Raw genomic sequence first — 72,089 nt, forward strand, 5'->3', positions numbered from 1 at the left:
AAAGGCCTTCTGCACTCCTCGAGGAACAATGTTATATAGACATAGAGACATAAATATAGACGTTCCTTTTGCTCGCCCTCATCTTTTCTGTTACGTACACTAATGCCCCTGTCTCACTTAGGAAACATGAACGGAAACCTCTGGAGACTTTGCGCCCCACCCAAGGTTTCCGTGCAGTTCCCGGAGGTTGCAGGTGGTTGCCGGAGGTTGCAGGTAGTGGACGCAGGTAGGGAGACTGACAAAAACCGGGAACCTCCGGTTCCTCCACGGAAACCTTGGGTGGGGCGTTTCCGTTCAGGTTTCCTAAGTGGGACAGGGGCATTACACATCGGCGAGACCAAATGTAAACTGGGCGATCATTTCGCTGAACACCTTCGCTCAGTCCACCTGAACCTACCTGATCTCCCAGTTGCTAAACACTTTAATTCCCCTTCCCATTCCCACACTGACCTTTCTGCCTAGGTCTCCTCCATTGTTAGAGTGAGGCTCAGATTCAGATTCAATTTTAATTGGCATTGTCAGTGTACAGTACAGAGACAACGAAATGCATTCATCTAAACACAAATTGGAGGAACAGCATCTCATATTTTGCTTGGGCAGTGGTACGAATATTTTCTCTAAATTCAAGTAACTTCGTTATTCCCTCTCTCTCTATCCCTCCCCCACCCAAGTCACACCAGCTTCTCGTTTTCAGCCAGCAAACGGCTAACAATGGCCTGTTTCCTTTATTCTTGTTACTTTGTTATATATCTTTCACTCATTGTTCTTTATCTCTCTACATCATTGTCTATATCTCTCGTTTCCCTTTTCCCTAACTAGTCTGAAGAAGGGTCTCAACCTGAAACATCACCCATTCCTTCTCTCCAGAGATGCTGCCTGTCCCGTTGTGTTACTCCAGCACTTTGTGGCCAGCACATTCAGACATCTTGGTCAGCACAGACTAGCTGAGCTGATGACCCTGCTTCTGTGCTGTCTAAAACTATGACTACTGATGCTTGGACCAAGAGCGTGCTGATTTTGGCATCCGAGTGGCCCTGACAAATCTCAAACTGAGCATCAACAATTAGGATCTTATGCACAGAAGATGCTTGAAAACACTATCAATTACAAATGCCATCATTTAGCTGATGATAAAGTAGATTATGTGTGTGGTAGTTTACTGGACTGTATTTCTTCTGTGCTTTGTGAAGGGGACACACCTGGCCAATTTTCTACATTGGTGGATAATTCTGAACTATGTGTCATTGGCGCCACAGCTGGGTTGTTGTTTATGATATTTCCAGTGCTCAGCAGTTTCTGATTGAATCAAAGTGACTGGGGAGTGTATTGATGGGGATCTCAACAGGAAGCTTAGCTGGATCATCTCCTTGTTACTTCTGGCTAAATGTGGCTGTGAATGCTTCAGCCTTTCGCATGCTGCCCCAACCATCATTGAGAATGGGGATGACACTGGACTCTCCTCCTCACAGTCGTTTCATTCACCAGGACTGTATAATGCCCCTGTCCCACTTAGGAAACCTGAACGGAAACCTCTGAAGACTTTGCGCCCCATCCAAGGTTTCCGTGTGGTTCCCGGAGGTTGCAGGTGGTTGCCGGAGGTTGCAGGTAGTGGAAGCAGGTAGGGGGACTGACAAAAGCCTCCAGGTCAACTGGTTCATCTTTCCACAGATGCTGCTTGTCTGGCTGAGTTCTTTCAGCATTTCCGCTTTTGTTTCCGATTCCATCATCTGCATTCTTATTTGTTCTCCTACAGTTTGTTTCTCCTGGTAGTTTAATCTCCTTTGTCCCTCTTTTACCTGCTATCAATTTTTCGAACTCATCCTGTTTACTCAAACATTTCTGATCCTTGGGCTTTCTACATGGAATATTTATCTCCCATTTATAACTTACAGTTTGCTAATAATTGGATTTTGATCCTGACATTGAATTTAACATCTTTTATTTACTTTCCATTCTTTAGTTTTATCATCCCTAATTCATTTAATCAGCTAAGATAGACACAAAATGCTGGAGTAACTCAGCGGATCAGCCAGCATCTCTGATGAAAAGGACTAGGTGACGTTTAAGATTGAAACCCTTCTTCAGCTGTTTTGATATTATTTCCTACACTTTTTCTGAACTTGGAGTATTCATGTTACCTGTAACATTAATGATGGCTTCACTTCTTTACCTTCCTACAAATCTTGAAATTATTTTTAGTTTATTTGTACCTGAGAATTATTTTGCAACACCATCCCTAACCCAAAAATCTTCTTCCCAACACTGGTATCACATCCCAACTCCTATCTTGCCTTAAAACCCTTTCCACTATCCCAGCAAGATCATTTTTCTAGTCTGGTTCAAACATAGAAACATAGAAATTAGGTGCAGGAGTAGGCCATTCGGCCCTTCGAGCCTGCACCGCCATTCAATATGATCGTGGCTGATCATCCAACTCAGTATCCCGTACCTGCCTTCTCTCCATACCCCCTGATCCCCTTAGCCACAAGGGCCACATCTAACTCCCTCTTAAATATAGCCAATGAACTGGCCTCAACTACCCTCTGTGGCATAGAGTTCCAGAGATTCACCACTCTCTGTGTTCAAACAATCCTATGGAGAATAGAAAACCTGGGAAGAGACACAATAGATTCATTAACAGTTCAAATATCTGAAAATGATTTTATCCTTTAGGTTGGAAACGTCCTTTGATCAGTGACAGAGCTTCTGGCTCACAGTTGGCTTTCAATATTTGACATGTTTATTTAATATATTTCTTACATTTTAATATTTAATTAAATGGAACTATATTAATTTAGTTGAGTTTCACTTTGTTCATCCTTTCATGAAATTAGATAAACTTGTTTGAGATCTTGGCCAGAAGGATCTTGGAAGCATTTACATTGTATTGTCTCTGAAGTGAGAAAATGGGTTGGAAGTAGTTGTGTAAAACTGTCTGTGCTGGGATGTCTATTGCTATCAGAGAATGTATCTCCAGAAATTAATTGCCTTCAGTTTTCAGCAGTTAATATGAACATGTGAATGTGCATGTGGAAGTGATCCACCAAGCTTGTTCAATGACTTCATTTGAATGAACTTGTTGGTATGATTTCCACATGCTGTCACTCGGAAACTCTCCTGCTGATCCATTAGCCAGCAACTTGCAGAAAAAGACAATTTAAGAATATAAATTGTTTTGATGTTCCTCACATGTCCTAAGAATTATGAAATTCCAGCATAACTCAATGACTGGGACAGATCCTACATTTTAAATTTACTTGCTGGTCCATTGGCTGGTCAAACCCAGCAATGGATCCAACTTTCTTTTAAATATTTGTGAGTTATGCAATTTCAAAAACAACTGCATATTCACAGAAGTAAATGCCTACTGATTTATAAATCTATGTTTATCGAGCTTATGCACTGGACATTTTTGGCAACTCGCTCCAATTCTTCTGGAATATCTTGCGAGTTTGGTTTCGTTTGATTTAGAGATACAGCATGGCAACAGGCCCTTTAGCCCACCGAGTCCACATCGACCAGCGGTCCCCACACATTAATGCTATCCTACACACACAAGGGACAATTTACTATTATACCAATTAACCTACAAACCTGTACGCTTTTGGAGTGTGGGAGGAAACCGGAGATCTCGGAGTAAACCCACGTGGTCACGGGGAGAATACAAACTCCATACCGAGTTTGTTCTGTACATATGTTCTGTTAATATTATCCAGAATTTGCAATGGGAGCCCAGTGATTCCGAGAATCCTTACAAATATATTTGCCCAGAAATCTGATGCCACAGTGGCGCAGCGGTAGAGTTGCCACCACACAGCGCCGGAGACCCAGGTTCGATCCTGACCTCGGGTACTAGATGTGTGGAGTTTGCTCGTTTTCCCTGTGACAGCTTGGGTTTCCTCCCACATCTTGTGTGGGTTTTAGATTAACTGGCCTCTTTAAATTACCCCCAGTGTGTTGTTGGATAACTAGTGTGAATGGGTGAACAATAAACAGCCTGGATTCAGTGAGCCAAAGGGCCTAGTTCCATGCTGCAACTCTAAACGAAATTAAACTAAATCGTCAAATTGGTAGTCAATCCCAAATCAAAACCAACAGCTTTTCCAAATGTTTCTCCCATCTGTGATCAATGCCTATCTCAAAACGCTACTATAGTACACTCTTTAGTCTCTTGCATAAAACGTCATCAATTCTGGAAGGAAATCTTTGGAATTTTCACAAAATTATTTAAAATAAAATTGAACCCCAATACAGAACTGATTATCTTTGGATCAACGGAAGACGGATGTAAGCTGACCCCATTTCAAAAATGTCTACTTAATTATGGCTTAATAACGGCAAAAAAGCATATACCTAAATTCTGGAAAAATGCACCCACACCGACGCTCAAAATGTGGATCTCAAACATGTCGGAAATGTTACACCTTGGAGATATGAGATTCGTCCTATCAGACATATCAGACCAATTCATAAAGATTTGGTCACCATTTATCGATCTATTACAAGCATGTGGTGCAACACAACCTTAGAAATTAAGTCTTTCAGAACCGGGTGAGAGGTGGGTAAACATATGAGGGAGGCATATCCCTTTCAATTTCTTTACCTTTTTTTCTCTCTCTTTTCTCTCTCCTTTTCTTTTTCGTTTTGCTTAGTTCACATCTCCTCTGCTTTTCCTTTTCGAGCTATACAATACTCTCTCTCTATATTTCTTGCTTTTCTTACCTTTTTTTTCTACTATTAAATTTAAAATAAGTTGTACATGAAATGTAATATGATATTCATGTCTCATATTATTGTACATCACTTCTAATAAAAATATTTTTTAATTTTATTTTAAAAATCCCAAATCAAAACCAACAGTTAAACAAAGAAGGTGCCTCATAAAATCCAGGATGATTAGGGTGCAACATGCCTAGGAACAGAACATTAATTAAATTAGGGTCGAGAAATAAATGCTACCTTACAGAGAATGGAAAACAAGGCAGCATTGACACAACCTGAACTAAACAGCAGTGTACTGATACATTCAATGCTTGGAGGATTACATCTGGCAACAGATTGTTCACCTACAGAGGCAAAAGCTAGAAAAAAAGTCAGAGAAAATCATGACAGATAGTTCATAGCTCTGATCAGAGCATGGCCTGACAGCCTGACTAGTTCTGGTCACAGAGAAAGGCCACTTTACTTTTCTTTCATGTTAACAAGTTGATATGAGAGCAGCTCCAAAGCACTCAAGAACATTGTCACCATCCTTGACAAAGTAATTGCTTGACTGTTATCCGATCTGTCACCATGTATATTCACTTCCTTCATCGCCAGCTGGAGTGTGTACCATCTACCAAATGTTTTATTACTCTCCCAGCACCTCCCAATCCCGTGACCTCAGTTCAGTTCAGCTTATTGTCACCTGTACCAAGGTACAGTGAACAACTTTTGTTGCAGGCTTACAGGTCAGCAGGAAGACAATACATGATTACAACCAATGTGTTTACTGTGTATAGAGACATGATAAGAGGATAACGTTTAGTGCAAGATAAAGCCAGCAAAGTTCGATCAAGGATAGTCTGAGGGTCATCAAAGAGGTAGATAGTAGTTCAGCACTGGTGTGACCTCTACAGGAGCATCAAGTGTATGGAAACTGCAAGTCGCACACTATCCTAACTAGGGAATTTATACAGGTGCCCTCTTTCAGTCTAATAAAATGGATGATATTAAAGCTTTGAAAAAGAGTAGAAGAGGATTGATAGGAAGTGCCTTAGTAATCCAGAAGGCTAAAATAGTATTGATGAAATGTTTTAGAGAAGCCTAGACTTGGGAGCAATTTGATGAGGATTTTCAATTATGTTTTTCACTAATGTTTTGCCTTACTTAGATTGATTTAAACTGGAGTTACATTCTGGTTATATTTCTGGATGTGTCATTCCCAGTGCTCACTATAGACCACTGGAACACACTGTCATTTCATGCAATGGATGCCAATACACTCAACTCCTTGCAAGAGCTGGAATTAGTTTAGCATTGTTGCAGTATGCACAAGTAGGACTTATATTTATAAAATTACTTTCCACATTTTTTTCAAATGTATCCAGGCATTTCCAATTCCACACTGCCAGTGAATTATCCACATCTGGCTCCATATTCACCAACTGAATACAGACAGAGCTTCATCAATAGCTTATTTTCTGGGCCACACAAACCAGTACATAATTGAATCATCCTAACTCTACTGTTCAGTGATTTCATTGGCAAACATAGGGGCCAGATCCTCGTGCAATCCAGTGATGGTCGAATTCTCCACTTTTCCTTCTGGTCCTCGCAAATACCTCTACCATGTCCAACTAATTAGTGGTAGTAGTGAATGGGTCGATGCATCCTCTAAATAACGTTTGAAACAAATTTAACATTTCCTTTTGGACTCTCAACATAAAATCTGTTCACCATAAGCAGCACGTCCCTCCAAACCCTTTCACCCAGACTGGTTCACATCGTTCAAAGCTTTGGCATCATGTTCAATGTGGAAGTTAATAATCCCTTTCTAATTCAACAGCCAGACAGCTCACTCCCTATTTAAGCTTCATCATCGCTGGAAGGGAAGGACCCTTGATACATTAGTTCAACAATTATTCATTCTACTCCCTGTCCCACCCCTCCCAAAATACACAAACCTTCGCTGCCTGCATCCTTACTCATTCTTCATTCATGACAACATCTTCACCAACATTGTTACCCTGACCACAGAATTATCAAATTCTTAAATGCTTTCTCTAATATCAAAAACATTTTTCAGCCATATAAGCTGCCACCCCCAGCCCACCGCCACACTCACAAGCCGGGGTCTTTCTTGAAATCTTCCCAGCTTGACCCTATTATCAGCCTTTCTCTGAAACGCCCTCCATATCCCTCCAGTTCAGTTTATTTATTTATTCTCACTGCAAAGTACCTTGAGTTGTTCTCTGCATTGAATAGCATAATCTAGGCAGGCACATCAATGAAGTGGTGATGGAGCTGCTGCACTTTAAGTAAGACATCAAACCACAGTTTCATCTGCCTGTTTAGATGGAATTAAAAAATCCCACACACCACTCAGATGACAGCAAGCAGTTCTTCCACGGGCCTTGGTCAATATTCAATCCTCAGCATGCAACCTGGAAATGCAATCACATTGCACCCATCTCATGCATATAAAACTGGAAAAACAAAAAAAGATCCCAATTTTGGTCAGATATTTATTAAGGACTGCATTGCTACAGTCCTTAATAAATATTTGACCTTCAGTAAGTTAAAGCATCGACTTTCATGCTCAGTATTCAGCTCTCCTGCAATAATGGTGAAAGAGGGCAGTGGCAGGCATTAAAAATGAATCACTGTTAATTTTTATATTCTCAGCACCAGAGAACCAGGTGCGATCCTGACTACGGGAGCTGTCTGTATGGAGTTTGTACGTTCACCCCGTGACGGCGTGGGTTTTTCCGAGATCTTCGGTTTCCTCCCACACTCCAAAAACCTACAGGTTTAAGTGTAAATTGTCCCCAGTGTATGTAGGCGTGTATGTGTTAATATGTGTGTGTGTGGGGGTCCCCAGTGTATGTAGGCTTGTGTTAATATGTGTGTGTGTGGGGGGGTCCCCAGTGTATGTAGGCTTGTGTTAATATGTGTGTGGGGGGGTCACTGGTCAGTGCGGACTCGGTGGGCCGAGCGGCCTGTTTCCGTGCTGTAAAACTAAACTAAAAAAAAACTAAAACTTTTTATAATTAACTTAGAGAATGAGATAAGAAAGTGGTCAGAAATAAAAACAAATGTTTCTGAAATTAGATTTTGTAAAAATAAAGTTTTGGGATTACTGCATGGGACCATTAGTACTTGTTCCATTGCATGGGCTAATAAGGAATTTAATGTCGATCACCATTACGTTCTGCCAAATTGAGCTGCTATTTTGATTGCCTGTCAGATATATTTTCATTTAGAATCCACACACTATAAAATATTTACCCTTTGTGATATTAAGGATCTGAGGTTTTTATTTAAAAAAATGTAAGTTGCAATGAAGTTTAAATCAATTTTACTCATCCAGCATTCTTCAAACACAGAGATTCTTCCTTTTAACCAAAGGAGCCCTCCTCTATTGTCAGAGTACATGTCATTGTGTCAATTCAGTTACAGTCTAATGTCTATTTTACTATTTCCATTACTTGATAAAACAATGCACAATATTCAAATCAATAATACTTTTTTTTAAAACATTGGTTTCAATATACTTGTTTAAAATATATTTTCCAAGGTTCACTAATGTGAAGCAGCCTTCACAGGGTAAATTACTATTTCTGTCTCTGCAGATGCCACTTGAACTCTGAAGCAGATTAAGTATTTTATGATTATATTTCACATTCCTGCATTCATATATTTTGATTTCTGAAGACTTATCTGCTATAATAGAAATATTCATATGTAATCATAAATATTCAAGCCCTTTGCAGTTTACGTCAAAGATATGTGTGAGTAACATAAATGTATGTTATTATCTCACCACCTTATTTTAAAAGGATTCTTTCAATCATTGTGAAGGCAGCTAAGGTACAAGGTGAAAGGTTTAATCTAGGAAGAATTATTTCAAAGATGGATATTTCAAAGGATAGCATCAGCTAGAATTTTTTGCTTTGTTGATTTATTGCAGCTGCTCTTAGCAAAGACCAGCAGTTACACAATATTAAATTAACAATTGCAAAAAAGGGCCCCAGGAAATGTCACTGGTTATAGATTACTCTCTCGATAGCCATGCATGATTTCACAGAAGTGTTCCAAAAAAGAGCATGGTGAAAAGTACACTACTGTGACAAGTCCACAGGCTGAAACATATGAATTTGAATACACAGAGCATTCAGCAAGGGAGGTCGATCTCTTTAACTCTTTGACCACTGATTATTGCCTTAAAATATGTAACATTTTGAAATATCAGATCAAAATCTGCTGCCAAAGTAAATGTCAAGGGAATGACACAGCTGTTCTTTTATATGTAAATGTCACAACTTTACCTGAGTGGAGATGAACCATTTTACAGTTTCTCTCCTGGTGTTGCTCCACTCCGGAAAATGGTTCTTCTTCACTGGCTCTACTTTCAAATGTATCAAGTCTTGGGAAATACATGTATTTGTTCATTATGCAAGAATTCATTTGTATTGGTTGATTAGCACAGGATTAGAATTGGTGTCAGAGGTTATGGGAAGGCAGGAGAATGAGGTTAGGAGAGTGAGATAGATCAGCCTTAATTGAATTGCAGAGTAGACTTGATGGGCCGAATGAACTAATTCTACTCCTATTCCTTATGACCTTATGAATTCAATAAGAAAAGTTAAATCATGTATTTCCAAGTCTAAGAATACTTTAAATGGAGTTATATTATTAATTACTCTCAATCAATTGCCTTAGTACTTAAAAGTGTTTTTTAAGAATGTAAAATCTCAATTTATCACATTTTAATTGTTTCTGAAGAACTTTGAAACTGAACTTTTTTGTTAATGTTTTTCTAATTATTTCAGTCTTTTTCATCTGTTAATCTGCATCTTGTTTTCTTTCCAATGAATCAAAAGCTAAAAAATTACAGGTGCCGGAAATAGGAAACAAAGAGGAAAATACAAGAAATACTCAACAGATCAGAAAGCCTGATTATTTTGCTTAAAAAAAATAAGATTTGCCAGAATGTTACTAGGTTTGGATGGCTTGGGTTCTAAGCAGAGGCTGAAAAACGAGAATGATTTTACCTGGAGTTTAGGAGGATGAGAGTTAATGGAGGAATATTAAATCATGAAGGGCTTCGACAAGGTGGATAGTCATAGTCTTTAATCCAGGGTAGGAGGCTTTAAAACTAGAGGGCACAAGTTCAGAGTTAGCAGGAAAGATTTAAAAGGAATGTTTTCACACGGTGTGAGGTGGGTATAGGGAACAAGGTGCCAAGAAATCTTATGAGGCTGGTACAATTACAACACTTGAAATACATTTAGACAGGTACGTCTAAATGCTTCGAAAAAGGTTTAGAGTGATATGGTTCAAACGCAGGCAGATGGGCCTAGCACATTCAGACTCTTACACACATCGGCGAGACCAAACGTAGACTGGGCGATCATTTCGCTGAACACCTTCGCTCAGTCCACCTGAACCTACCTGATCTCCCGGTTGCTAAACACTTTAATTCCCCTTCCCATTCCCACACTGACCTTTCTGTCCTAGGTCTCCTCCATTGTCAGAGTGAGGCTAAACGCAAATTGGAGGAACAGCATCTCATATTTTGCTTGGGCAGTGGTACGAATATTTTCTCTAAATTCAAGCAACCTCATCATTGCCTCTCTCTCTATCCCACCCCCACCCAAGTCACATTAGCTTCTCATTTTCAGCCAGCAAACAGCTAACAATGTCTGAAGAAGGGTTTTGGCCCAAAATGTTGCCTATTTTCTTCGCTCCATAGATGCGGCTGCACCCGCTGAGTTTCTCCAGCATTTTTGTGTACCAACAGCTAGCTAACAATGGCCTGTTTCCTTTATCCTTGTTACTTTGTTACATATCTTCCATTCATTGTTCTTTATCTCTCTACATCATTGTCTATATCTCTCGTTTCCCTTTTCCCTAACTAGTCTGAAGAAGGGTCTCGACCATCACCCATCCCTTCTCTCCTGGGATGCTGCCTGTCCCATTGTGTTACTCCAGCACTTTGTGTCCAGCACATTCAGACATCTTGGTCAGCTGAAGACCCTGCTTCTGGGGATGTACCTGGCCAATTCTCTACATTGGTGGATAGTTCTGAACCATGTGTCATTGGCGCCACAGCTGGGTTGTTGTTTACGAAATTTCCAGTGCTCAGTGGTTTCTGATTGAATCAAACTGACTGGGGAGTGTATTGATGAGGATCTCAACAGGAAGCTTAGCTTGATCATCTCCTCGTTACTTCTGGCTAAATGTGGCTGTGAATCCTTCAGCCTTTCGCATGCTGCCCCAACCATCATTGAGAATGGGGATGACACTGGACTCTCCCCCCTCACAGTCGTTCCATTCACTAGGACTGTAAGGCTTCAGTCTAATCTTCTGAGATTGCTTGGTTTAGGTATGTTACAAAACCTACCTGAATCGTCATTGGGAATCTGCCCAAAGCCATGTCCGCGATTTTGGCGCTGTTTGGAGGGGGCGGGTTTAAAACGCGATTTTTACTAGGCTGTTCCAATCGCAGATGTTCAGCCTAGTAAATCATTAACGAAAAATCGCTGCAAGACCCGGTCGCAAAAGGTATTATTAGTTTTATAGGCCTCGAATAATAGTTATAATAGTTTTAAAATCACTCTCTCACTCCGCAACCTCTCGCAGCCCCAGGGTTTTATAAAGCAAACAATTAAAGGTATGTACCTTATTTTTACATTAAATGGGGCGTGTATATAACCCTGTATATAAAGTTTTCTCTAGCGAGTAGTTCATTTTGGGCTTTTTATATCCCGCAGTATTTTTCTCGGCATTTGAGGGCACTAATCCAGCGCAATGTGAACGTTCTAAACCAGCGCGTTCACAGGAACCCACTAGAAAGCCGATTTAAATGGGCATTTATTTACAGCAATTGAACACTAAATTCCTTCCATTGGGCCTATAAATTAATGTAAATTAGATATAAAAATCATGTTATATTGTGAATTATTTGTGAATAATCTTTGGCCACTTAGGCATGGAAATTTAAGAAATGGATAGATGTTTATATCTAGTAATTGAATTTTGATTAAACATGATTTTCTTTTTTAGTATTTACTATTTGTTTTAGCGTTTAACTTTATAATCTCTACCTTTTTTTCTAAAATTGAAAAACTGAGGAAAAACAACGTGTACAGAGTTGCTTATTGGTTGCAGCCTGAGGAGTATGATGATGCTACTGATTATGATATGCCAATGTACCAGCTAGCAGCTGATCTTCTCCATAAAGACTTTTGCTAGAAATTGTAATTTATTTACCTATCCATAACTGACTTACAGCATATTATTCAATAATATTAAAGTTCTGATCTTGAGAATATCACATTTTTGAATTTTCAAGGCAGTCTGGTTGTTTATTACCATTTCTGTCACATCGGTCAATTTTGTAATTAGCTACAATTAGGTAATTAGCTAATTATATGCTTTAATTTCATGTCATCCAAGTAAGATTGTTCTATATTTTTTCAGAATGCTTCAATCTATGATAGGTGAAAATTTCATTCAGTTCTCTTAATTCTTAAGAAAGTTACGGGTTTTTGACTATCCAAGATCACAGCTTTTTTGTAATGTCCATTGAAAATCAATAGGGAACAAGATGCTAATTTCTGAGTATGAAAATGGCCATAACCTTTTTAATACTTGAGATATGAAAGTGAATTTGGTGTCAAATTAAACTTGTTGTTATGCTTTATCTGATGGGATAAATTGCAGACTTGATTTTTTAAATCTCAAAATTTTGTAACATTGCTACTTGGTTCTATCTATTGTGTGTAACATAACACATATTTAGATATGTATGGCAGAGGGAAAAAGATTTATTGGTTGAAATCTTTCATTAGATAGAGTCATAGGGTCACAGAGTCATACAGCGTGGAAACAGACCTTTTAACCCAACTTACCCACGCCAACCAACATATCCCATCCAAACTAGTCCCACCTGCCTGCTTTTGGCTCATATCCCTCTAAACCTATGCCTATCCACGTACCTGTCAAAATGTTCATTAAAAGTTGTGGTACTACTAGCCTTAGCTACTTCCTCTGCCAGTTTGCTCCATATACACCCCACCTTTTGTGTAAAAAACGTTACCCCTCAGGTTCCCATTAAATCCTTCCCCCATCACCTCAAACCTAAGTCCTCTGTTTCTCAATTCCCCTGCTCTGGGCAAGGGACTCCGTGCATCTACCCAATCTATTGAAGGGTTTTGGCCCGGAACGTTGCCTATCTCCTTCGCTCCATAGATGCTGCTGCACCCGCTGAGTTTCTCCAGCATTTTTGTGTACCTTCGATTTCCCAGCATCTGCAGTTCCTTCTTAAACACTATTCCTCTCATGATTTTGTACACCTCTATAAGATCACCCCTCATCCTCCTGCGCTCCAAGGAATAACGCTCTAGCCTGCACTTTGTGTTCTTTTGTGGAAACCAGCAACTGCAGTTCCTTGCTTCAACGTCCTCATAAATCTTCTGAGTTACTCCAGCATTTTGTGTCGACTTACGATTTAAACCAGCATTTGCAGTTCATTCCTACACATCTTCATAAATCTTCACTGCGCTCTTTCAAAATTAAACAGCTTGCTTACTTACTATTCTTCACAAAACATTTAACTATTTTAAAATATGTAGAATGTTTGCCCTCTATTTTCCTTATCCTCAGTAAATTATTTCTGACACTTCAGCTTCAACCAAGGCGTGGAAATACCATAAATGTCCTTGTGCAACTACAATGTCACTGAAGTAATGTGCTCATATTCACTGGCGCAGCGTTAGAGTTGCTGCCTTACAGCGCCACAGACAACAGTTCGACCCTGACTACGGGTGTTGTCTGTACGGGATTTTGTACATTCTACCTGTTACCGCGAGGATTTCTCCAGGTGCTCCGGTTTCCTGCCACATTCCAAAGACATACAGGTTTGTAGTTAAATTGGCCTGTATAAAAATTGCCCCTAGTGTGTGGGATAGAATTGGTGTAAGGGTGATCATTGGTTGACGCGGACTCGGCGGGCTGAAGGGCCTGTTTCCACACTGTATCTCTAAACTAAACTAAACTAATCTGGGTAATATGTCAGCATGGTTGTAACGAGTGTCATACAAGGTATTTTGTTGATAATACATTCACACTATCCAATAGGTTTCAAGGGTAAGTCAATGACTACCTCAAACTACTTTTCAATTGCAATTCATTTTCTGTATATTTACACCTAGCTGGTACTGGTCTACATTTATCAATGTTAAAATTCATTCTAGCATCTGTCAGTTTGCGTGCCTACACTGATCAGTTTAATCACGCCAAAGAGAATCAATTATTTATCTATTCAAAAATCACCCATTCTGTGTCAGTCTCAAATATAGACTGGTGTGGAGAACAGAACAGATCCACGTGGTATAGCGAAGTGCCTGCTTTAACTATGCCACCAATTTATTATTTATTGCTACATGCAACCTGCTATGGTTAAAGTGATGTTCAATCCTTCCAGACAACTCACAGTATATTAGAGGAGATCATCACTGCTCTAACCTTGAAAGTTGTTGGATAGTGTGGCGCTATCCCTCATCTGCACCCCTGTCCACCTCAAAACTTATTCATTCGTGGAGATATTTGTATGGGACCCAGGTTTGTCAGCAGAGAATTATGGATTTGCAGCTTGAACGGTATATAAGGAATAAAAGAACAAGTCCATATTCTGGGTGATCAAGCGGATCACTTTTCCACTGAACCTCATGTCTGTTGATTATTTTATCCACAAACCCTTCAGCGTCAGAGCACCACAGCCCTGTGGCAATAAATTCCCATTATACAACCTACTGCATCTAAACATTTCTTAGTATCTCAGTCCTTATCCTGAGATCAACTCCTTATTCTAAACTCTTCAGCAAGAGGATATCGCCTTTCAGAATCATTCATTTAATTTTCTCTCAGAATCTTGCAGTAATTATTCTGTAATTTAATGAGGCATGATCAGTTTTATTCATGCTCTCCACCTATGCAGCCCCCTCTTCATGGAGTCAATCGAATGTTCCTGTATTGCATTGACTTCACAGTACAAACAATGCAAATGCCCTTCTTTACATCCGGAGATCAAAACTATATATTGTTCTCCAAAAAAAGGTCTCAAAGTCTAATACGCTTTCTCCAAGACTTGTCATGGATGGACCAGTCCATAAAGAACCCTTTGTACAATAACATTCACAAGTTTCACACTGTTTTAAACCATTTTGTTCATCTATTTTCCTTTGCATTCACTGAACAAACCTATATTTTTCACATACTGTGCTTCACCTTTCACTTCCTGCTCTTCTTAGTCTTAATTATCTGTATCTCTTTGAAGGTTCTCAAGGTCCTCGGCTTTTCCTCCTAATTTTGTAATATCAAACTTAGAAATAAAGGCACATGACACACCTAAATTATATTCATAAGGCCCGGTATTGACCTCTGTGAAACCACACCAGCACACTCGACTCAACACCTGCCAACCTGAAACATATGTCCTGCTTTCTATCCTTTCACTAATCTTTCGACTTTAGAGAAACAGCATGGAAACAGCCCCTTCGACCCACCGGGTCCTTGCAGACCAGCGATCATTTCCGACACACAAGGGACAATTTAAAATTTACAGCAGCCAAACTTGGTACAGACAGCACCCATCATCAGGATTAAGCCCGGGTCTCTGGCACTGTAAGGCAGCAATAAGATCTATCCTGCTAATTATATCATCAAAGACAATTATATTTACCAAACAAGACCATCTCCTCATGCCTAATCATATAATAATTTTATAAGCCCTGATACTACATCTTTATTGATGATTCCAGCAATTTGCCAACACATCAGGCTGATAGGTCCCTGATTCTTATTTCCTCCCTCCTTTCTTTAAAAGTAGAAAGTGATTTCAGAAAATAAGTTTTAAACAAGCATGTTGCCGAGTTGCATATTTAGTGCCAAGACCAGAGGACAAATTTTATGCATAAAAATTTGTAACAACCATATAAAGTACTTGTAAAATTCTTTGTCGAGCCCTCCTAATGACATGCAATAAATGTGGTCAATATAATATGTGCAGATCAAACGGGTTCTGGTTTCAGTTTCCAACCTCTGCTGAAGCTGTGTGATCTTCGCCAAGATCAAGATGATTGCAAAGGCACCACAATTAGCTGTGGGATCCTATGCCAGATACTTTTGCATGCAATCAGCGTTCTTGCTGTTGTTAATTGTGCAAAATACATGTATGCAGAGATTGCACCAGGATTTTGCTCAGTGTGATGTCTCCCTGCAGTGATGGTGCCAGAACCCCATAGTCAGGGAGTGAACCACTGTAGGTGTTAAGCCCCTGTCTCACTTTCCCAGCCTAATTCACGACCTCTGCCGAGTTTGCCCTTGGCTCATACTCGCAGCATGGTCGTCATGAGGTCGTAGGAGGTCATAGGTAGGTCGTAGCAGGCCGTGATGCTAGTCGTAGGTATTCGTGGCATCAAGTAGGTCAGGGAGTTTTTTCTAGCATGATGAAAAATGTCCACGAGTAAAAAAGGTTGTGAATTAGGTTGTTAAAGTGGGACAAGCTCTTTATGCTGCTGGCTGGTCATAACTCTGGTGGAAAAGCAACAAAATTCAGAGTGAAGGATCATAATTGACCAGATTCACTAAAGGGCAGCCATTTGAATAAGAGACTGGAAAGTGATCAGTGTCACCTGAAACCAAATACCACCCCAGCATCAGCAAACACAGGAAGAAACCTGGTAGTTATAATCCTTATGCAACAAAACTAATGTTTTGATTGCTCAAAAGTAAAGAATTCAACGTAAACAATGTGAAATTTAAGATTGCCAACCATGCAGAATTCTTATTTGCAAGAAACCATGTTTTTGACATTCAAATCTACATTTCAAAGGCACATGAGAATCTGTGATATAATGTATTCTTTTTACTGAGCAGCAATCCAAACTAAAATACTGCAAAATCACTTACGACCAACGTCCCAGAGGAACTTCCCAGATGGAATCATGAAAGCTTAGATGAGGCCATTTGCCCATCAAGTCTGTGCTGATTTTTTGTAGAGCAATTACAGCCCCAATCCTGCAGGACTTTAACAACTCGGAGCGGGCGATCCCTTTGGTCGGACTTTGGTGCTCCAACCTGCGGGCTTTAACATCGTGGAGCACACTGTCCCTGGCTAGGGACCGATTTCGGGCACTCCCAAACCGCAGGAGCTTTCAAGCTTTGACCGTCCTGACACGGGAGCGCGATCGCTGGCTGCGGATGGTTCGACTCCCCCAAAAGTCGAAAAGAAGATAAGACTTTATTGCCTTCCATCACAGTGGGGAATGTGGTGGCTGTTTATGTCGATTTTATGTAGTTGTGTGTCTTGTTGATTTTTTGGTATGACTTTATTAGGTATGTTACAAAACCTACCTGAATCGTCATTGGGAATCTGCCCTCAGCCATGTCGGCGATTTTGGCGCTGTTTGGAGGGGGCGGGTTTAAAACGCGATTTTTACTAGGCTGTACTAATCGCACTTGTTCAGCCTAGTAAATCATTAACGAAAAATCGCTGCAAGACCCGGTCGCAAAAGGTATTATTAGTTTTATAGGTCTCGATAATATAGTTATAATAGTTTTAAAATTACTCTCTGATTTCGCAACCTCTCGCAGCCCCAGGGTTTTATAAAGCAAACAATTAAAGGTATGTACCTTATTTTTACATTAAATGGGGCATATATCTAACCCTGAATATCAAGTTATCTATAACGAATAGTTCATTTTGGGCTTTTTATATCCCGCAGTATTTTTCTCGGCATTTGAGGGCACTAATCCAGCGCTATGTCAACGTTCTAAACCAGCGCGTTCCACATGAACCCACTAGAAAGCCGATTTAAATGGGCATTTATTTACAGCAATTGAACACTAAATTCCTTCCATTTGGCCTATAAATTAATGTAAATTAGATATAAAAATCATGTTATATTGTGAATTATTTGTGAATAATCTTTGGACACTTAGGCTATTTAAAAATGTTAATCTTTCCTTAAGAAATGGGCGTTTGACTATCCAAGATCACAGCTTTTTTGTAATGTCCATTGAAAATCAATAGGGAACAAGATGCTAATTTCCGAGTATGAAAATGGTCATAACTTTTTTAATACTTGAGATATGAAAGTGAATTTGGTGTCAAATTAAACTTATTGTTATGCTTTATCTGATGGGATAAATTGCAGACTTGATTTTTTAAATCTCAAAATTTTGTAACATTGCTAACTTTATAGCAAACCAAATTCCTTGCATGTTGTAAAACATACTTTGCTAATAAATTACAATGATGATTATGATTATAGTTATGATGATTCTCTTTCTTGTGCTTATCCAATTTCTTTTGCAAAGCCCAGCAGATTGCTTCTGGTATTCTGACAGTGAATTCCAGATGTAACCATGCTCAGTAAAGACATTTTCCTTCACATTCCTCCTATAGGGAGGTTGCACGTAAGGTCATCGGGTCAAAGGCCGTGACGCACGGACCAGCTCAATCCATGTGGAGGACATGGCAGCTTCCGGCATATGCTGTTAATACACGAAACGCATACTTTCTTACCCATTAAAAAAACGCTGAAAAGGTCATTTTTTGTGCTATGTGTGGAACTTGTGGAAATCGGGGCAAACTAAAATATTTCAGAAGTGATAACCCACTTGAGAACCATGGGCGATTTAAAAATTTTATAGCCAGATTTATCACTTCTGAAACTTTTTAGATACCAAAGGAATTAAGATAAAACACAAATAATGCCTTACTGTTGATGAAATGCAGTGAGCAAACGCGATAATTCCCCAAATTTTCAATCTCGATATCTGCACGGCCGATGTTCGCCAAGCACTTTAGCTGCTGTTGTCCCTTCAGCTGCTGCTTCTATCTACCATCATTTCTGCTCACTACTGGAAAACTGAAGTAGGATAAATGTCTCTCACGCTTACCCCGATTTCCATAATTATTTACAGCACAAAAAATGACCATTTTGACGTTTTTAACGGGCCCGCTACGCTGGAAACAATGGTAAGTGCTTACCTGCAGTTCATCGCGTGTACTCCAGTTGGTGTAGCATGGCAACAGTACGGGTCACGGGTCGTAACCCGACTGCCGTGCAACCTCCCTATATCATTTACCCATCACTTTGAATCTGTAACTCCCGATGCATGAACCATTCGCTAATGGGTACATCTTCCATCTATTTACTTTCTTTGTTCAGAAATATATTTAAACATAATCTCCAAAAACAGGTTACAAATGTATTCTAGTCATAGTCTGGTTAAAACCAATACCTTACAGGGCCATGCTCCACACAAGCAGTGAAAATGATTAGTACATTGAGGAATTTTAATTTCTGAATAAAGTTCCATTAAAGGAACCACCCAGTTTGCATAAACTATTAATTTCAATTTTTTTCAACTTCACAGAAGAGTGGTGTCAAACAGAATGGTTACTTTAAGGGGGAAACACTCCTTCAAGTTTCAAAAATTAGAGTAAATTTAGAAACAAAAAGCTCACATCATGGATTGTAACCCAACAGCTTAAATGTGCCATGGTTTAAAGGACAAGGGACATTTATTATCACATACACCAATTGGTGTAGTGAAATTTGGCTACCAATTGGATAATTGATTTCAAAATCATTTGTTGCCATAGTGAAGAAATTCTCAGAAAAAAATCATTTGCTAAATCTGGGAAGATGAGAATTATCAGTTCATTAGGTCTGAAAATGTTTAGTAAGAAATAGATGCAATGTTGAAAAAAAAGTGTAGGTAAGACGCTAAAATCAATGTAGTTGTAGTCTTAGAAACCCAGAGAAGTGATACTTACTAATTCAAGATAATTAATGAGATTCCTTTCAGCAGCTTTTAAACACAGGCTATCCAATCTCTCCCCATAACTCAAGTTCTCCAATCCAGCCAATATCCCGGTGGAAAAATATGAACATAGAAGCCAAACTTTGAATTAAGACAGTAATCAACCCTGTCGTACAATGAGATTATAGAAAGGTACGTGAATTAATCAAAGTCATTAACCAGGATTAAATTTGGGGAAAGAAGGTCAGAAAATGCAATTAAATTCCAAGATATATAATTAGGGTCTGTCTATTGACCAGCGACTACATAAAAAACGCTGTTTCTTAGACAATTGGATTTAGGCAGGAATCTCATCAACTCTACTGCCTCACCTTTACCACACACCATTTCCTTTGTATACGGGCCATCTCCCCTCTCCTTTGTATACGGGCCATCTCCCCTCTCCATTTTCGGTCCCGATGCAGAGTTTCAACCTGAAACAATAACAATTCCTCCGCCCCACCTCAAACAGACATAACTTTACCTGCTGAGGATTTGCAGCAGATTGTTTGTTGCTCCAGATAGCAGGAGATCCAGCAGAACAGTTCATTGAGAACTACTGCTGAACAATCCCTATCGTGTCTCATTAATTGAAATGAGCAACCTTCAGCATTAGACCCTTAAATCCTGCATCTGCTTAAATATCATCTTGCTATTCACATGACTTAATTATGCAGTTGCCCACTGCTCCAAGGATACTTTCTCAAAATACTCATTGAGATGAAGTACCACCTATGCTACTGGCCCACAGATCAGATGGCCATCCAATATGAACAAGGGAAGAGAAGATCAGTGTAAACAAAAGCCGTTCCAAACATGCACAAAGCAGCAGGTTAACAGTAGAGACTGCATGGCTTACGGCTGAATATCTCCAGCAAGTCCAGCTCAATGCCTTCAGAGGTTGCAATGGTGCAGAGATTGAATAGCCAGACCACTGAGCTGTGCCCTCTTCCATCGAAGCAGGAGCTGGGAGGTTTAGTTTAGTTTATTATTGTCACATGAACCGAGGATTACAGAGCATAGCATTTGTTTGTGTGCTATCCAGTCAGCAGAAAGACAATACATCTTCTTCTTCTTGCGTTTGAGGCAGCAGAAGTCCACACCAGGGTGATGCCATCCGGTTCGACATCCGTAGGTGCCCGCCCTAAAAAGGGCGCATGCTCCATGTTGGCGCCAAGCTGCGGCGCTGCTGCTGTGTCTGTTTGTAGTCGTTCACCTGACTGAGGTCAGTTGACAGGGCTCACCACGGGGAGGTCGACAACATGAGCCCCTGACAATACATGATTACAATCGAGCCATTTACAGTGCCTAGATACATGATAAGGGAATAATGTTTAGTGCAAGGTAAAGCCAGCAAAGTCCGATCAAGGATAGTCCAAGAGTCACCAGAGAGGTAGATAGTAGTTCAGCACTGCTCTCTGGTTGTGGAAGGATGATTCAGTTGCCTGATAACAGCTGGGGAAAAAACTGTCCCTGAATCTGGAGGTGTGCATTTTCACACTACTATACATTTTGCCTGATGGGAGAGGGGAGAAGAGGGAATGGCCATACTTTGCATGGAGCTCCATCCTTGCACTTTTATTCCAGCTGTCCCTAAATCAGTTCATGATGCTGCTGAAAAAACTCACCCAAAAACTCGAGCATTGCACCACAGGAGAATGATGACAGAATCCAATATCATTCATAAGCCTTTGAATGTAATTGTTTGCACGAACGTCCAATGCGACACAACACAAGACCTTGGATCCCAACTGTAATCGGATGTGAATTTTCCCCATTGTTTGCTCAAACATAAACTAAAGCAGATGATACAGAAATCGCAATAAACACATCCAGTAAACCAGGCTCCATAGTGTTGTGCTTGCTGTAAATTCAAGAATGTGCTTCCTAGATTTAAATCCTGATTATTTAAAGCCCAGGGGCCCTGGTTCTGTTCTCTGGAGGTCACTTTGTTTATGCCTCTCCATTATCAAGCCATACTGTATATTAACTATTAATTGCCTAGAAATTAGATTACAAAGCACTGTTTATTTCAGCCCTGTGGACTGAAAATTACCTCTCACAGAGTGAAATATGATCATGACCATGTAACATCACTCTGGAATTTCAACCAAGCACTTCTCAGCTTGAGGCACATCTTCACATCCAATGTAATTTTCAGAAGAGACATGCATCAAACAACATTTCCTGTACAGCTCTCCTTTTGAGTAGCTGGGGAAATTGTACAAAGCTGCCTAGGAATGAATGACCATCATTGGGTACTCTTTGATGACTAACCCAAATGACGGTTCCATCAAAGCTAGTCCCTTCTTTGTCTTTAGTCAAAGTTTCCCACCACCACCTAAGATATCAGCTTTCCTGCTCCACCCATCAACTTCACCCCACACACTAGCTCAGGGCCCAACATCCCCCACACTCCCAGTTCTCTCCCCGACCCATTGCTCAATATTCCATCCCACCCTCATATTACTTAGGTCCTGATACCCATCCATTAGCCATGGCCATTTATTTGATAGCTAAACCAACTGCAAGTCCATTGGGACCTACTCCCAGCCTCAAAAGCAGATAGAACATTTTTGTTTGCATCCTCAAAGCAAATGTAAGCTTGCAAAAAAAACCCACAAAGTGCTGGAGTAATTCTGCAGGTGAGGCAGCATCTTTGGAGGACATTTCCGAGATATGTGACATTTCCGGTTGAGACTCTTCTTCAGATAAGGTAGCAGTGCCAGGCTCTTGACTGAAATAGTGATTGGGATGCTGCTGTTACAACCATTAGCACCCATTGGAATATCTCAGCCATTGCGTTTAATCTTCTTCAGTCAGCTTCTTCAATATTATGCAGCAACTGTATCCTCTCAGCCAAAGGCTTTGAAAAGCTAGACATACAATGCACTGCCATTTGCAGCACCTATTTCATCAAATAAAATAAAATAGTCGCAGACAAATTCTTAAAATGAACTATTTTTCATGCTCATTCATAATTATGGTTCTCTCACTATTTGGCATTCAAATATTTACAACATGCAATAAACTAACCTACATCAATACTACATATTATTCACCATTTATTTGCCTGAAAAAATTTTAATTTCCTCTCAGCTACTTTGGGATGACATGCCCACCGACAATGGTTTAACCTCATCAGACATTCAGCTTACAGTCCTTTTTTCTGATCATTAACATTGTGAATAGTAAAGGTTGCAGAACTAATGCTCCATTACAGCTCATCATACTCCACTAATGACTCCATCATTTTCCACTCACATTGAAGCATCCATTTTTGCATTTCACTTTTAATACTCAGCTCTGATGCACTTGTGCTGAAGAGTCATGGGCCTGTCCCACTTGGCAATTTTTTGGGCAACTGCCGGCAACTTTCATAGTCGTAGCAGGTCGCCGAAAAACAGGCAACAACCTACATCATCCTGGCGACAACCTACGACAGCACCTACAGCAGGAGAAGTCAATCTACGCTCATTGGCGTCAAACCCACTGTGGCCAAAACATTTTCAACATGTTGAAAATTTAACGGCGTCCAGAAAGACGCTACGACTTTTTGCGCAACTGAGGAGACTTCTCCCGGTGACCACTGGCGAATGTGTGGCGACAAACTAGTCGCCTGTAGTTGCCTAAAAATCGCCTAAGTGGGACAGGCCAATTAGGGTGCAACCTAACCACTGCACATTGGCGATGCACTGAAACACAGCCACTTTGATGCTCCAGGCTTCAGATCCCACTTTTCCCCTTAAGGTTAAATATGAATTCAGAAATAGAAAGAAACCCCTTCATCCATCCTTCCCCGTCACAACTGCTTACAAGAATCAGCATTTTCCAATTCACTATTGATTGATATTTGTTGATTGGTACAAAAAACAAAAGTACTGGTCAGGCAGCAACTGTGGATAGAAAGAGTAAACTTTTCAGGCAGATGATCTCAGTCCACCTTGGCCTACGCGATTGTCCAGTTGCCAAACATTTTAACTCCCCTTCCCATTCCCATATTGACCTTTCTGTCCCGGGCCCCCTCCACTCTCAGAATGAGGCCACATGCAAATTGGAGGAACATCACCTCATATTTCATCAGGGCAGCTTACAATCTGGCAGTATGTATTCATTTCTCTAATTTCATGTAAATCCTGCATTCCTCCCCCCACCCCCTCTCTCCCCCCCCACCCTAGTCATCCTACCAGCTCCACTGCTTGCATCCTTGTACCCCTGTCATCAGCACATCCTCCCCAGCCAACAATGGGCCATTATGGACTCCATCCTTGCTGAAGTCATCTGTTGTCAGCCCTGTTTTGTTCTGGCCTTCTCTATCTTTCAATCTGAAGAAGGGTTACGACCTGAAACGTCAGCTATTCCTTTTCTCCAGAGATGCTGCCTGACCCATCGTGTTAATCCAGCATCTGCACTTTCTACCTGCACATTTATCTACCTTCGATCTTTCATCAGAGCTTTGGTTGGAGTTCAGTGCCTCCTGGAATTTCCAAAGCTGCTAATTCCCACAGGAAGGGATGTGTCGGGTGTTGGAGGACTTCTGCCTTCAAAGATTCTGCACAGTCCAGTTTATCTGAGTCATGGATTCACTTTCAGGCATTCTCCTTGCAATTCCATATAACCGTGTAAACAAATGAAGACATTGAGAGCAGGGTAAGATTGGGGAGAAGATGAGAAGAAGGAATCTCAATAAGAGTCCAAATCAACTCACATTGCTTATGCAGAAATGCGTCTGCCTGAACCTCAGCAAGGAATAGAGTTTGACATTCAAGAGGAAGTCTTTGTTTAAAGCTACCACCCACTTCAGGAGTATTCTCTGAGTAAGCATAGCCCTGGCAAGGTTGGTCACAGTGACAACAGGTAGCAGTGAAGATCAGTGGACCCTTCATTAATGGTGTAGCTGCCTCTTCTACCTCCTCTAACCTCCCTGGAGCAGCTCCTGCTTCTCTCTGGATAGAGCACATCACCCTTTTCACCACCCCCTCCGTCTAAGGTGCTTGCACAGAATCTGAAAATGTTGCAGCCACCCACCTCGCATGTTGTGGATTATTTCAATGTTCCTCTTGATTCCCGGATTGATTTGAAATACGTTAGGAGAGCATGTGTTGTCAAAATGATTCCTTACGTCCATTCAGCCATTTGTGGAATAACAGAATACTTACAGCATAGAAGGAGGCCATTCATCCTATCACTTCTGTGCTGATTCACCACAGCAATCCTTTATCCAACTGCTGGCTTTTTCTCTGCAGCCTTGCAAATTTTTCTCCACCAGGGATTCATCTAATTCTCTCTTGCAGGTCATAGTGGGAATTACTTCTAACACATCTGAAGGCAATGCATCTCGGGTTCCAACCACACACCCTGTAACAGAAGTTTGTCTTCATAAACCACTACCCCCACTCGCCCTGTTGGTCTCTACCTGCCTCATCTGCGGAGAAGGCTGCAGTCTCCACATTGGCTTCATTATAGCCACCTCCGAGCCAACAACATCACAATGTAAAAAGACATCCTCAATCCTACAGGATTGCCCAGGAGTACAATAACATCCTCATCCCAGGAAGCATTCTCTTAAATATGTTCTGCACTCTCTGTAATGCCTTAAGAACCATCCGAAAATGTGGTGACTAGAGTTGTGGACTGACCAAATTTCTAGAAAGAATTAGCACGGCTTCCCTGCTTTTACTCTGTCACCATTGATAAAGCACAGGATTGTGTATGGCTTATTAACCACTCGCAGCCTGCAATAAGGGTATTACTGGGTAGATGGAACTGCAGATGCTGGTTTAAACCGAAGATAGACACAAAATGCTGAAGTAACTCAGCGGGACAGGCAGCATCATGGAGTGTAGGAATTGGTGACGGTTCTGGTTGAGACTAATCAGCAGGTATGTTGCAAAACGTACCTGAAGCGTCGCTGAAAATCTGTCCCAGCCCGTGTGCGCAATTTTGGCGCCGTTTAGAGGGGGGCGGGTTTAAAACGCGATTTTCCCTAGGCTGTTCAAATCGTTTTTCAGCCTAGTTAATTATTAACGAAAAATCGCCGGAAGATTCCCTCGCTTGAGCTATTATTAGTTTTAAGGGCTTTCTTTACTTGTTATAGTAGGTTAAAAATTAACCTCTAAACCCCCGACCGCCGACAACGGGCCAGATCTTATACAGGGGACAACAGAAGGTAGGCTGTTTATTTTTACGTTAAAAAGGGCTTCTTAAGATCCTTTTATACAAAGTTTAATGTTGCGAGTAGCTCATTTTGGCCCCATTATATCCCGCAGTATTTTTCTGGGCATTTGAGGGCACAAATCTACCGCAATGTGAACGTTCTAAACCAGCGCGTTCACAGGAGCCCACTAGAAAGCTGATTTAAATTGACTTTAATTTACAGCAATTGAACACTAAATTCCTTCCATTTGGCCTATAAATTAATGTAAATGAGATTTTAAAATCATGTTTTATTGTGAATTATTTGTGAATATTATTTGGACACTTAGGCTATTTAAAAATGTTAATCATTTATTAAGAAATGGATAGATGTTTAGATCTAGTAATTGAAATGTAATTAGCTACAATTAGGTAACTAACTAATTATATGCTTTGAAGGTAATTTCAGGTCATCCAAGTAAGATTATTTTATATTTGTTTCAGAATGCTTCAATCTATGATAACTGAAAATTTCATTCAGCTCTTAATTTTTAAGAAGGTTATGGGCTTTTGACTGTCCACGATCACAGCTTTTTTGTTATCTCCATAGAAAATCAATAGGGAACAAGATGCTAATTTCCGAGTATGAAAATCGCCATAACTTTTTAAATACTTGAGATATGAAAGTGAATTAGGTGTCAAATTAAACTTATTTTTATGCTTTATCTGATGGGATAAATTGCAGACTTGATTTTTAAAATCTCAAAATGTTGTAACATTGCTACTAATCAGTGTGAAGAAGGGTATCGACCCGAAACGTCACCCATTCCTTCTCTCCAGAGATGCTGTCTGACCCACTGAGTTACTCCAGCTTTTGTGTCTATAAGTTTCGTGTTTGTCTTCTAGGTCTACACAAACACTTGAGAGTCTTTAGTTTACAACAGAAGTCTTTAATGTTTCACTCAATGCTGGCAGCAAGGCAACTCAAAATGGCTGCACACACAGAATCTAACTGCACACTCACACACACACACACACAGCCAGGATAAACTATATACAAGACATCTCCCTTTGTCCTGTGCAGCGCCACCTGCTGCACGGGAGGAGCAACGGTCTTCCCAACCCACACAGTCCACCAAACATCACACTCCCCCTTTCCAGTTTGAACATCTCTATTCATCTTGGGGGAATACCATGATTGCAACGTCTCGATCAATGAAGGACCACAGACAGATCGGCGGGGAGTTCGTCTGGCGGAATTTCGTCAAAGTCAGGCACTCCAGTACCCACACGATTCGGCACCGGGATGTCCGACTGCTTGGTTTTGGTCAGGTTCTGTGCAGTCTTCACTGGAGGAACGCGGCTTTTTAATTGGTCATCATGCCATTTGCATTGGCCATCTTGTCTTGGACAGTGTACATTTTGGTTCCAATGTGAGCCACGATCCTGCCAGCTCACCATTTGCTTTCCTTGGCCTTATAATTGTGGTAACATATGTAGTCGCCAATGTCGAATTTGGACTTGTTCGACTTCATTGGCTGTGTGCGCGCCATATAAGGGTTACAGGTTGGGTTTAAAACTGATAGGGAAGAGCGCACTTGACGTCCAAGCATCATCTCTGCTGGAGTTCGACCAGTAGTGCAGTTTGGAACGGTTCGATATTGCTGTAAGAAATCACGCAATGCCAATCGTTTCCATTTCTTTTCGATTCCTACAGCACGTTTCATGGCCTGGTTGAAAACGCCGCCGAGCCGCTCTGCCTCACCATTTGAGGGTGGATGAAACGGTGCTGATGTCAGATGCACGATTAAGTGTTGTTTGCACCAGTCACCGAACATTTGCGAGGCAAATTGGGGTCCGTTGTCGCTTACGATTGTTAAGGGCAATCCCCAAATGGCGAACAAATTGTCGAGCGCAGAAGTGGTTGTTTCAGTGGTTGGATACTTATTCATTTGGATAACATGTGGCCATTTCGAATGGGCATCCATGATAACCAGCGACATGTACTCCAGGAATGGCGCTATTTCATGGTGTGCAGTCAGTCCTTGCAGTGGTCGGCTATATCAGTCTCATTATTCGGCCACCACACATGCATGTGGGCGAGCGCCTTTATTCGCACAATTCCAATGTGTGTCTTGTGCAACATTTTCAGAATTAGCGATCGCAGTTCCGTCGGAATGATCACTCGACCATCGCGGAGCAGAATGCCATCCTTTGAGGAGATTTCCGTTTGCGCATTCAGGAATGAGCGGAATTCCTTGTCCAGCTTAGGACTGTTCGGCCACCCCTGAGTGACTAAATGTCGTACCTTCGACAAAATGGGGTCTGTGCTCGTATAGTTGGCGACCGTCCTTGCGGAGACGGGGAAATCGGCGATGACCCGCATGTTGAGCACATTCACACGTCCATCTCAATTTCCATAATTGCCTCCTCTTTATCGAATGTCAGGTTGGGTCCAGTCGGTAGACGAGACAGTGCAACCGCATTGGCATACTCGGCAGACTGTCGGTGAATGACTGAAATTTCCCCCCTGATGCAGGAGCTGGATCGCCCCTATGCGAAGGCCCCAACCGCCAACTATAGGAGTAAGATCATCCCATTAACGGAAGGCTCGAAGCCCCCAAAAGGGAAGAGATTTAACTTTTTTTCCACCTTCCATCACAGTGAGGAATTTGGAGGAGTCACTGTGGTGGATGTTTATGTTAAAATGTATTTTATGTGTTCTGTTGCTTTTTATTTGTATGACTGACACGGCAAATTAAATTCCTCGTATGTCACAAAAGATACTTGGCTAATAAAATATTATTGTATTGTAATGTATTGTAGTGACACTGTGGAAGTTGCAGTATGACAATGGTTAAGATAGCTGTACAGCACAATGTGGAATCTGCCACAACACCTGAAGACCCTGCCTCTGACCTGCTCTTGTAGCCACAATATTAATATGGCTGGTTCTGTTCAGTTTCTGCTCAGTGGTGACCTCTAGCATGTTGATGTTGGAGGCCTAGATATTGGTAAATTAATTGAATGTCATAAGGTCATAAGTGATAGGAGCAGAATTAGTCCATTCGACCCATCAATTCTACTCTGCCATTCAATCATGGCTAATCTATTTCTTCCTCCTAACCCAATTTTCTTGCCTTCTCCCCATAACCCCTGACACCCGTACTAATCAAGAATCGATCTATCCCTGCCTTACAAATATCCATTAACAGCTTCCACCGCCTTCTGTGGCAATGAATTCTACAGATTCGGCCTAGCTAGTCATAGCTAGGTGTTTTGACTTACTCTTGTTGGAGATGGTCATTGCTGGAACATTTGCAGAATAGACTTTACTTGTTGCTTTATCAGCCTATACCTGAATGTTATCTGAGTCTTATACCCTGCTGGTATCGACTGCTTCAATTGATCCAGAGCTGTGAATGGAATTGAACATTGATCAATGTTGGTTGGACATCGCCACTTCTAACCTAAATGATGGAAGGAAGGTCGCAGATGAAACAGCTGAAGATGGTTGGAGATTGAGTCCTGCCCTGGAGAACTCCTGTGGTGATGCCCTGCGGCTGGGATGATTGAATTCTGTCAACCATAATTATCTTGCTTTGAACAAGATATAACTTGCACCACTGACATTAACTTCAGTTTTACCAGGTGCCATGATGCCACTCTCACTCAAACGCTGCCTTGATATTAAGGGCGGCCACTCTCACCTCACTTCTAGAAATCAATCCATTCATTAATGTTTGGATCAATACTGTGACGAGGTTTTGACCAAAGCTGTGATGTTTGGAGTTGACCGGTGCTGTTGATGATGAGAATCAATGATTAAATGCCCCCGATAGCACTGTCAATGCTGTTATCGTCACAAATATACTGAAGGCTGTGGTAAACTAGTTTGGATTTAAAAGCTTTCCGTGATTAGGATGCACTTGGGCAACTCCGCACATTATCAAGCAGATACATGCATGCATTGTACCTCTACTGGAACAGATTAGCCATGGGTGCTGCTAATTGCGCACCGGTCTTCACTAGATCTGGTGGGACATTGTCAAGTCAGCTTCTGTAGATCTTGCTGATCCAGAGGTTTCAGCTAGATTTTGGTGTCACATGAATTGCATCAACTTGGCCATACGTTGGTTTCTTTGACGGTTGGGAAGTCTGGAAGAAGGAAGATGGGTCATTTATTTTGACACTTCTAGTTGTACGTGGTTTCTCAGCATGAGGTAAAGAGCAAAAATGTAGACAAATCGTAGAGGGATATAAGAGCAAAACCATTAATTTAGGTGAGATTCCAACTTCCATAATGATAACTAGAATTACTTTGGTGTGAAAGATTTAGAGAAAGTGGAATTTTTAAAGTGCAGGAAAGCATTTTGAGCCAGGACGTATAGTCTGACTAGGGAAGGGACAGTACAGAATGTACTCTTGACAAATGTAGCTGGCTAAGTGTCAGAACAAGAATACTTTTGAAGATAGCGACCAAAACAGTGCATTTCTAGGTAGTTATAGGAAAGGGATAAGGACTGTCATGTTTCAGCCACTTCTCTGGTATTTTAACAGGATCTGCTATCAGTGAGCATGTTCCTGAAGCCACCTCCTCCTGTCAGCCATCATTCCTCACTAGGATTGCAGAGCATCAATCTAATCAATTGGTTGCAAGAGCTTTTAGTTCTGATTGTTGCATGCCGATTTATGGTGCACATGAAGACCTGTATTGCAGCCTAAAGGGCCTGTCCCACTTTCCCGAGTTATTCACAAATTTTCCAGAGTTATTCACGAATTCTCCCGAGTTTTCCCCTTGATTCAAACTCGCAGAATGTTCGTAACGGGTCCGCATATTGTGGTAGTGTACAGTAGCGGACTGGGTCTAAAAATATTGGTTGCCAGGAGACAAAGGGGCCCCACTTCATCAGGGGCCCACTTGCCATCGGGCAAGCTGACACCCCGGCCAGTCTGCCACTGGTAGTGTACATTTATCTGCTGCCATACACACATTGGAGATGTTCATGGTGTGAAGGTGGGGATTTGTCGCCACCAGCCCCATACGACTGTCGCTTCTATCAATGCTACCATGGATAAATGCTACTGCCAAAGGTAGATTGGCAGCAAATGTGGAAGGAATGGATAGACGATGTTTCAGACAGGACCCTTATTCATTCAGACTGATCGATCAATCCGAACAAGTGGCAAAATGTTTTCTGTCCATTTCTTCCACAGGTTTTCCACAGTTTGAAGGAGATGTGTTGAGCAAGTTTTTTTTGAGAGATTGGTGAGTGCCTGGAACATGCTGCCAGGTGTGGTGGTGGTGGAGGCAGATACAAGTGTTGGAATTTAAGTTGTCTTTTAGATTGGCACGTGGATACGCAGGGAGTGGAGAGATATGGATCATGTAAAGGGAGAGGAGATTAGTTTAACTTGGGGCATTGTGTTTTGCACAGTCATTGTGGGCCAAAGAATCTGTTCCTGTGCTGTAGGCGTTCTGTGTAATGTAGATCACTCCACAAGGACAAAACATCTTCTTTGCAAGTAGCTTTATGTGGTATTTGATGTCCATAATAGTGCAACGCAGTGGCGCAGCTGGTAGAGCTGCTGCCTCATGATGCCAGAGACGTGGCTTCATTCCTGACCTCAGTTGCCATCTATGTGGAGGTTGCGCATTCTTGCTGTGACCGCATGAATTTCATCCACTTCCCATAGACGTGAGGGTTTATATGTTAATTGGCCTTTGTAAATTGCCCCCATATGTATAGGGAGCGGATGAGAAAGTGAGATAATATGGAACTAGTGTGAACGGGTGATCAATGTTGTGAGTGTACTTGGTAGGACTAAGGGCCTGTTTCCATGCTGTATCTCAAATTAAACTAAACATGGTTCCCTCCTGAAACTTGCTAACCCATTGCAGTTAATGCAAATGCTAGAGAATAGACTGCTGAAATCAGAAGCAGCCTCCCAAGGTTAGTTGCTGAATGCACTTCCCACGCCCTCTATCAAATTTAGTTTCCCACAAATTTTCATATTCAACGATCTTCTAAAGGAATGGTTCTTTCTTTCAATTCAACACAACTCTCAAAAAAAATCTTCAGATTATACTTCTCTCCCCTCAATTGCCAACTAACTTCTGTAGATTTCACTTCAGATGTTTCTTTGATTCCTTTTCATTTTATTAAGTCCCTCCAACATCATTTCACCAAGGCCATACACTGTTATTAAACTAGAGCACTTGAAAATTCACATCATTTCTTTTGTTAAATCCATTGTCATAAAATTCCCCAATGCTTTGGGTTTGTTTGGTTAACTGCTGTCAGAATAATCACATTGACCCCTGGACCATGACTGAAATATAAAAATAAAAACACCCATAAATGCTGGAAACATGTGATCATTTTGGAAAGTACGAATACTTCCTGTCTCTGTCCTCTCTTCTGATGGCATGAGAACCATTTTCTCCTAATGTCATGCAGCCTATGAGAGCATATCTAATGATTCTATGACTAAATAGTAATTAAAGCTTCAAACTAATTTCATGCTGCTGGTAAATTGTTGCAAAATGTCAAATGTGGAACGGCCTCATGATAATAATTAAAAAGAATAAATTTACAGTTCTCATGCTATTTTACAATAATTAATCATCTCTTCTTGAAATCATGCAATATTGTCATATCTTGGTTCGTAACATTCTCATCTGTGCTGTGAGGTTGTGGATTTACACCCAATTTCAGACCTTCAGTACATCTTCTGGACTAAAAACCCATGGCTGCATTGAGTTGGAGCCACTGCCTTTGGGTGAGCCATCACCTCCATCTACATTATCTACATCTCGTGCTTTCCATGTCTCAAATTTGTTAATTTTCTTGTAAAAGGAGATGTCTGCAAGCAAACGCTACCAACCACCACAGTCCAAGCTGCAAGAGTGTGCACTGATGGATGCAGTGAAGTTTAGTGCAGCTACCTCAAGGACTGCGTAAGGAAGGACCGCAGTCTTTGGTCCTAAGGAGCTGAGCTGCACAATAGCCTCTCAAATGCATTAAGGAGAAAATATGAGTGGCGATGATATATATTAAGCGACAATAGTATATTAATGGTGCAATGGCTGCAGAGGCAGACATGCATTTACTGCATGTATTTGGAATAAAGTATTTTCCGATGTTTAAATATCTATTTTCCCACAGTGCTAGATAATGGTATCTATCAAGTGTATTGATAAAAAAATAGTCATCGTATAATACCGATTGCCCAGATGGCAATATTCATTTTGGTTCAGAATGTAATGTAATGTGTCAACATATACTGTAAATGCATGACAGCATTGTAAATTGACAAGCTATTTTCTGTCAGCTAAGAGGAGAATTTTGCAGGCCTCCCATAACACTTTTGCAGGCCTCCCATAACACTAAGTGACCGATATCCGAGGAAGGATGCGCTGGCTCTGGAGAGGGTCCAGAGGTGGTATACAAGAATGATCCCTGGAATAAGTGGGTTAACCTATGCTGAGCATTTGATGCCACTGGGCCTGTATTTGCTGGAGTTTAGAAGAATAAGGGGGACCTAATTGGAAACGTACAGAATAGTGAAAGGCTTAGATAGAGTGGATGTGGAGAGGATGTTTCCACTAGTAGAAGAGTCTAGGGCTAGAGGTCATAGCCTCAGAATTAAAGGATGTCCCTTTAAGAAGGAGATGAGGAGGAATTTCTTTAGTCAGAGGTGGTGAATCTGTGGAATTCTTTGCCACAGAAGGCTGTGGAGGCCGTCATTGAATATTTTTAAGGCAGAGATAGATAGATTCTTGATTAGTACGAGTGTCAGGGGTTATGGGGAGAAGGCAAGAGAATGGGGTTAGGAGGGAAAGATAGACCACCATGATTAAATGGTGGAGTAGAATTGATGGGCCGAATGGCCTAATTCTGCTCCTATCTCTTATGATAAGCATTGCATCATGCACACTCATCAGACTGTTACTGTTATCCGGACCACTCCTTTCCAGCGAGGCCCATGTGTAATGCTGCCCTCCAACGAGATCCTCCTGGGATTTGCTTTCCAGCCCATCAGGTCACCCTTCACCAATGTTACATGACCATCCTTTAAATTTTACACTCTGGAGTAAAATGATAAATTGATTGTGTCCTCGTCTTCAGCGATGTGTTGTTTTTCTCCAACCATCCACTCATCAATTAGGTTCTCAGTTCTTGATGAATAAAAAATACATTGGAATAGGGCTAGTGCGATGGATAAGGAAGAGAGCAGGCGCTACATGCTTACAACATCCGTACCTAATTCAGTTCCGACTTGAGTTTCGGTTAGTTTAGAGATGCAGCACGGAAACAGGCCCTTCGGCCCACAGTGTCCGCACCAACCTGCAATCCCCACACACTACACTATCCTATACATAATTTTACATATATACCAAGCCAATTAGCCGACAAACCTGTACATCTTTGGAGTGTGGGAGGAAACTGAAGTTCACGGAGAAACCTCATGCGATCAATGGGAGAACGGACAAGCTCTGTACAGACCACACCCGTAGTCAGGATCAAACCTGGGTCTCTGGCGCTGTAAGGCAGCATCATTGGCATTGTAAGGCAGCAATACTACCACTGTGCCACCATGTCTCCGCGTTCAGGCATGGATGCTTGGTTAGTCCGTTTTTAAGTCCAATTCCAGTCTCACAGCAATGAGGTTGCTTCTTAACTGTTTCTAGCATGGTCAGAGGAAGGAAACAGATTTAGATTAAGAATACTGTCATTGTGGCAGGTTACAGCTTCAGTGATATGGCAACTCCTGTTATAGCAAGCACAGTCCCCTTCATGGGACTGACGCCGCCTGTTTTAGTTGTTGCTGCCTGAGATTAAGCACCTTCTCATCCTGGAGACCACGTCGGTGAATAGCTCACCTGATACTTTCCAAAATTGGATAAATAATAGTTTATGCAGAAATGAGGTGACAATATCAGACTTGAAGGTACTGAGTGTGAGAATTAAGAGCAAGAAATAAATGTCAAGGACAAGTCCAGCAAGCAGGCTATGGGACAATGAATGATAGGAGCTTGGTGCATTGAGAAGTATGTCGTCTCATAATACAAATACAGGAAATGGCAATGAGATGATGCATTCGTTGAGCTTGACTGGTTATCTAAGACCATTATACCTCTTGCAGCACTGCCATCCAATTCTTTGGACTTGACCCTTAACTTTGTCCTCCAAGCCAATTCACTTCCATTGTAGACACAAAATGCCGGAGTAACTCCGAGGGACAGGCAGCATCTCTGGAGAGAAGGAACTGTGTCAAGACCATTCTTCAGGCCTGAAACGTCACCCATTCCTTCTCTCCAGACATGCTGCCTGTCCTGCTGAGTTACTCCAGCATTTTGTGTCTATCTTTGGTTTAAATCAGCATCTGCAATTCCTTCCTACTCACATCCATTGTAACCAGCTGACCATAGTCATAGAGTTGTACAGTACACAAACAGATCCCTTGTGCTAACCTTTTTCTCAGTCTATTTTCCTATTTGCACACAGTAGTCTCACATCCTTCTATGCCTTGTACATGTGTTGGCCTGTCTAAATGCCTCTTAAACGTAGTATTTGTACTGAATTCCATCATCTCCTCTGCAGAGAGTTCCAGATATCAATACACTTTGTGTAAAAAATAACTTTCCCCTTAAACTCCTTCCTATCAATGTCAACCTATACACTCTTGTTCTTTATACCCCTACCATGGGGAAAATATTCCAACTATCTTTTCTATCTATGCCTCATAAAATTATGCATATACCTTTGTCAGGAAACCCCCTCAGATTCCTTTGTTCTAGAGAACAACAAACCCAGCCTATCCAATTTTTCCATATTACTACAGCCCTCCATTCCAGACAACAACCCAGGTTTACTCGCTCCAGCACAACCCCATCCTTCCTATAATAGACATAAACTACTGTAGTAACTCAGCGGGTCAGAACTCAGCTTCAGAAAGGTTCTTGGCCCGAAACTTCACCTAGTCCTTTTCGCCAGTGGTGCTGCTTGACCTGCTGAGTTACTCCAGCTTTTTGTGACAGTCTTCAGTGTAAACCAGCACCTGCAGTTCCTTCCCACGCATCCTTCCTTTTGTGGGGCGACCAGAACTGCATACAATAGTCCAAGTGTGATCCAACCACTTGAGTTATCTTCTCACTTTCTGTAGGGAACTTTACATCCATATTTGTGTAGACTTCCTCCTCTGAGGCTGCCAGTGTAATGGCTAAAAATCTTTAAAACTCACTCTCCCCAATGGCACATGATTGATTCATCCTTTCCAAGTCAGAATGAGCTCCCACACATAGGCCAGCAGCTGTTGCTACCAGAGTGTCTCCTCTTTACGTTATGCAGGCTAACTTTTAGAGCTGAGCACTGACTCTGGTGGATTTTGTGCTGAGGCAAGGAGCCAGTGAACAGTGCCATCAGTGCGGGTTGCACAGTCGTGTGAATTGGTTGGCAGAACTAAATTGGCAAATTGCTTACATTTTTACAGGGTCTAGGGACACAATCTACTGCACTCCATGGAGTCGGGTATAGAGGTGGCCAAAATTTGCCTAACAATATCCACAGGTATTTTTCTGTCCTTTCCAACTTCCTAAGGAAAGTGAAAGAATTTACAGGGGGCGTACTTATTGGCTTGTCCCACGTTTTAGGCGACTGCAGGAGACTATGCAGTCATCACATGGTCGCCACATGTTCGCGGGTGGTTGCCGGGGAGCCGCCTTCATGGTCGTAAAGAGTTCCCGCGGCTTCATTATGGTCACCGCGAATTTTTCAACATGTTGAAACATTATCGGCGACTAGAATGAAGCCGCCATGAAGAGTAGCGAGATTTCTCGTGCCGTAGGTGGGTCGCCAGGAGGTCCCAGTAGGTTGCCAGGAGGTCAAAGGTTCTCGTAGGTTGTAGCCGGAGCAGACCGGTGAATTTCATTAGCTCATTGGGAAATAAAAACGTTAGCAGTAGTTTTCAAAACCAAGGATAACCAACTGGTAAAGCTAAATGTCCGCCGAGCTTCACAGCCGTGTATCTCTGGATTCTTAAAAGTTATCTCCACTCCTTCTCCCCGTCTCCCCCCCCCCCGTCTTTTAAAGGACTTATCGTACACAGTGATTTAGCCGTCTTAATTACAGCGCCAACCTTCCTGTCTGTATCACATTGGCTTTGCACCGTGTGAATTTCACTCAGACAGCACTCCCCCCGCTTGCCCTGTCCCCCGCCTGCATAATGGGCTGGTGAAGGAAGCAGTGTGTGTGTGTGTGTGTGTGTGTGTGTGTGTGTGTGTGTGTGTGTGTGTGTGTGTGTGTGTGTGTGTGTGTGTGTGTGTGTGTGTGTGTGTGTGTGTGTGTGTGTGTGTGTGTGTGTGTGTGTGTGTGTGTGTGTGTGTGTGTTCCACTCTGACAGTCGCCGTTCCAGCTGCCGTTTTTTCAGGCGACTGCCGGCAAGTTGACAGTTGACAGCAGTCGCCTAAAAAATCGCCTAAGTGTGACAGGCCCATTAAGCCCCAGCTCCTCTTCCACCTGGACTTCGACTGGAGGGAAAAACAAGGCAAATTTTCCACATGTTAACCCCCCTAGTCTAGTTCAGTAAAAAAACACTGACTCAAGCACTGGACCAACTAAACTTTACTTTTAGAATGAACAGCAAATTCCCCTAAACGATACCTAAACTACTACAGGTTCGATCCTTGTCTCTGCCTGGCCAAGCCCTTCAGCCTCATGCAAGCAGACACTGCCCTAAAGATCACGCAGTCCCAAGCACCCTTCCAGAAGATCGACACCAATCTAAAATGGGGCTACCTTTTATAGGTCCATGAAACTTGAGGGGCCGAACTACATAGGGGTGGTCTCTTTACAGTCCAATCAATCATATTAATTACATCAATACATTATTGACAGTTCCCCAAACAAATTACAGTCTCCCATACCATGTTTCTTGAAGAAGCTTCAGGAAGGAAGCCAACTAACTGAATAATGCAACATTTACTCTGGAACGGAAAACAAATCTGGCAGGACTTAACACCTTGGCCAATCAACAAACAGCAGGATAACTGTCTTGCAACAGTATTTATATTATTTACAATGCCTTTGCAGCAATCCAATCATATCAATGCATTTAAATTTATTTACAGAGTTTTAATACATATCATTAATTAAGAGGAAATAAGGAAAACACCTGGATCTTTCACCATCCTGCATATCAATCTGAGGCTCAGATTGGTCGGCGCCATCCACAGCCTGTAATTTTCTACTGACAAAGGTTAAGCAATTCTGACAAATGTAGGGATTCTCCATTTTATAGTGTCTTTAATTTGGTCAATATTAACATCAACATATGACAGTCCCGCCATCCGGGGAATTAAACTCGTGAAGCTACGCTGCACTCCCTCAATAGCAAGAATGTCCTTCCTCAAATTTGGAGACCAAAACTGCACACAATACTCCAGGTGTGGACTCACTAGGGCCCTGTACAACTGCAGAAGGACCTCTTTGTTCCTATACTCAACTCCTCTTGTTATGAAGGCCAACATGCCATTAGCTTTCTTCACTGCCTGCTGTACCTGCATGCTTACTTTCAGTGACTGATGAACAAGGACGCCCAGATCCTGTTGTACTTCCCCTTTTCCCAACTTGACACCATTCAGATAATAATCTGCCTTCTGTTTTTTGCCATAAGTGTGACTTAAAATTAGACACATTGCGATGTGGACAGCCTTCGATGAGTCTTTCTCTCAGTCACATGGTTATCTGGTTAACTTAAGAAAAAGCATTGGCACAGATAGAATGACGGCACCTCTTCCCACATTTGAGGGTCTCTTTAATATTGTAGACATCAAGTGTGTAAGAAAAATAAGCATTGATATATCCTAATTTCATATATGGTTGTGTTTGCTGGCAGAGGTGTGTAATATAGTGTCAATGTCACAATATCTGTGAGCTTTCAGCTTTGAGACTGTCACCACTTTAAACAATCGTTTCACTTTCTTGATTGGACTGCAGTTACCGCATGCATAGTGAGGCAGCAAACAAGAAATATGGCTGATAATTAGTATAATTTTCCAGCAAAGGAATGTACAATGCGAGAACACATTTAAAAATATTTGACTCAAAAATGTTAAAGTGATGAAGATGAAGACAAATGATATCCACTCTGAGCTCTATTTCACAACAGAGATAATTGTATCTTAATGACTCTTGATAGCTCCAGCTGAGAAAGACATTTGATCGCTAGGCCATTTTACACGAAAATGTCACAACAAACCAAGACTGATAATGCCTTGGATTGGGCAACTATCAACAAATAACTAAAGGGCAGTGATTTATAGCTGGACATCACAAAGAATAGTTGAATATTTTCATAGGTTTACATCTACAAGTTCACAGGTCTGTTATTGCGACATTTACTGTAATTAAAGCAAAACTGTGGAAAGTGGCATAACAATGTTTTCAACAGAATGCTGGGAGCAAAGTTTTTTTTCTTAAAGAGTCATTTGGGGTCAAGGATGATTTGCTTCCACACCAGTTCTGTGGGCGTAGATGTGTCTGATGTTACTGTTACACAAATGCAGAGAATGTTTGAAGAGCAGGATGGGCGGGTAGTTAGGGAGGTGGTGCACTCCTTCCACCATTTCCTTTGGGCCTCCACATGCTTCCAAAGACATCCGACTTTCCCAGTGCCATGATAAATGCTCCTTCATTTTAAGAGGTCTTTGCCTGGATTATCAAGTCAATGAGAACATTATTCTCCCACCATCCCACTCGACCCCTCTCTCTCTCTCTCTCTCTCTCTGCAAGTGGCCTAAAAAAACCCAGCTTTGAATAGATTCCTCTGGCCTCCTAGTAATCTTTACCACAATGGAGTTTAGAGTGTCACTTTTCAGGAGCCTAGTGATGGGCATACAAGCACCCTCTGGCTAAATAAATTCCTTCTCATCTCCATTCAAACTGATTCCATCTCACTGATCCCAGAGAAGTTGACCTAGAAGGGGGTGCTGCTGGTGGTTTACCCATTCTGTCAGTGGTCTTGGCAGAAACAGTGCTGGTGCTACCTCTCTGGTCATTTGAAATGCCTTCCGTAGATAATCCTTGCCTTATGTACAGGAGGGTGGGACTCAATGCTGTACAGAAGGTAGAGAGCCATTTCTTCCAAAGGCACCTGGAACAAACTTCCAAACCACATCCAACTTAGAACAATTTCCCAAAAGGAAAGCCAAAACCTTTAACAAAGTTATCCATGCACTACCAAAAATGACCCCTTGTACTGATTCAGCAATATAATGAAATATCTGCCGACTCTGAAGGACTATTGTCGCATATGATGGATTGTTTTGATTTTTCGCTGATTCATATATAAACTAAAAACCTAGGCCACATCTGAATTCCACCAAACCTTTGGACTGACTGCAGTCAAAATCTGTATGTTTTACAAACTCTGTTTCACATGAAAGAAAGCTTGGAGTACCTGGAGTATTGCATACAGTTTTTGGTCTCCTAATCTGAGGAAAGACATTCTTATACAAGACGTACAGAGAAGGTTCACCAGACTGATTCCTGGGATGTCAGGACATCATATGGTGAAAGACTGGATAGACTCGGCTTGTACTCGCTAGAATTTAGAAGATTGGTGGGGGGGGGATCTTATAGAAACTTACAAAATTCTTAAGGAGTTGGACAGGCTAGATGCAGGAAGAATGTTCCCGATGTTGGGGAAGTCCAGAACAAGGGGTTACAGTTTAAGGATAAGGGGGAAATCTTTTGGGACTGAGATGAGAAAAACATTTTTCACACAGAGAGTGGTGAATCTCTGGAATTCTCTGCCATAGAATGTAGTTGAGGCCAGTTCATCGGCTAGATTTAAGAGGGAGTTAGATGTGGCCCTTGTGGCTAAAGGAATCAGGGGGTATGGAGAGAAGGCAGGTACAGGATACTGAGTTGGATGATCAGCCATGATCATGTTGAATGGCAGTGCAGGCTCGAAGGGCCGAATGGCCTACTCCTGCACCTATTTTCTATGTTTCTATGTTTTGTGGAAACAGTTAAACACTTCCAAAGATTGTAAACTTGCCATTGCATCTGCCATTGAGGAACATGAATCAAATGTCAAGTCAATCGTCTACAATCTTTAGCTGCTGATCCAAACAAAATTAGGTGCAATTGTCTCAAAATGGTTTCAAAATTGGTTTACTTGCAGGACCTCTCATCAAATCCAGCGCTGCAGGGTTTAAGCAATTTTTAGATTCACTCCTCAATTTCATATTGCAGGCACATTGCACAGTGTTGAATCAACTCACCACAAGTGATGGGGCAAGACAACAACTCAGGCAGCCGCATGAACGAGCCAAGCTGGAAGCAAAAGGCATGGTGCAGAGATGTGCATAGTAGGGCAGATTACTCAACAAAGGGCAAAAAGGCCTCATAAACAAACGCCTCAACTTACCCCCCCTCCCACCTTGAATGTTTCAATTTGCCTTTAGAGTAAACATCAGTGTTGCCTCCAACGCTGTTTATACCCAACTATAAAAAATAGTTCCTTCAATAAGCATTGGACCCACTTGATAAAAAACAAGGAACTGCAGATGCTGGTTTACAAAAAATAACACAAAGTTCTGGAGTAACTCAGCAGGCTAAGCAGCATCTCTGGAGAACATGGGTAGGTGACATTTTACGTTGGGAGTCTTCTTCAGACTGCACCCAATTGAGCAGTTTCGGGTAAGATCATGTTTGCCTGATTACACGCAGACTGAGGGAAGATGAGTCCCAGGGATGGAGCTACCATAGAAACTAGAAATTAGGTGCAGGAGTAGGCCATTCGGCCCTTCGAGCCTGCACTTCAATATGATCATGGATCATCCAACTCAGTAGTACCTGCCTTCTCTCCATACCCCCTGATCCCCTTAGCCACAAGGGCCACATCTAACTCCCTCTTAAATATAGCCAATGAACTGGCCTCAACCACCGTCTGTGGCAGACCAGAGATTCACCAACGTGAAAAAAGTTCTTCTCATCTCGGTTTTAAAGGACCTCCCGTTTATCCTTAAGCTGTGACCCCTTGTCCTGGACTTCCCTAACATCGGGAACAATCTTCCTGCATTTAGCCTGTCCAACCCCTTAAGAGTGTAATACCACTGGTTTTACACTCTGAATCGTCGCACAGATAAGAAACGTGTAACAGCTGTTACAAAGGTGCTAACCTTCCAGCCTGTGGCATTAAGCTCATGTGATAGGAGCAGTGTTAGGCCATTCGGCCCATCAAGTCTACTCCGCCATTCAATCATGGTTGATCTATCTCTCCGTCCTAACCTCATTCTCCTGCCTTCTCCTCATAATCCCTGACACACGTACTACTCAAATCTGTCAATCTCTGCCTAAAAATATCCATTGACTTGGCCTCCACAGCCCTTTGTGGCAAAGAATTCCACAGATTCACCAGCCTCCGACTAAAGAAATTTCTCCTCATCTCCTTTCTAAAGTAACATTCATTGAGAATTCATTGATATCAATGTACAAAGTAAAACTATATTTAAAACATAGACACAAAATGCTGGAGTAACTCATCGGGACAGGCAGCATCTCTGGAGAGAAAGAATGGGTGACGTTTCGGGTCGAGACCCTTCTTCAGGCCGAGTCTACCTTTGATTTAAACCAGCATCTGCAGTTCTTTCCTACACATCTAATTAAAACATGCTCCAATGGTATTTCACAGCCATTCAATTGTTTAACAAAATTGCAAGTGATGTTGTAGAACATTCCTGCATTTTAGAAAAAGGCTTTAATTTAATTCCTGTAGCAAATTTAAAGGGGCTTTCTTGTTGGATGCCTGCTTGTTGCATTATTCTGTGATGAAGGGAAATTATATTCAAATCAGTGAGAAATATTCAATCAAAGAGAACCACTCTCGAAGGATAATTTGGATGTGTTTAGTGGAGAAATGAGAATGAACCGAAAAAGGGCTTAAACTGCTTGACTTCTCCATAATTCAAATGCCAGGAAAGAATGGACCTCACAGGATTGGTTTTAATACACTGGCAACGTGAATGACATAAGGTCTTGGGAAATAATTGTAATGTAATGTTTCTGCAACAATTAAAATCATATTGAATGAATCCTGAATGCTGTGCTTGAAATTACAGTACAACCTAAATATTCCCAAATGGTGTTCCGTGTCATGGCGAGTATAAATGTGCTTAACTTTAACATACAAATTAATCTGAGCTATGTAATTGTACAAGCAGCATGCACATTGTCTAGCCCCATTCTTTCTGTGGCATGGTGATACATCCACTTGTATTACATGGGTAATTGCTCCAGTCAAAATGGCAGAGAAGAATTTGATACAATTTCATTCGGCATTCATGCAGTAATACTACCAACAGACATTTACAGGCGTTAATGGTTATCATAATTGATTGGTCATTCGTAGTCAATGGGCAGAAAATCTGTCCCCCGATGTGTTACAATAAATTGTCATACTATATCTTTGATTATAGCAAAATGCTTTATTGTTAATACTTTTCATGGAGAACAGAAGCATGGAGAATAGAGAAATAATCAAAACATTAATATGTTTAATTTAAAACAATTAACATTTTATCACTCAAACAACAGATCAGACATATTGCTTGTCCAAAAAACAGCTAATATTGTGAATTGACTGGAACAGAATAGAACTATGCTTCTATCCTAAATTTCAGTTGTTAAATGTCTCTATTTTATAAAGCATCCAATTTAATCTCATACATTTTTTATCAGCAATGTCATTATGCCCTGACTTCAACCCCATCAGAGCGATAACTGTAATTTAGTTGGAAATGGGAGAGATTGGATATCAGTGATTCGGGAAAATCATTACCATCATAGAAGCTGAGAGTGAAATGTCTGGATCTCACTGGAATGTGTTCTGCTGGTTCAACTTTTCTATTTTTCACTGCTGCAGGCTTGAGCTGAGAGCAGCCAGTGGGGGCAATGGGGAAATCAGGAACCTTGAGATGGTGTTCAAGCAGGACATCTCATGGTCTGTCAATATCAGAATTTTCTGAAAACCTTTCAGTGAAAGTACATTTTACCCTGTCACTGGGGCAAGGCAACTCAAGGGTGGCATGGTGGCGCGTTCACAGCGGTAAATTTGCTGCCTTGCAGTGCCAGAGACCCGAGTTCACTCCTGACCACGGGTGCTGACTGTATGGTGTTTGTATTTCTCCCCATGACCTGCATGGGTTTTCTCCGAGATCTTCGGATTCCTCCCACACACCAAAGACGTGCACATCTGTAGGGTAATTGACTTGGTAAAATTGTTGATTGTCCCTAGTGTGTGTAGGAAAACGTTAGTGTGCAGGAATTGTTGGTCAGCATGGACTCAGTGAACCAAAGGGCCTGTTTCCATGCTGTATTTCAAAAATAATCTAAAACCAACACCATGCAATCATCATGTGATAATGGCGAAAACACCATCTTCCTAATAACCTCCTGTACCATCATGGTGCAGTCCAGTGATTAGTGTACCAGGACATCCAGGTCTTGCTGAAAATCAACGTCTTTCAAAAATATTTCACCCTATGTACCGAAGAGGATGGCCTCACATTTTCCACCTACATTTCATCCTTCCTTGTTCACAAAACCTGGACAATATCCCCCTGACGCCAACCTGCATCTTTGTTGCATTTGCAGCATTTTGACAGTTTACCATTTGTCGGATATCAAAATGTACAATTTATCACCAAAACAAGTCTCCTTGGTCACATTTGCAGACAAAGGTGGGATAGAAAATAATGAAAACCATTGCAAAAAGAAAATCAGACACTCTTATAAAGCTGTGTATCATGGAATATTATTCCTATGATAATGATTTGACTTGTGCTTACCTTTTACATTGATCGTCCACAGAGGCGTTGCAAAAAGTAAATCAATCTTTCATCACTGCATTTGCTATCTCGGCTTATTCTCAGCGCTGAGAAACAAAGCACATGAAGTTCAGCAAATGTATGACAGTCAATGAATGCAGAAATAATCTTTACCATTTGAATAGCAGAAATAACAAAAAAATATTATTTTGATCTGAAATTGACGAATTGGAACCACTCTGGAGTGTACAAAGGCAAACAATTTACGATGAATGTAACCTACTCCATGTGAAGCACACTAGCACCAATGAAGTGTAGAATACATTATCTTCATTGTTAGCAGTAAATGATTCACTTCATCCAGAACATCACTCTGAACAAATACTAATGAGATAATGAGAGAATGATTTGCTCAAACATTTCTAGTAAGTTTGAACAGTTCTGGTCTCTCTACTTAAGAAAGGCATTCTGGAAACAACCACAGTTGGTAAAAACCAGTCCACCCTCACAGCCCCCATTGTCACCACCCACATATCGAGAACAAATTGGATAATCAATGAATGAATGAAATAACTGCTTTGTTTGTGTTTCAGTTTCACATTGTAAATACACTTTCTTGGACTGCAGAGATCCAAAAGGCAAATCACTGAAATTCTTGCATTAGAGTAGCTGGGGCAACATTCATTTGTCTGAATTCAAACCAGATGTTTTCTTCTACAAAGCATTTTAATTAAATCTTTATCACATTTTCAACTGCTGGAAATAAACACTCGGGTAATTTATCGTGATTGGTTGGTTAGTCTGTGATTGGTTTGCCTTAGTCACAAATGACAATGATATTTAAAAGTGACAACTACTTCTTTGCTATATCTTGTAAGTTATGTTTTATTTATTTTCTTTCCTATCACCTGATTGTTGGTGCAGACAGCCAATGTACACCTCAGATTCAGTTCATGTTGCTCGTGGGCCACCTGCTGGAAAGTTTTAAACACTGCAGCTCAAAAATAATCCCTGTCAATTTACCTTCTTTAGGGGAAGAGCAGCTGCCTGGACCCATCAGAGTTCAGCTCTTTGCAGAAATTGACAGATTCAATCAATCCCAAGATACAAGGGGTTAACCAACGATATACCCTCTTCCCCTCTCCACACAACCCCACCATGTTTTCATGTCCTAATAGTTTACTTCTTCGCAGAGATTTGATACATAGTAAATTAATCGATTTTTCACACAGAGAGTGGTGAATCTCTGGAACTCTCTGCCACAGAGGGTAGTTGAGGCCAGTTCATTGGCTATATTTAAGAGGGAGTTAGATGTGGCCCTTGTGGCTAAGGGGATTAGGGGGTATGGAGAGAAGGCAGGTACGGGATACTGAGTTGGATGATCAGCCATGATCATATTGAATGGCGGTGCAGGCTCGAAGGGCCGAATGGCCTACTCCTGCACCTAATTTCTATGTTTCTATGATTGGAATCATGCATTGTCTTTCTGCTGACTGGTTGGCACGCAACTAAAAGCTTTTCACTGTACCTCGTGACAATAAACTAAACTGAACTGATGATCATTTTAGATGCCATTGTGGTTTGCTATAAATCAGAAAGATCACTGCAACAACAGAACATTTTGTTTATTCCCTTTATCACCAGGAGGAAGAAACTTGTGAACATTACTATTCGGTTACTCCCGGTCTAGAAATAACAAATAATGAAAAGGAAAATAAAAATACATCAGGCTCATTGATGGCCACAGAGGGAACAACCCTTGTTGCCGCCCACACACAATACCCCTTTACATCCCCCCCCCCCCCCCCCCTTCCCCCCAAAACTGCCTCGCAATTTCCAGTTAACTACAAGGAGAAACTATACAACAGAGGTGAGGTGGGAAATCCAGCACCAATTTCAAGAAAAGCTGCTGAAATGTCCCCCTTCCCTTTCCAGTTATATTCTGTGTGTTCAGACGTCTTGAGTCCTGTGACATTCACTTGTTGCTATGGAAGCCTGTTCCCCACAGAGCACTACTTTAGGAAGCGTACTTTGTTAATTAATGAAATGGCTTCATGCCAACCGCAGAAATATTTTGCAGCAGTGACATTATTACTCCACGTATTCTCACCTCGAATCAAATTCTGCAACTTTAGTGACAGGTTTGTTTGGTGGCCTTATGATGAATTAGCTGGGACTGGGAATATAATAAGGATAAGGAGGAGCAAATTCCAACTGGGAAGCAGCTTTCTAGCAGAAAACCTTCATGAGGAATTAATTTTCTATCCGAGAGACTAAAAGGGGAGGTGGGTTAGATCAATCAAGATTGCTGGGGCAAATTTAAATGCAACAGGTCTGTTTCCTACCGGAACGAAGCAGGAAATTAGTACACAGTGGTTGCTGACAGCAGACAAGCAGCATTCCTGCTGGTTTCCAAACAGGTTGATGAGGAGGAGATTGTGGAAGGATGGGAAGGGGATAGGAGAGACTGTGACTTTCCTCTCCATCAAAGGACATCTCTTCATTTACCTTGAGAGCCTTTGTCCTTCCAGCAGTTGCGAATTGATTTACGTAGTCAGGAAACCAGTGACAGTTTCCCCACCAAGGCCCTGGTTAAAATTCCACAAGGTCTTCCTGACATAAATAGAAATGTGATTTGCATAATTGTTATCTCCTTCAAGGAAGATGTTCATCTAATCTACAGCATCTCAGAGATTAATCCCAGTGAAAGATTCAAATCTGAAGACGTAGTGCTGACTTGTTCATTTCTTATCCCCATATGACAGTTTCCACAGTATAAATGAAATTAAGATCAAGCCATGGTCATAACAGTGTTGTTATGTTGGAAAACAAGTCTTGACTTTGCATTCTTTACAGTGATGCTATAGAAAATACATATGATATTGCTAACAAAACCATTATATTATTTGTAATGTTAGTCTGCAAAATAATAAGAGGATGAGCAAATCTTTTCGATATTTTTAATTCAACTCAGCACCATTTGCAGATGCAAAACTATGATATATCTTCCAGGTGTGGGAATGACCTTTCTACTTCCATGCAATTATTTATTTCTTATTAACTAAATGTGTGGCTATCGCAGCATCCACCAATCTCCCTGGGGAACTCATAATCTGAAAGGGTTTTCAATCCACTCAATGTTATAATTCCAGTCGTTATATGATACCGATCATACATGTGTATTTCCTGCGATCTGTGCACATTTGCTTGTTCCAGGTAATGTTATCAGTGTGGGGAAGTGTGAGATACTTGATGTCAACTGAAAAAAACAGAAGAACGTGCCGATGACTTAGAACAAGCCTAGGCCTACAGATAGACACAAAGTGATGGAGTAACTCTGTGGGTCAGGCAGCATCTCTGGAGAAAATGGATAGGTGATGTTACGTGTTAGGACCTTTCCTCAGACTCTACTTAGGCCTTAGTCTACAGGACTCGTCTTTAACAGCATTACTGAGACTTGGGCTGCAGTAGCCTGCACTGGTGAGGGGTTGAAACACAAATCATGTCACACTAAAAACGGGAGATGTTTTGTGCTCCACAAAACCCCTTTCATTTTCCTTGGACATCCTTATCAATTGGTTGTATTACAGATTGCTGGACTGCTACAGAACTCCACAGTGCAGTCAGATTTTTGAAAGCAGTTGTCTGAGTTGTCAAACCCATGGTCGACACAGTGATGACAGTAGATGCTGCATTATGGAGAGATATAACGGGTGGCTTCCGACTGTCGATCACTCTGCAGAATGTTACAGAGCTTTTCATCATCCTTGGCATCATATGATTTCTGGAAGGTTTTCCAATATATGGAATATTTGGATATGTGCACACACCAGTCTCCTTGTACACCATGGGCCATGAAATTCCTCACCTGTTCCCTCTGCAACATAGGTTCATAAGTTCATAATTTCGAGGAGCAGAATAAGGCCATTCAGTACATCAAGTCTACTCCGCCATTCAATCATGGCTGATCTATCTTTCCCTCTCAATCCCAATCTCCTGCCTTCGCCCCATAACCCCTGTAACCCCTGACACCCTTACTAATCAAGAATCTGGCAATCTTCGCCTGAAAAATATCCATTGCGTGGCCTCCATAGCGGTCTGTGGCAATGTCCACAGATTCACCACCCTGTGACAATAGAAATTCCTTCCCATCTTCTTTCCCAGGTATGTCCTTGTCTTCTGCGGCTATGGGCTCTGGTCTTAGACTCTCCCACTAGTGGAAGGATGTGTGTTCCATCTTATACCCTGGAAAGTTAGTAGCTGCATAACTCTTCAGCCTGCCCTGGCTGCTGAACATTTTTCCTTTAGAGTTCCCTGCCTTAGAGTTCAACCTCTCCCCCCTCCCTTCCCCCCACCACCACCATCCCTATATTCAAGCTCCTGATGCATAAATGCATGTGCAAATTGTTTAGATATTCAGCTTGAATGCCATCTTTGCTGTATTCTTCCTCTTTCTGGTTAACTATAAGATTTCACATCGGATTCCACGCGATTTAACCATCTTCTGTCTAGCGTCTGTCTTCTACCTTCAAGCAGATTTTGTTCTTAATTGGCAAGCTCTCCCTGGATCCCATATAATTTAAACTTTACTTCAGACTATAGAGATACAGCGCGGAAACAAGTCCTTCGGCCCACTGAGTCTACGCTGACCAGCGATCACCCAGTACACTGGCACTATCTTACACACTAGGGACAATTTACAATTTCACCGAAGCCAAGTATCCTACAAATCTGTACGTCTTTAGAATGTAGGAGGAAACCTGAGCACATGGAGTAAACCGATGCATCACAGGGAGAACGTACAAATTCAATACAGAGAGAGAGCACCCGTAGTCCAGATCGAACCCGAGTCTCTGGTGCTGTAAGGCAGCAACTCTACCGCTGCACCACTGTACCAGCCCAGCCCTGTAAATTTACAGACTAGTCTACCATGTGGTACCTTGTCAAAGGCCTTGTATTTATAGACACGTCCTACCACCCAATCCTCTTGGCGACAAGAAAGATGGAAGAGTCTACTCCTGCTTCTGTTTCTTGCTTTTTTTAAAGCTTGCTTCACCGTTCAATTTGGACATGACCAAACCTTATCCCAACTCCACTTTCCCACTTGATCTCTCCATTCACTTATTCCAAATAAACATTGACCTTTGCCTTGAGCATACAAAGGAACTGAGCATACACAGCCCTCTGGGATGGAAAGCCACAAATATTTACAAACCTTCAAATAAATCGGTTCCTACTCATCTCAGTCTTGATCCATCTGACAATGCATATTAATTCTTGACTCTCCAACTGAACAACCCTTTTGAATCCAACGGAATTCCTTTGCATGTCTCCTTGAGATTGTTTCTGATTCTTCTGAACTGCTGCCAGTAAATACCAAACGTATGCAGTCTTTCTTCAAGAAACGATCATTCATCCCCAGTCAATCTGGAGAATCTGCACTTCATCATCTCCTGTGCAAGTAAATCCTTCACTAAGTATGGAAATCAACACAAGGTCTCATCCCTTTGTACTCCATCCTTTGCAATGAACATGTGGTAAAAGAAAAAGGAATTAGACTTGAGACTTTAGAGATACAGCGCTGAAACAGGCCCTTCAGCCCACTGGGTTCGCGCCAAAGATCATAGAGCGGAGCAAGATGGTTCACTCTGCTAAAAAGCTGTAGTAGCTGATGGGTAATCTTCAGTGACATTCCCGTAACCGGCTTCTGACATGGCAGCAGAGCATACCTCTCCGCTATAATTTGCTCGAATCGCCAATGTAGACGACCCGACCTGTCTGCAAGTTACCCACGAAAAACGAAAAGGTGAAGAAAAAATGTATTACTTTCTGTCGTGTAGTGAAAATATTATTTAGCCTGCCCGATCTCTCCCTATAGCTCAGATAGTCGAGTCGTTGCCAGGATGCAACTATCTGAGCTATCAAGTGGGAGAGATTGGGGGGGCTAAATAATGACATTTCTTTCTGCCTCTCATACAAATTCAGCTGAACGTCTAGACCAAAGATCGTAGAAGGGACTATGATCTTTGATCTAGACTCTGTTGCACTTGTGCAGCTCCCATATCTAAGGGAACAACGAACGACATGCCACGAGGAGCACACATTAAAGCCTTAATTTCCTTCCCAATGTATGATGACTGTAACCATATACATAAAACATATAACCATATACAATTCTATTCTTATGATCCCAACAATGTATTATATTATATGACATCATTTTTTTAACTTTTATATTAATCTCTGTTAATGTCCAGCATCCTATTTGCTTCATTAATTGCTCTCTCAACCTGCCCCACCTCCTACAAGGATTTATGCACCTGGTGTACACGTTTGGTTTTGTTCTTGTTGTAAGGCATGCATGCTGGTGTAAGAAGATTTTAATAAACTCTTCTACATTTAAGATAAATTGACATATTAGAGGAAAAATGTGTCTTCATATACATGTCTCTCCCCATCCCTGAAAATATTTTTTGCATTTAAGTGATATGTCATCCATTCTGCAGGTATTTAGTTATAATCAAATTTGTTCTTATAAATTAATCCAACATGATATTCTTATGTTAATCCTATATGATATTCTTATGTAAATCTTATAATAAGATTGTTCTTATAAATTAATTCTATATGATATTTTCTGTAATTTCAGATGTCGACAGAATACTCAACAAGATCTCCAACGCTGAACTACGGAATACCTGTCAATACTTGTCACCAGAATACTCATCAACAAGATCTCCTACACCAAACTACGGAGTACTTGTCAAAGAACTGCCGTCATTGGTTAGCTGATATTCGAAATACTGCAACCCTATATATCACGCACACAAAACAATGTCAACTATGTAAATCTTACCATGAATGACAGAAATAAAAAGTGTTATCCTTGTTTATGAATTTCGATGGTGAATTATTTAAAATTGAGTGGATTGGTGCATAATCCATAAATCACAATAAAAATTCAAAATGTGCCTATGTTCCTTCCACACCGCATGGGGAAAGTGGCCCGGGTCAGCACGTCTGGGCCTCCAGGGGTAATGTTGCGGGGAGGGCAGGAGTGTTGAGAAGGAGGGGGTCAGGGGATCATGCCAGCAACTCACTTAGTAGTTCGGGTGGCTGCGAGCAGCCGCTGGGACCGGACAGCGGAACTGCAGCTAGACCAGGGGCTCGCAGGCAACCTGGGAACTGCAGCTAGACACCTGGCCTCTTTGCAAAAAAGGTTGCCACCCCTGGACTAAACCAAACGCTTGATCCTGTCCCACCAGCCTTTGTGTACATTGATATTTTATTCACAATATTAGGATTTCGTAGAGGGAGAGAGAGAGAGATAGGTTGAATGAATGAATGAATGAAAGAAAGAAAGAAAAAGGTTGCTCAACATATAATTAGAGATCACAAGAAAGAAACAAGAGTATATATATATATATATATATATATATATATATATATATATGTATGTATGTATATATATATATATATATATATATATGCATCATATATATATAATGAATATATATGTGTTTATATATAAGAAACTAGACAAATATATATTTGTGTGTTATATAATTATATGCATCTATATCACATATATATATATATGTGTGTATCACACATATTTATATAACAAATATATATGTGTTTATATATATTTTATATATATATATATTTTATATATATATATATAATTGCCTTTATGGGTGCATACAAGCAGTTGTGAACAATGGGATTAGATGAATTACAGAGTGCAAGCTTAATACAAAAATTAATTCAAACGTAGGACATGAGCCATTTAAAAAGAAAATTAAAAAAAACATTTAAAACATTTAAAAACACATAAACTGTTCCCCTGCAACGCTGATTACAGCAAGTTTAATACAAAAATCAATTCAAACACAGGACATGAGCCATTTAAAAAGAAAATTAAAAAAAACATTTATAACATTTAAAAACACATAAACTGTTCCCCCGCAATGCTGATTACTGAAGTTGGGTCGGGTTTAATGAAATGGCGGAAGTTACGCTCTGTTGCGTACTACACGTCAGTCCATTGGATTTTGCAGGAGTGGACCATCTTGCTCCGCTCTAATATCTTTGGTTTGCGCTGTCCAGTGATCACCCAGTACACTAATATACACACACTAGGGACAATTTTACAACTTAATAAAGTCAATTAACCTACAAACCTAACTGTCTTTGCAGTGTGGGAGGAACCCAGAGAAAACCAACGCAGTCACAGGAAGAACCTACAAACTCCGTTTAAGACAACACGATTGAACACTGGGTTCCTGGCGCTATCAGGCAGCAACTCTACCATTGCGCCATTGTGCCACCCACTATGTTTATGTTTGTGTTTCTACAGCAGCTTTAGTACCTTCAGGTTTTTCCAACTCTACCATTGCCCCCCCCAGCACCCAGAGAGAGAGAGAGAGAGCCCCCCCCCCCCCCCCACAAGCCCGTCAGCAACACAATGGTGGAGAACCTGTTTTTTAGTCATTTGGAGTGAAAGTCAAATACTAGATGGGACACCACAGATCATCCTGGGCCAGTTTATAAGTTACTGTACATTTGTCTATTTTATCCCCTGTACATCTACTGTTGCAGTAATGTAGTCAGTGACCCAGGGAATCTCAGCCTTATCTATCACTTCAATATTCTGATAAAAAAGACGAGAAACTTTAATCTGTTTCTTCCTTCACAGAGGCGGGCTGGCCAGTTTTCTGTTCTTCCGCATTTGCAGTATTTGCAAGGACTTTTTAAAATCTTCAAAAGCAGATTAATTTGGAATAGCAGATGCCCAAAAACAGAATGGGTGGTGTTCAAGGCTGATTACTGTATTTCACAATTGAAACATTTTGCAGACATCTGCACAGTATTTTGATCACCCCAGCTGACTGGTAACTCCTTTCATGATGTTTTTTTCCCCCTCAGTGAACTCACTAAAATGAGCTGTAACTATCTTTCCGAACGTTCCCTTTTCTCTCATTGCAGACATCCCAGGCTGCAGTCTTTGCCGTTCTTGTGACTGATGAGAGCCAGTCCTTGCATTACTATTGCTGTACTGCCAAAACTGCCTCCCAACCCAGCCAGCCACAATGAGCAAGAGGGATAGACCATACATTGCCACAAGCCCATTCTGTCATTTAATTAAATTATGGCTGATTTGTACGTTGATCCAGCACATTTTATCTATCACACAACTGCTATAAATTTTAACTGACCATATTAGTGCCATCTTCTACAAATATTGAATACCTAATAAGTTCAGTGGGTTCAGTAATATTATTTTTCAGAGATATTACATTTGCATTTGCAATCTTTGCACTGCTGTACTTCTATGAATGCACCAAAGAGATTGAGAGTGTGATTTGTAATGCCCAGCAGGATGGGTAAAATTCAATTTTTGAGAGAAATTCAAATGAAAGCAGAATAAACTGCAACTGTGGCTTTCAGCCAGAAAATGTAATTGTAATTAAATGGCGTTAAATGAAAGGGCATTTCAAGCAATAATACTCCTTATGCATTTATATTTACCTAAAACATTCCATTATCAAACTTTATAATGGATTATAAAGTATTGTATTCCAGAACAGGAAACCGAATCCTAACTGTATCTGAAAGGGACAATTCAAGATAATGCTCAGGAATTGGGAATGTAAGGCCAAACCACAATTAATGCATTAAATTCAGTGGGAGCAATGTTTTATTTTACCTTTGAAGGTGTCATGCAGGAAAATGCATTTGCTAATTATATTTAATTATATTTAAACACTTAGACTTCCTTATCACATTTCACTGCTGTGCAGGTCAAGAACTGAAATTGTTCAGGTTTCCTGCTGTGTCCTTTAGGATCTAGGTTTCCTAAATTCTAAAAGAAAGCTTAAAAGCTTAGTTCAGAATTTAAACTGCTGCTTTGCTCCTCTCACAGATATATCTCCCCTATCAGCAGTGAATTCATTGTTGCTGGAATTTTCTCTGCAATTATGCATCGCAAGATACCTTTTGTCAAAATTATTTTACCACAACACTAGTGTTTTCAGCAGCTGCTCCAATACTGACAATCAGTTCAATGTGCAATTCTTGCGAGTATTTCTATGATAGCCATGGATTTGGAGGTAGAAAAGGAGTTGAATAGAAGATAGCGTTGATTATCTGGTTCCTATTTAGCCACTTTATTGCATTAGGTTTTTATATTACAGTTGGATAGACAGTTTCTTCCCAGCTCCTATCAGGCAACTGAACCATCCTATCACCAACCAGGGAGTAGGTTTGACCTACCATCTATCTCATTGGAGACCCTCGGAGTATATTTAATTGGATTTTACTGAACTTTATCTTGCACTAAATGTTATTCCCTTTATCCTGTGTCTGTACACTGTGGATGGCCTCATTGTAATCATGTTCGGTCATTCCACTGAATCTGCTCTCTTCTGGATAGCACACAACAAAAAAGCTTTTCACAAAACGACAGTCGACTAAACAAGATTTACTCTGGATATGCTACATGTGGGACTGCATCAGAGAGATTCCTCCCGTTCAAGTTCTTCCACAGAGCCAACCCTCTGTGTAGGCGAAGATGGCATTGGATTTTTACACGTTGTGAAGGGTAATTTTCTGGTCGGTAAACTCTACCTATTGGAGTGCCAAAATGGATTTGTGCTAGGGCCTCAGCTATTTATAATCTATATAACTGACATAGATGAAGGAACAGAGGGCACTGCAGCCAGATACACTGATATTACAAACATAGGACTGAAACATAAGTTGTGAGGTGGCTGGAAACATAGAAGCATAGAAACATAGAAAATAGGTGCAGGAGTAGGCCATTCGGCCCTTCGAGCCTGCACCGATATGATCATCCAACTCAGTATCCTGTACCTGCCTTCTCTCCATACCCCCTGATCCCTTTACCCACAAGGGCCACATCTAACTCCCTCTTAAATATAGCCAATGAACTGGCCTCAACTACCTTCTGTGGCAGAGAATTCCAGAGATTCACCACTCTCTGTGTGAAAATTTTTTTCCTCATCTCGGTCCTAAAAGATTTCCCCCTTATCCTTAAACTGTGTCCCGCTTGTTCTGGACTTCCCCAACATCGGGAACAATCTTCCTGCATCTAGCCTGTCCAACCCCTTAAGAATTTTGTACGTCCTCAATCTTCTAAATTCTAGCGAGTACAAACCGAGTCTATCCAGTCTTTCTTCATATGAAAGTCCTGACATCCCAGGAATCAGTCTGGTATTTGCAAAGTCATATAGATCAGTAAGTAAGTTGGCAAATACAGGTTCACCACCGATTTACTGGCAATTGATGGCCTGGCATCTCCTGAATCCGGACAAAAATTATGGGGGCATTGCATGTGGCGCACAATCTTTTGAGACATGTCCCTCCATCCTGAAAGAGTTAATCATTTACTTCTTCGTTAATTGTTAATTCATTATTTAGGTTTCCAGCTTTAGAGACTCGGGAGGGGTATAATTAATGGGTCAGAGGTGTATTGATGAATTATTATTACGTCACCTATATTGGTCCAGCAAAATGGATAATCTGGCAAGGTTCTGGAACCGGAGTTGTACTGAACTAGGAAGAAGTTCTCAACCCAAAACGTCACCCATTCCTTCTGTCTAGAGATGCTGCCTGTCCCGCTGAGTTACTCCAGCATTTTGTGTCTATCTAAGGCTCTGGAACCAGGGTTACCGGAAAGTCGATGGTGTAACTCTACAGGCAAATTTGAAATTATTCACATAAGTAGAAAATCAAAATAAAGTTTAAATGGAGACGTTAATGAGTTGAATATAATGTTAAAACTACAAAGAAAAAATACATTAACAATGCAAGGGCTATGAAAGTAGATTGGAAGATTGGCAAATTATACTTAGCACATGAGAGGTCTGTCCAAGTGCCTGATATCAGTGGGGAAGAAGCTGTCCTTGGATCTAGTGGTACATGATATCAAGCTTTTGTACCCTTCCGTCAAACAGGAGGCGGGAATGATCACGCAGCAAATGGTCCTTGGTTTTGTAGGCTGCTTTCCTGAGGCAGCATGAAGTATAGATGGATAAGGGAGGTGTAGGGTAGGACGACTGTATCATGGACTCTCTGCAATTTCTTGCATTCGTGTCCAGAAGCAGTTGTCATACCCAGGCTGTGAGGCATCCCGATAGGTTTCTTTCTATCGTGCATCCGTAGAAAATGGTAAGAATCATTGGAGACATGCTGACGTTCCTTAGCCAGCTGGGGAAGCAGAGGCCCCAGTGTTCTTTCACGGCCGTAGCAACAATGTGGTTGATCCAGGACAAAACTATTGGTGATATTTCCACCTAGGAACGAAGTCCTTAACCATCTCCACTTCAGCATCATTGATACAGACTGAAGTTGATAGTCTACCCGCTTCCTGCTCAATTACCAGCCCCTTGGTTTTGCTGATATTAAGGAACAGGTTGTTGTGATGTCATTTTACCAAAAAAGGTCTTTATTTCCTTCCTGTACTCGATTTCATCATCGTTTAAGATCCAGCCGATTACAGTGGTTCATCCCAAACCTGTAAGAGGAATTAGAGCAGAATTTAACCACAGAGTCATGAGTGTATAAGGAACATAGTGAAGGGTTGAGAAGACAGCCTTGTTGGGTAATGATTTTGAGAATTATTGTGGAGGATGGGTTCATTGATAGAGAGGAAGGTAGTCTAAGAGTACAGCAAAATGTAGAACATTGGAAAATAGAGCAAAGCATTGATATGGAATTTAAACCTGACAAATGTTCGATACCAAATGCAAGGTGGTGCATTTAGGAAAATCAAATACGGAAGGGTATGCAAGGTAAATGGAAGGGCGCAATGTTCAACTACACAGTTCCCGAAAATAATTAGTTCAGAGAATTATTGTGAAGGGTGGTTTTGTAGATAGTGAGTAAGGTGATCTAAGAGCAGAAAATATAGATCAGATGGAAAATTGAGCAAAGCATAGGTAACGGATTTAATCCTGACAAATTCTGGATGATGGAAGTCAAATAGGGGTAGGATATGTAAGCTAAATATTAGGGCACTATGTTCAAGTACATAGATGCCTAAAAATGAGAACACATGTAGATCGGGTGGTGAAGATGGCAGAGTATGCTTTCTTCATAGGTTGGGCCACAGAATATAAAAGTTGGGAAATGATTTTGCAACTTTACAAAATACTGATTAGAGCACACAGATTATTATGTGTCGTCTGGTCACCACACCATAAGAAGGATGTAGTTGTATTGGACAGCGCAGAGAAAATTCATCAGGATGTTGCCCAGAATGAAGAGATTGTATAGATTGGGTTAGTTTTCCCTTGAGCAAACCATACTGTGTGACCTGTTAGAGGGATATAAATGATGAGGCATAGATGAGATAGATAGTCATAATCTTTTACTTATGGCAGATGTATCAAGAAAAACGAGGGCACAGGATTAAGGTGAGGGGACATTTTAAAGGAAACTTGAGGAGAAAGTTTTGTTTTACATGGAATGTAATTGATATAGAGAACTGGCCTTGGTTTGCAGTAAATTGGTTTTTCAGATTTAATCCATTCATATTTCTTGTTTCTGATGATATCAGTGTGATTCTTTGAAGATCTTATCATATTTGGATAACGGTATCTCCAAACATGACCCTGACCAGACAACAGCTGAGTAAGTCATTCCAAAAGTTTCAATTGGCAATCATTACCCCTGGAGTCAAACACAGAGTATAGCCTACAGCTTCTGTTGATAACACGACACTGGCCATCCTGGAGTACCGTGCATGGCACCTGCCCCAAAACATACAACAACTCTCAAGCTTATCTGGAAATTGCTCTTTACTAACAGCTGGTGCTGTGGGCAAGGTGCCTTCTCTTCATATAACAACGTGAAACTATCTTGAACTTCATCATTAATAACTTGACAGCAACCTGGAATGTGACCTTAAAACAAAAGAGAGGAGAGCAGTTGGAGGAACTCAGCAGGTCTCAGCAGGTCAGACAGCATCTGAGGAGAAAATGGATAATTGATGTTTCGGGTCGAGACCCTTCATAGAATATAGAACAGTGCAGCACAGAAATGGGACTTTTGACCCACAATGTCTGTGTCAAACATGATGCCAGGACAAACTCTTATCTGCCTGTGCATAATCCATATTCCTTCATTCCCTGTATATCCATGTGTTTGTGTATCCTGTTTATCCAAAAGCCTACAAAAAGCCACTGCTTCCACCACCACACATGGCAGCATCTTCCAGGCACTGTCTGCTCTCTGGGTAAAAGAACTTGCCTCACACATCTAAACTTGCTCCTTTCAACCTAAAGCTATGCCTTGTAGTATTTGATAATTCCATCCTTGGAAAAGACAATTTAGACATTTCACCCTACCTATGCCTCTCATTATGTTATATACTTGTATCAGGTCTCCCCTTAACTTCTGATGTTCCAGAGAAAACAATCTAAGTCAGTCCAGAATCATCTTGTAGCTAATGCCCTCTAATCCAGGCATCATTTTAGTAAACATTTTCTAAATCTTTTCTGTAAAAATGACTTATTGCACACACAAGTCTTTTACTGTAACTGTTTATTAAACTAACTCTTTTACACTAAGCTGTAGCTGTCCATGGTCATCACTGGAGCTAGAGAGCGAGCTAGAGGTGGGGACACTACAATTATACTGGAACAATACTCCAAAGTTTAGGCTTGTCTTGGCGCACTGCTACATTTTCCAAAGTCTCTAAAAAAACAGAACTGCAGATACAATTTTAGGCTTAAAAACCAGACATTTCTTAAGACAGGACACCTTTACTGAATTTTTACAACAATAGTACGGTGAAACACAAATGTATATTTAAATCCGACGCTATGTTGGGGTGAGGCGGGGGGGGGGGGGGGGGGGGGGCAAGGTATATCTCCATTGTTTCGTATTCCTCTATCTTTCTGCTACACTGCTTTGGTAGTTTAGGGGACTTTTTCTCGTTCTTCTTTACTCTTTCTTTCCTTTAACTTTTTACTTTCTTCTTTTCTTGCTTTTCCTTTCTTTCCTTTTTTTCATTTTCACAATTTAGGTTATAAGGTTAAAAATGAAGCTGTACAATAATTGTATAATTCTAGATGCCGAACGTTTTATCTTTGTACAATTGCTTCTAATTTTAAAAAAATAATAATTTAAAAAAGGTAAAAAGGTGAAAAAACCCCTCCAAATATGGCCTAACCAAAGTCCTATAAAGCTGCATTATGACATTGATTCTTATACTCAATGCCTCAACCAATCAAGGCAAGCATACCACATGCTTTCTTTACTACTCGAGACTGAAAGACTACCCTTCATCTAATCTGAAAGAATGAAGGAGAAGCAGCCAATATATAGAGGTGGGGAGAGGGGTGCAGCAAAAGCTAGCAAACAATAAGTGTGTAATGGAAATGAGGCATTGGTCAGCACGTAACTATCAGCTGGGGGAGGGAAGGGTAGAGATAGCAACTGAGGCTGGCAGGTGATCATGTCGAACAAAAGGCTGCAGATTCTGGAATCCAATAGGAAAGGAAGGTGAAGAATGAAACTGATTGAGGAAGGGTGGTGGGAGATGGGAACAAGAGTGGAAGGGTAGGGGTGAGCAGTCGGAAGGGGACAGGATCCAGTAGTGGGAATGTCTGGGGTGGGGTTGAAAGAAATAGCGTGAAAGGAGGCTGGTAAGTAAGGCGGGATGAACTGATCTCACCATTGCCACTACTTCCTCAGGGGAATGAGAACATTCAGCATGTTGGCGAATACTTTATCAAATTTCTATAGATGTATGGTGGGGAGCATACTGACTGGTTGCATCATGGCCTGGTTCAATAATTAAAATGCTCAAAAATGAATGAGGATGCAGAAAGTGATGAACGTTGCCCGGTCCATCACATGTATTGATATCCACACCATTGAAGGGATCTACATGAAGCGCTGCCTCAAGGTGGCAACTAATATCATCATTGACTCACATCACTCGGGCCACACTCTCATCTTGCTGCTACCATTGGGAAGAAGGTGCAGAATCTCCATGTTCAAAAACAAAAACATCTTGAACCATACTGCACAAATCTAACCACAACCCAACCTCAGCTCCATTCTATTGCAATACGTACTTTAGATTGCACTAGCAATATCTGGTTTACCCAAAATAACTGACTATATTATTTGTTGCGTTTGTTACATTTAATGTGCATGTAAAGCTGCAGCAGGTAATCATTTAATTGTTCTGGTCCCTTGCAGGTACAATGGGGGTGCAGGTTACAGAGAATTCAATGATCATGCTGTTGGGGTTTAGAGTACCCAGGTGGAATATGAAGTGCTATTTCTCTGGTTTACGACTCCCTCACCCTGGCAATGGATGAGTCTGAGGCCAGATAGGTCTGTGTGGAGCAAAGAACTGCAGATGCTGGTTTAAACCGAAGATAGACACAAAAATGTCCATCTTAGATCGGTGTAGAAATGGGAAGGGAATTAAAATGTCTGGTGACTGGGAGATTCAGATTCGAAGATAGAGCACAGGTTACCTAGTCTGCATCCAGTCTCACCAATGTAGAGGAGGCCATATCTAGGGCACCACATTCAGTATAGGAGGTTGGAGAAAGCACAGATGAATTTCTGTCTCATCTGGAAGGGCTGTTATGTTTCCCTGGAGGATGAGATACTTGTCCTGAGCTAGCAGGGGAAAGTACCAATGCAGGAAGAGGGATGGATGGGAAAGGATGAACAAATCAGGGAATCACAGAGAGAGTGGACCCTGTGGAATGCAGAAAGAGTTGTGGTGGGGCAGATGTGACTGACAGTGGGATCATTTTATAGGTAGCAGAAATGTCACAAATGATGGATTGGGTGCAGTGGCTGGTGGGATGAAAGGTATGAACTATCCCTGGTTGGTCTGGGGAAAAGTGGGATGAGAACAGATATGCTGGATGCAGAGAAGATACAGGTGAAGGCTTGGTTACCGATAATAAAAAAAGTGCGTAGGACTTTGCATTTTGGATGTTCTGGAGTAGAAAGCCTCATCTCAAAGACAGACGTTTCAGAGACGGAGAAACAGAGAAGAACATGATGACATCCTTTCGAGACACAAGCTGGGAAGTCTAGGTAGAGCTAGATAGTGGAGTCAAGGGATATGGGAGAAGGCAGGAACGGGGTACTGATTGTGGATGATCAGCCATGATCACATTGAATGGCAGTGCTGGCTAGAAGGGCAGAATGGCCTAATCCATCACCTATTTTCTATGTATCTATGTATATATGTATCTAGCTTTCGAATTTGGTGGATTTGTAGTTGATAACATATCTCATGAGATGGAGACAAAAAAAAGCAGGGACATTTGGATAATGGTCCAAGTGGATTTGAGGGCATGGTGGAAGTTAATGGTTAAATCGGTAAAACCGATGAGTTCTGTACGGGCGGAGGAGGCAGCGCCAATGCAGTTATCAATGTAGCGAAGAAAGAGTTGGGAATGCACACATGGGTCAAAGCCTGCTCTACATATTAACATAGTGGCAGGCATAGCTATAGCTAGGGTCCATGCGAGTAGCCTTGGTTACATCTTTAACCTGTCCAAACTGAGATGAACAAAATCAAACTTGTTAAGGGTGAGACCAGGTTGCACCAGATGGAGGAGAATCCAAGTAGAGGGGAACTGAAGCCAAGTTCTTGAAAGAAGTGAAAGTACCTACTCTGTGCTCAGTCTAAAAAAAGTCTCTGAAGTTGCAGTGCTGTGAGAGGTTTTTCAACATGACAATATAATCACTCACTGTTTCTCCAGCTTGCTGATTGTACGTCCCAAATATATAGCTCTCCTTTATTTCAAATGGCCAGGAGTTCTCTTTAATCACTAATGTACTCTTGCAAATAAGGAGCTTTTCGCTTTCTGTGGAGCTGCAAGATTAATAAATGTGTGAAGTGTGTTGGAGCTAATTTCTATGATTAAAGTCATTTCCTTTCATTCCCACACTGCAGCTTTCAAAGCTGGGAAGGTCTTAGCACAGCCTGCACTACAAGAACGTTAATTAATTCAAAACAACATTTCTATCCTCACAAGATAGAATGTGATCAGTGCATAGTGCATAGGGCGGACAGTACGGCACAAGAACAGGCCCTTCGGCCCATAATGTCTGTGCCGAACATGATGCCAAGTCCATCTCTTATCTACCTGCACATAATCCATCTCGCTCCATTCCCTGCATATCTATATGCCTATCCAAAAGTCTTTTAAATGTCACTATCATGTCTGCCTCAACCACCACCCCACAGCAGCATGGTGGAATTTTGTGGAATTCTCTGCCACAGAAGGCAGTGGAGGCCAATTCACTGAATGTTTTCAAGAGAGAGTTAGATTTAGCTAACGCAATCAAGATATACAGGGAGAAAGCAGGAACGGGGTACTGAGTTTGGATGATCAGCCATGATCCTATTGAATGGCGGTGGTGGTGCCGGCTCGAAGGGCCAAATGGCCTATTCCTGCACCTATTTTCTATGTTCCAGGCATTCACCACTCTCTGTTTAAAAGAAATTACCTTGCACATCTCCTTAAAACTTTGCCCCTCACCTTAAAGCTATGCCTTGGAGTAGTTGTTTTGTTTTCCTTCCTGTGAAAAAGGTTCTAATTGTCTACCCTATCTATGCCCAGCATAATTGTATATATTTCTATCGGGTGTCCCCGTGACCCGTGTCCCCGCGGGAATGTGCCAACTCCACGAGGCAGCAGCAGAGAATCAGGATTAATCCTGGGTCCCTGGCAGCTGTAAGACCAGACTAGCTGTGGCATCACTGTGGCATCCTGTACATTTCTGGAAACTGAACGTACAGTTTTCCAGAATTGTTACTGTGAAATGCTCTGGTTTAATTTGAACAATCATAATGTTGGCTTGACACAGTTCCTAAATCACTTTTGTTCTATGTATTCCAATTGCCTTTGAAACAATATAAAAATATGAGTTAAAGCTGCTGGATAGGTGGCGATTGGGGTTGGGATCTTTCTCAGACTTTTTAATGTCGATCAACACAGGTCGAACTTAAATATTAAACTCATCAGTTTCGTAAAAAACACAGCATTTTTTTTCTTGGGCCATCTTTCATAGAAACGTTGTTGAGGAACCTGCTAATAGTTACGGTTGCCTTTAATAAGAATACGCGCCTTCATATTTATTATCCAAGAAAGAAATGTCTATAATCATTCAAGCAGATGATGTAGAACTCCAAATAGGGTGCAAAGAAATATTGCTACTCTAATGACCTCATGTAGAGATTTTATAAGGTGACATTACTATTGATAAGATGACTTTTAATTGGAATTCAGTGTAGTGTAAAGTGGACGTTCAGCATCCTCCGCAATTAATTACAGCAAAAGATAAATGCAATTGGAATAGTTTAATTGAAGAGGGCCTCATTTTAAATAATTCTGTGATGATTTGAACCTGCAGCCGCACTCTTTGTGAGCTTGTTGCTATGTTTTAAAATAAACAAGAAGGCAGCGAGCTGGAAATTCATGAGGCTTCACTCTACTGATGTGACTAATGAGACCAGAATTTAGTCGTTACACATTATCAATCTTGCCCAGAGAACCCAAACTCATCTCTGGTTTTATTAACTTGGTCACAATCAGCTTCCACTGCCCCTCACCACCCTGACCCCATCCACTTTTACAAAGCAGAGTGCAATCTATCCTAAGATCTAAAAAAAAAAATGATCTCTGCTCCTTTCTCCTGCTTTGTGGCATCCATCTAGAGAAGACAATCGATCATCCCTGGGCTAGAATGCGCTCCAGCGAAGATTTGTGGCTGTAAAACATCCATGGCAGGTTCCAAGGAGCACGGCTGAAGCCTTTCAGGAGTTAAAATGTGAAGTTTCTCCAGAAAGCCTAAAATCTCCCACAAGACAACCAATTAACACAGGTTGTGTAGGAAAGAATGCAGATGCTGGTTTTAATCGAAGATGGACACAAAATACTGGAGTAACAGTGGGACGGGCAGCATCACAGGATAGAAGGAATGGGTGATGTTTTGGGTCGAGACACTTCTTCAGACAATTAGCAGAGGGAATGAGCAAATATGTCAATAGCCCTTCACTCTCCCACCCAACTAGACTCACACCCAGAATTTAAAGTTCCGTTTCTAAAGAGGCTGAGCTTAAACATTTCTTCTCTTCTGCCGCACCAGCATAAATGTTATTTATATCTTCTACATATCAGTGTTCCAATGGCTGATCAATTTGTTATTGATGCATAATTATAATAACCTGCTTACGATGGGTTTACACATCATTGAAGAGAGTAGACTTCAACCTATAATAATTAGCTCTGAATAAAATTAGTAGTGAAGGCTCATAAACTAAATTATTTTGGGTGAATGTAACTGAAATTCTGTATCATTACTATGGAATATTAAAATGGTTTTGCATGGGTTCAGTCAGAATGGAAAATGTAGGCAGATTAGAAATGTGGGAAATGTTAGAATGAATGAATACTTTATTGTAACATGTGAAAAGTCACAGTGAATCTATTTGTTTTGCATACCCAAGGTACGTAAAGAGTCAACACAGAGGGAGTTACTTTTATTTTTCAGTTTTTATTATGCCCCTGTCCCACTTAGGAAACCTGAACGGAAACCTCTGGAGACTTTGCGCCCCACCCAAGGTTTCCGTGCAGTTCCTGGAGGTTGCAGGTGGTTGCCGGAGGTTGCAGGTAGTGGAAGCAGGTTGGGAGACTGACAAAAACCTCCGGGAACCTCCGGGAACCGCACAGAAACCTTGGGTGGGGCGCAAAATCTCCAGAGGTTTCCGTTCAGGTTTCCTAAGTGGGACAGAGGCATTACTCTACCATTCTTAAACCCATTGCTTTCTTTCTGTTTCAATACAAAATCATCAGTATCCCTCTGGTGAAAATCAAAAGCTGCAGTTGCCAGAAATCTGAAATAAAATCAGAAAATGCTGGAGGTACTCACCAGGTCAGGCAGTAGAGACTGTACAAGAAGGAATAGTATTCACAGTGAAGGTCAAAGGCCTTTCACTAGAACTTTGATTCATTGTGTATTTCATTATTCACAGATTTTGGCTGACCTGCTTATTGGTTCCATTATATTCTGTTTTTATTCAGGATCCCTTTAGTACCTGGCAGATGAACAGGCAAAAATATTCAGATTGGTCAAAAAACATTTTCAAAAGAAGGTAATATTCTCACAGATCTTGGCTCACAACAGTCAAAGTGATTTGGGAACAAGTAGGGTGGCACTGTGAGCCTCAAGTCCATGCATCAGGAGTCTAACACAAACAGGAAAGAAACACACCATATCACTGCCCTCCAGCCCATCTACAGAACAATCTGTAAGTGCCCTCATCTGCACTTGTCTGAAGAAGGGTCCCGACCCCAATCGCCACCTATCCATTTTCTCCAGAGATGCTGCCTGGCCCTTTGAGTTACTCCAGCATTTTGTGTCTATCCTGCATTTGCCTGGTTGGTCACCTCAGAACCAGAGTGGAGCTAATCATCCTCAATCCTCAGAGACTACCTAATAAAATAGACCACTAAGTGTTGATCTCTTCTGTTGTTCAGGGGTTAATGGAGTCAGTGATGTGAGAATATATTTACGGGACAAATGATGACCATGATTCCAGTTGAATTTCAAGTACTTATACAGATAGAAACATAGAAAACAGGTGCAGGAGTAGGCCATTCAGCCCTTCGAACCAGCACCACCAGTTCTGCACCTAGTTCCTGCTTTCTCCCCATATCCTTTGATTCCAGTTGACCCAAGAGCTATATCTAACTCTCTCTTGAAAACACCCGGTGAATTGGCCTCCACTGCCTTCTGTGGCAGAGAATTCCACAGATTCACAACTCTCTGGGTGAAAACGTTTTTCATCATCTCAGTCCAAAATGGCCTATCTGTTATTTTTTAATTGTGACCATTTAAGAATAGCACCATTGGGTATGTGGTAGGTTTACTCATCCTGTAGGATGGTAGATGGTCTGCACAGGCAGGAAGATCTGCACAGCACCTTGGAGCGCTGAGCTCACTGCAAAGGCAAGTGAGATATTCAGCACAGTGTGGAGCAATATCAATAGTTTGATATTGACTGCAACAGTGGGCTTTAATTTAACTTACCCCATTGGTGCTGAGATGAGGCCTGCTGTGGCTGACATTATAAAGTTGGCACAAGGCATTGGAAGCCTACAAAGATAGGGACATTTTAGAAACCGATCTCTCGCTGCGACTCAGTTGTTGGCAAGCATTGCGTTTATCAGATTTCTGATTCATTCCTCGACACCAGCAGAAAATGTGCTTCAGAAGATAGAGCATCTTTTGAAAGATCAGTTGTGTGCAAGGCCACTGGACAGCAATATTTTAACACATCAGGAGGGGAAAGATTTAAAAGGAACCTGAAGGGCAACTTTTTCACACACAGAGTGGTGGGTATATGGACAGAGCTACCAGGAGTTAGATGAGGCAGATACCATAATAGCATTTAAAAGACATTTGGACAGGTGCATGGATAGGAAAGGTTTAGAGCGATATGGACCAAATGCAGGCAGGTGGACCAGTATAGTTGGGGCATCTTGGCTTGTATGGCCAAATTAGATAGAAGGACCTTTTTTCTCTGCTGTATAAGTTTATGATTCTATGACTCTATGACCACATACATTACTCCTGCTCTCCATAGTGCTTGTGCATCAGTATGAAAGTCCACACTGATTATGAGCCTAGCCTAGAGAGAACAACTTTGCACTTGGAACATCGAAGTATTACAATGTTTAATATAATTGCACACTTGTGTAGTTAATACAGTCATATAAACTGTTATAGGTTCATAGTCATACATTCAGCAAAGAGGTCCTACAAATCCTACAACAATCCCATTTTTATTATTCTCCCCATGTTCTCATGATCTCCACCACCCCTGCCCAGATTGTACCTCCCATCTTTTGCTCCCACTAGGTGCAGCGTAGACTGCTCAATTAACCGACCAACCGCCACATATTTTGGATGCGCGGGGAAACCAGAGCAGCAAGAGGAACCTCACAAGATCTCAGAGAGAATGTGCAAACTCCCAGTACCTTTGTGTGCATGAAGAATCCAACATAACAATCTGGACAACCAGAAGCCAAACACATTTAGCATTCAGGTTTTCAAACATTATATCAAGTAATGCCTAAAAACCTTGCAATGCATTTTCAATTCTCTGTGCCATAGTTTTCCCTTATAAAATAAAGGCTGCAGCTGTATCACTCAATCTATTGCATTTTGTATTGGTGCTGCTGTACTAGAACTCCTCCCTAAATTGTTTTTTTTTTGTTTGTTTTTTTTTGTTTATTTTATTAGAAGTTAATACAGCACAAAACAGTACAGTGGAACCTAATTTTAGGTGCCAACTATGTAATATCGTAATCCATTCTATGTACAACCTCTAGTTTTATGTTATGAGAAGGAAGTAAGCAAGACAAGAAAAAGAAAACAATAGAAAGAGGAAAAAGTGGAAAAATAGATGGTAGAGAGTAGAAAAACGTGAAGTGTGTATATAAAAAATAAAAAAGGAAGAGAGAAAGTGGAAAGTAGAAATAGAAGAGAAGGCCCCTTAAAAGAGAATTTTTCAAATCTGTATTCGGAGATGTAGATCTATCCGCGTCATGAACTGAAATCAGCAATCATTACAGTACCGCTGCATCACATGACAAAAAGTCGATGAAAGGAGACCAACTCCTTAAGAATTGGTCATATTTATCTATTAGTCGGAGTCTCATTTCTTCAAGGCGTGCTATGTCCATCATATTCCTAATCCACATTTTAACAGTTGGTATGGTTGTATTTTTCCAAAATTTAAGTATCAATTTCTTTCCAATTATTAACCCAACTCCTCCCTAAATTGTTGATACTACAGCTGGTTTATTGTTAAGTGTCACCATTGTATTTATTGCGATTAAGATATGCTCATCATGATGCAAACTGGCCCCTTGTTTCAGAGGGAAGACAATGAGCATGCAGCAACTGTAGAATTTGTAAATGGGAGGGTTGTATTGTAAGATTGGTCCAGATCAGTCCAGAGGTATATAGTCTACCCTCGTTATTATGGACGTTGGGTGCAGCAGTCCATTCGTGGTGGCGGTTGGCATGTAGCAGCAATGTGGAGTGAGAGGGGGCAATATCTTGAGGAGCAAGGCATTAGGTTTGTGTTTGCAGCGACTGCAACAAAGCAAGGTCCCGGCGTGTTGGATGCAGACACAAAACATAGAAACATAGACATAGAAACATAGAAAACAGGTGCAGGAGTAGGCCATTCGGCCCTTCGAGCCTGCACAGCCATTCAATATGATCATGGCTGATCATCCAACTCAGTATCCTGTACCTACCTTCTCTCCATACCCCCTGATCCCCTTAGCCACAAGGGCCACATCTAACTCCCTCTTAAATATAGCCAATGAACTGGCCCCCTTATCCTTAAACTGTGACCCCTTGTTCTGGACTTCCCCAACATCGGGAACAACCTTCCTGCATCTAGCTTGTCCAACCCCTTAAGAATGTTGTAAGTTTCTATAAGATCCCCCCTCAATCTTCTAAATTCTAACGAGTACAAGCCGAGTCTATCCAGTCTTTCTTCATATGAAGGTCCTGACATCCCAGGAATCAGACTGGTGAACCTTCTCTGTACTCCCTCAATGGCAACAATGTCTTTCCTCAGATTTTAACCATGCTGACTATCCCCGATATTGACTATCCCTCCTTGCCCTGGCAATGTGTGCCTTTGTGGCTCCATGGCCTGTGAACCCCACCTGGTTTAACCCCCCCCCCCCCATCATGCCTCATCCCACCCTGCCTTGGATGAAACTAGTTCATATTCATCCCCCCTTACTCGGTTATAGCGGAGAATCAGAAATAACAATTTCTTCCCCCCCCCCCCCACATGATCAATTAAAACAATGGAGAAGCTATAATTTGTTTGATAATGCTGCTTAACATATACTTTGTTTCAACCATGCTATGATTTTATATATCAGCTGTCATAAATAATGATATAACAGCACTGATCTTTCTGCAATAAAAACTGAAGAACAATAAATGCTGGAAATGCTCAGCAGGTCAGTCAGTATGTGTGGAGAGAGAACAACAGAAGAATTTTCAAGTCTGTACCCTCTCAGTTCATCTGGAACAACTGGAAAAGAAATACCCTTGAAGTCGCAGAGTAAAGCAGGGTGCTAATGGCTCTTTTCTTTTTGAACGGCTACAAAGAAAAACTTGGGCACTATTGACCAGTAAGCCTAATATCTATGGTAGGAAAGCTCCTGGAGAGGGTTCTGAGGGATAGGATCTTGGAGGACAGCGCTAATATTAGGGATAGTCAGCATGGTTTTGTGCATGGTTGATGAACCGGGGAGGGGGGGGAAGGCTGTGGACATGGTCCATATGGACTTTGGCAAGGCCTTGTGTAAGGATCTGCATGGTTGGCTATTCTGGAATGTTAGATCAAGTGGGATCTAGGGAGTGCAAGCTAACTGCATACGGAATCTAGTTTAGTTAGTTTGGTTTAGTTCATTGTCACATATTGTATAGTGAAAAGCTTGTGTTGCGTGCTAACGAGTCAGCAGAAAGACAATATGTGATTAAAATCGACCCATCCACAGTGTACAAATACATGATAAAGGGAATAATGTGAATAACGTTTAGTGCAAGATAATGCCCAGTAAAGTCCAATTAAAGATAGTCCGAGGGTGTCCAATGAGGTAGATAGTAGTTCAGGCCTGCTCTCTGGTTGTGGTAGGATGGTTCAGTTGCCTGATAACAGCTGGAAAGAAACTATCCCTGAATCTGGGTCTGTGCGTTTTCACATGTCTATACCTCTTGTCTGATAGGAGAAGGAAGAAGAGGGAATGGTTGGGGTGCGTCCTTGACTCATCTTTGATTATGCTGCTGGCCGTGCCGAGGCAGCATGAGGTGTACATTGAGTCCATGGAAGGGAGGTTGGTTTGTGTAATGGTCTGGGCTACATCCACTATTCTCTGCAATTTCTGTCATGGATGGAGCTGTTCCCAAACCAAAGACGAACGGCTTCAATCATGTAAAAAGAGACTAGAAACAGAGGGAGAGGGTCCCGGCCCAAAATGTCACATATTCCTTTTCTCCAGAGATGCTGTCCGATCTGCTGAGTTACTCCAGATTTTTGTGTCTATCTTCTAGAAACACTGAGATTGTTCATTAGCAGGAAAGTTTAAAGGCTGATTTGCCTCAGTTGCTCCAAATCTTAAGGGACTTTAAAAGAATAAATAGTGAAAACTGATCCAGAGGGCATCTGCCTACGCAAACTGGCCAAAAAAATAGAATGCAATTGAGAAAGATTTTTCTTGCATGCGAGTTATTATTGGTATGGAATGGACTTACTGAAAATGATTGAAAAAGCTTTGTTTTTTGATTTACCTGGGAAATTGGATATATAATGACAAATGTGGAATCTGCAGGTTGTTGGGAAAGAGAAAGAAGTAGAAATAATTAGATAATATTTTCAAAAAGCCAGCATTTGTATTATGGTTCCATCTGTGCTATGTATCCATATGATGCTGTGCCTTGGCTAGGAATGGTTGTATTGCTTCCCATTCGATTCATATGACAAACCAAGAAATTTATCTCCGCTTAATAGTTATTCTGTAGCTCATCTAAAATATGATTTCGAACGGTGATATTGGAAACTATGCCAAACTCAGCTGCTTGTTATATTTTTTGATTTAATCTCTGAATAAATTGAAGGGACGAAAAGGAGTCAGGACTTCCCTAGTGTTGCAGCCAAAGAGACATTGGGGTCAATTTTTAAAATGGACTGGAAAATTGCCAGAAATTGCCAGACATGGTAATAAGTACAGGTGCACAACCTTTTATCCGAAAGCCTTGGGACCAGGCACTTCTCAGATTTCGGAATTTTTTCGGATTTCCGAATGGAAGATTTTTAGCGTAGCTTGAAAAGTCTGGAGCGGCTGCCTCCTCCCCGGAGACCGGGGAATCATTGTAAATCATTGCTTAAATGTTAGTCAGTTAGTTTGGAGGGATTTTTATGTGGTGGGGGGGGGTGAAGGGGGAAACTTTAATTCTTAGTCCCCTACCTGGTCGGAGAGGCGGGGAGCGGGCAATGCCTTACCAGGTCGCCATGCAGTAAGCTCCGGGGCGCTGTGGCCGCCGACTCCCAACATCGCGGAGCTGGGGGCTGCGGGCGTCCGGCCGCGGGCGGCGCCGGTTGTAGCTCCGACCCCGGCAACTCTACCCCTGGCTGCGCGGCGCTCCAAATCCAGCGCCGCCCGCGGCCGGACGCCCGCAGCCCCAGCTCCGCGATGTTGGGAGTCGGCGGCATCACAGCCCTGGGATACCAGCGGGGAGCGGGCAATGCCTTACCGGGTCGCCGTTCGGTAAGCTCCGGAGCGCTGTGGCCGCCGACACACAACATCGCGGAGCTGGGGCTGCGGGCGTCCGGCCGCGGGTCGCGCTGGATTTGGAGCGCCGCACAGCCAGGGGTAGAGTTGCCGGGGTCGGAGCTACAACCGGCGCTGCCCGCGGCCGG

The sequence above is a fragment of the Leucoraja erinacea genome, chromosome 8, assembly GCF_028641065.1.
Source record: "Leucoraja erinacea ecotype New England chromosome 8, Leri_hhj_1, whole genome shotgun sequence".
Taxonomy (NCBI): Eukaryota; Metazoa; Chordata; class Chondrichthyes; order Rajiformes; family Rajidae; genus Leucoraja; species Leucoraja erinaceus.